This window comes from Lithobates pipiens, unplaced genomic scaffold, assembly GCF_037356315.1.
Source record: "Lithobates pipiens isolate NorthernLeopardFrog02 unplaced genomic scaffold, aLitPip1_a1.2 Scaffold_1, whole genome shotgun sequence".
In the NCBI taxonomy this organism is placed as follows: domain Eukaryota; kingdom Metazoa; phylum Chordata; class Amphibia; order Anura; family Ranidae; genus Lithobates; species Lithobates pipiens.
In genome coordinates, this window is record NW_027507685.1 from 152,919,059 (window position 1) to 152,991,147 (window position 72,089).

A 72,089-nucleotide genomic window follows, 5' to 3' on the forward strand; every position below is an offset into this window, starting at 1 on the left:
TTGACAAAGTCAAAGGACACTGGCGCGGGGAAGACAGGACTATTAAGATTTCACAGAATGAAACTAAGTGGATTTTTAACTTGGAAACGCTACACCCTAGAGGAATGAATGTAGACCTAGACCTCAATTGTTTTTTAACAAATTTTTAACCATTTTTAATCTATGTGTATTTACTAGGGCGAATGTAATACATTCCGCCAATCAGCAAATTTTATGCTACCATGCATAGATAATATCATACTTCCACTAACCTAGTTCCCCACTGACATGCAAAGGCAAATAGATTTTAAATGGATTTCAAATTGATTTTATTTGAGTTCCCGACTTTTACCGGGGCTTTAACATTCCATTTGTCCTACCGAGGTCCACATAGATAGCCACTATGACTATCACACTATCCACTAATTTTCATTCATTTTCACATATATATATGTATTACTTCTATTTTTATCTTTATTTTTATTTATTTTACTCCATTTTTATTCATTTTTTTCCCATTTTTCCCATTATTCTCTCCCATTTTTCATTACATTTTTTCATTACGTTTTTTTTAGATTTTTTTTTTTTTTTTTTAATCTTTGACATCTCCCCTAATACAACAATTAGGCAAGAAGCTTGCAAATAAGGCTGAAGGTTATCCAAACGAAAACAAATTCTCTGGAAGTTCCCCCTCAAACATAGCTCGCTAACACACAAAAGAAAGAATTTTTCGTATATATAATTAGAACACATACCCCCTCGTAAGATATTCTCTCACTTTTCCACATCCGCTCCCCCTTGTAAATCTGTCATTCCCCTTTTGAAAAAATTTAAAAAATTTAAAAAAAAATTTAAAAAAAATTTTTTTTTTTTTAATTTTATATTTTTTATTTCCCATATCATAATGTCTTTTTCTTATATTTTAATATATATTTCTTATATTTTAATACATATCTTATTAAACTTGAATTTTTTTCTCAGATTTTAACATATTTTTCCCATTAATAACTTTTTGTATCTATCATATAGGCGCATATTAATCTTTATATAGGCTCGCAACTCTTATTAGCATATACACATATTTGTATATACATACAATTTTTTCTATATTATTATAAGTCTTCTCACTTTATATATTTGAATTTCCATTTATAATTTCACTTTAAGTACAGTCCCCCCTTCCTATTCCACCACCAGCCAATTTCCCACTTCGTATCCACACTAATCCTCTTTATTTCATTAACCTTCACTCACTCTGAAAGAGTAATGCACCAAACCTTCTCCATGTCCCTACATCTGCCTCTATTCATTTTCAGACTATCCACATTTAACACTATCCACTTTCTTCATTCTATGTGCCGGTATAAATGTTCCCACACCTGTTACGAATCCTAGTGTATACACCAGTATGTATTTGAATTTCATTTTATTATGTCTAATTTTCGATATACGTCCGATATTGGTTCGCTGTAGTGTCTCCATTCTCCAAGCGTATAGTGCCTGTCGAGCAGTACCTCTGTATGAGGGCATTTCCCTTACTTAAAATGGCGCCGATTGATCGCACATGCGCGATAGGCACAATACACCCTATAAAGCAGGAAAGGTGTACGAAAATGGCCGCTCCAGATGACGTCCGTGTGACGAAACGCGTAGGGCGTGGCCAAGCAGCGTACACCTCGAGCTCAGACGGAGATTGCAGAGCGGGAATTTTAAAAGCTGTACATACAACCGCACTTTTAAACTACTTGTTTGTGAGTAATTTTTTATCTATTTACTGCAATAAAAATTCTTTAAAACGGTATCACACTATGGATGTGCCTCTTCTCTACTCTATATAAACGGGGCTTATTGCACTCACGGAGGAACGAGGGATCCCTAACCTTTAAAGCGGAAGGAAGCCAGAGAGCCACACAATAGCTAATATTGTGAAAGTTGATCCACCCCGGATGGGGTCCTCCTTCTGGTGAGAGCATAATAATTTAACACCCTTTTAAGCCACCGAATGTGAAGAACACAGTTGGAAAACAGCACTCCCCTCCTTTTTTGCACCTGCGGTTTTTTCCGCCACTTAATAGAGACTTGCTCCATCACGTCTAATTGCCTGCATTTTTTGCACATTTTCTTGCACAAATTTTGCATGTTTTTTGCATATTCTTATCTTTATTTATTTTTATCTTTTTGCATTATATCATTTTACCACGTTTTTGCTTCATGTATATGGTACTTAGGTTTTATATTAATTTTATATCAATTTTTGTATAGCATCACTAGCAGACCAGTTCATGCTACCACTGTGACATTTTATATATATTTATTTATTATATTTTGACACCTTAATATACGTAGTATACTTTAATATATTTTTCTCACGGTTAGTTTACCAGGTATCACTTTTAGTCTCCACTTAAAGTTTTACAGGAATTTATTTGCACGTGCACCTTAATAATTGCATATTGCCATAGAGATAAATATAGCATGAAAGTTATAGGTTTTGCCATATTGTGATCTGTTGCTATTGTTGTGCACTTTGAGTTTATTGTATTTTTATTTAATTTTTATTTAATTTTTAATTTTGGGTTTTTGAACCAGCACGCTGGAAAATATATATTATACATATTTTGGCCCAAAATCAATTAGCACTTTAAGAATTATATATTCTCACACATGTGAAAATTGACCAACACAACATAGCACACTTTTATTCACATTTTATATATTAACACACTACTAGTCCCCACATATAGGTATAAGCGCCACATCTATTATCTCCCTTTGTTTTTGCATCTTTCCACCCTTGGGTGGAAATCAATAGAGGCTGCTCTTACCTTTCAACTTTTCTTTTCTTTTCTATATTCACTCTTAAGGTTCCATAGCGCAACCCACCCCCCAGTTATCTATTTTTTATATATTCGGAGCCTCTACTGACTCCCTATATTGGGTTGCAGCAATGGACCTCTTCAAATATATTGATAGCAGAGCAATTAATATAATGGAAATTTTTAACCAAGAAAATGTAGCCATTAAGCAAGACCTAGATAGTCTGTTCAAACAACTCAAACATAGTCTAGAAAAACAATTAAGAGTATGGTGGGACATAGCCATCCTAGAAATGTACATCTCTGAAAAGATCACTCCAAGAAGGCTAAGATGGGACGTCTCCCCCAATGATGCTCTTAACGACAAACATCTGATGGAGGACTGGTATAAATTCTTCAATGAAAGCGAAACCTTACTCTTACAAAAAATCGTACTCAGGAGGCAGGTCAAACTCAAAAATATTGAGACGGAAATCTCAATAATTAAAGATCAATTATCACCACATAACAATACAAATGAATACAAAGAGAAAGAAAAAAACTTACAAGAAATGATTAAAAAGTATGATAGAGATATACAACAAAAGAAACAGAAGAAGTTTCGGAGGGATGTACTAGATTATAAAAACCAACAAGTCTACAAGTGGCAAATGGACGCCACATATACAGAAGAGGACAACAACATCTCTATGGGTGAGGATTCAGAAGAAGACCAACCAAATGGAACAGAAGAAACATGGCAACCACCCACTCCCACACCCAATAGGATAGAAAGAATTAGGGCACCATATACACCAAATCACAGAAGGCCAGAAACAAATAATAGCAGATACCAGAATAGAAGAGAATGGGACACTCCCAGAGGACCACCACAACGTGAACCAGACCTACACAGCATACCAAGACACCATAACAGGTACTCCCCTCTTAGAAGATACCCCCAAACCACCCCATCCCAAGGCAGGTACCAAAGGGATTTTTTATACAGGGGCCAAGGATACAGACCCCCGAGGAACCCCCCATTTGGGCCAAGAGGTGGATGGAGACCGTTTCGGTATCCAATAAGAAGTCAACATCAAGACCAATTCAGAAGAAACGGATGGAACCCCAGATGGTCTGGCCCAGGGAACACGAGGATGGAACATCTAGAACATCAAGATAACCAAGAGAACCAGAGAAGGGAGTACAGACCACCAAGATGGGCAGAAGAAAGCGCAAGAGGGGAAAGAGAGGAGGTGTCAAGAAAAAGAAGGCGAGAATATTAGGAGAAGGTATTTACAACCTGAGCAATGCAACCTTCAACGAAGATGAACTAAAAATATTGGACCTAGGGCTAAAATTTGCTCCAGACAAAGATCTGGACAAATTTGAAACTTTCATTGATGTACAAAAATTCGTCAGAAAATTAAACATTAAAAAATATTTTGCCAACACAAAAAATGCAGGGAGAGTGGAAGAAGAATCTAGTTACAGACATTCAACACTAAGAAATAATTCAACTTTTAATCCAAACCAACCACAGAATGAGGGTATAAAGGTTTTCAAAAAAATGGTGGAAAAAGATATCAGGGCATTAACAATCAAACCTTCCAAGAAGAAGGGGATTTGGAAACACATCAAACAATTGGAGAAGAATAGAGATATAGTCATCAGACCGGCCGATAAAGGAGGAGGACTAGTTATTCTCAATAAGACAGACTATGAACAGGAGATGTCCAACCTCCTTAACATTCCTAATACCTATAAACAACTAAAGAAGAACCCTAAGGAAGAATACAATAAGAAACTGCACAAATATACCCAAAAAGGTCTATCTAAAGGGATCCTGAATAAAAAGGAGGCAAGGTACCTAACACCCAATGCACCAAAAACCCCAGTTATTTATTATGTCCCAAAAATCCACAAGAGCCAAACTCAACCCCCTGGAAGACCAATAGTAAGCGGAATAGACTCCGTATTCTCAAGATTGGGAGCCTATATAGACGGATACTTACAACCATTAGTAGCAAAGGGGAAATCCTATCTGAAGGACAGCAGACAATTACTAAAGGAATTGGAGAATATCAGAATAGAAGACCAGGACTTACTAGTCACAATTGACGTCAACTCCCTATACACTAACATCAGACAAAAAGATGGCCTAAATGCAGTGGAGTGGGCTCTCCACAATAAATCAGAACTAAAACATGCACAAATAGATTACATATTGGAAGGATTGGAGCTGGCGATGAGCCACAATCACTTCTGGTACAAAGGGAAATACTATGTACAAACTAAGGGAGTAGCTATGGGTGCAAAATACGCACCCAGTGTGGCGAATCTTTTCCTGGACCATTGGGAGGAGGAACAAATTTACGGAACATCCAGAAAGCACCTCAAAATGTATAAAAGATACATAGATGACATTTTAATAGTATGGGGAGGATCTCAGACGGAATTAAAGTCCTTTCTAGAAGAAATAAACCACAATATCTATGGAATTACGTTTACGGGCAAATGGGATACCCACAGCATAGATTATTTAGATCTGCAAATCTTCAAAACGGAAGGACATCTAGGTACAAGAACCTTTTTTAAAGCCACAGATCGAAATGCCTACATACCCACTTCTAGTTGTCACCATCCCAAATGGATTGGCAACATACCCAAGGGACAACTCCTAAGAATATATAGAAATTGTACCAGAAAAGAAGATTTTGATAAACAAGCTGAAATCATCATCAAAAGATTTATACACAAGGGGTACAAAGAGCCCTATTTGAGGGCCCTTAAGGATACCGTAACTAAAATGGAGAGGAAAAAACTAATAGAAAATAAAGTAATTGGTAAGAAAAATAAGAATATAGAGACAGCCTTCCTCACGGGGTTCAGCAGACAGCACAAGGAAGTGGAAAAGATTATAAAGAAACACTGGTCCATTTTGAAAACCGATGATGTGCTAAAACAAATTTTACCTAATAACCCAGCATTCATCTACAGAAGAGCCCCCAACCTGAGAAGTAAAATTGTCAAAAATACAATTGATCCTCCACGCAACATCAAGATCAGCAAACATCTGAAAGGGTTCTTCAAATGTGGGCAATGCCTCCCTTGTCGCAGAAGCAAACAAACACATAGGAAAACTACTAAATTCACCTCCACCACGAATGGGAGAGAATTCTCGATAAAAGAATTAATTTCCTGCAAAAGCACTCATGTGACATATGTTTTAGAGTGCCCCTGTCGCAAACAGTACGTAGGAAGGACGACACGCGAATTACATGAAAGGATAAGAGAACACATCAAAAATATTAAAATAGGGTATGATAAACACAGCGTCTCGAGACATTTTAAAGACTTTCATAACCAAGACCCTAAACAAATGACCTTCTATGCCATTGACAAAGTCAAAGGACACTGGCGCGGGGAAGACAGGACTATTAAGATTTCACAGAATGAAACTAAGTGGATTTTTAACTTGGAAACGCTACACCCTAGAGGAATGAATGTAGACCTAGACCTCAATTGTTTTTTAACAAATTTTTAACCATTTTTAATCTATGTGTATTTACTAGGGCGAATGTAATACATTTCGCCAATCAGCAAATTTTATGCTACCATGCATAGATAATATCATACTTCCACTAACCTAGTTCCCCACTGACATGCAAAGGCAAATAGATTTTAAATGGATTTCAAATTGATTTTATTTGAGTTCCCGACTTTTACCGGGGCTTTAACATTCCATTTGTCCTACCGAGGTCCACATAGATAGCCACTATGACTATCACACTATCCACTAATTTTCATTCATTTTCACATATATATATTTATTACTTCTATTTTTATCTTTATTTTTATTTATTTTACTCCATTTTTATTCATTTTTTTCCCATTTTTCCCATTATTCTCTCCCATTTTTCATTACATTTTTTCATTACGTTTTTTTGAGATTTTTTTTTTTTTTTTTTAATCTTTGACATCTCCCCTAATACAACAATTAGGCAAGAAGCTTGCAAATAAGGCTGAAGGTTATCCAAACGAAAACAAATTCTCTGGAAGTTCCCCCTCAAACATAGCTCGCTAACACACAAAAGAAAGAATTTTTCATATATATAATTAGAACACATACCCCCTCGTAAGATATTCTCTCACTTTTCCACATCCGCTCCCCCTTGTAAATCTGTCATTCCCCTTTTGAAAAAATTTAAAAAATTTAAAAAAAAATTTAAAAATTTTTTTTTTTTTTTAAATTTTATATTTTTTATTTCCCATATCATAATGTCTTTTTCTTATATTTTAATATATATTTCTTATATTTTAATACATATCTTATTAAACTTGAATTTTTTTCTCAGATTTTAACATATTTTTCCCATTAATAACTTTTTGTATCTATCATATAGGCGCATATTAATCTTTATATAGGCTCGCAACTCTTATTAGCATATACACATATTTGTATATATATACAATTTTTTCTATATTATTATAAGTCTTCTCACTTTATATATTTGAATTTCCATTTATAATTTCACTTTAAGTACAGTCCCCCCTTCCTATTCCACCACCAGCCAATTTCCCACTTCGTATCCACACTAATCCTCTTTATTTCATTAACCTTCACTCACTCTGAAAGAGTAATGCACCAAACCTTCTCCATGTCCCTACATCTGCCTCTATTCATTTTCAGACTATCCACATTTAACACTATCCACTTTCTTCATTCTATGTGCCGGTATAAATGTTCCCACACCTGTTACGAATCCTAGTGTATACACCAGTATGTATTTGAATTTCATTTTATTATGTCTAATTTTCGATATACGTCCGATATTGGTTCGCTGTAGTGTCTCCATTCTCCAAGCGTATAGTGCCTGTCGAGCAGTACCTCTGTATGAGGGCATTTCCCTTACTTAAAATGGCGCCGATTGATCGCGCATGCGCGATAGGCACAATACACCCTATAAAGCAGGAAAGGTGTACGAAAATGGCCGCTCCAGATGACGTCCGTGTGACGAAACGCGTAGGGCGTGGCCAAGCAGCGTACACCTCGAGCTCAGACGGAGATTGCAGAGCGGGAATTTTAAAAGCTGTACATACAACCGCACTTTTAAACTACTTGTTTGTGAGTAATTTTTTATCTATTTACTGCAATAAAAATTCTTTAAAACGGTATCACACTATGGATGTGCCTCTTCTCTACTCTATATAAACGGGGCTTATTGCACTCACGGAGGAACGAGGGATCCCTAACCTTTAAAGCGGAAGGAAGCCAGAGAGCCACACAATAGCTAATATTGTGAAAGTTGATCCACCCCGGATGGGGTCCTCCTTCTGGTGAGAGCATAATAATTTAACACCCTTTTAAGCCACCGAATGTGAAGAACACAGTTGGAAAACAGCACTCCCCTCCTTTTTTGCACCTGCGGTTTTTTCCGCCACTTAATAGAGACTTGCTCCATCACGTCTAATTGCCTGCATTTTTTGCACATTTTCTTGCACAAATTTTGCATGTTTTTTGCATATTCTTATCTTTATTTATTTTTATCTTTTTGCATTATATCATTTTACCACGTTTTTGCTTCATGTATATGGTACTTAGGTTTTATATTAATTTTATATCAATTTTTGTATAGCATCACTAGCAGACCAGTTCATGCTACCACTGTGACATTTTATATATATTTATTTATTATATTTTGACACCTTAATATACGTAGTATACTTTAATATATTTTTCTCACGGTTAGTTTACCAGGTATCACTTTTAGTCTCCACTTAAAGTTTTACAGGAATTTATTTGCACGTGCACCTTAATAATTGCATATTGCCATAGAGATAAATATAGCATGAAAGTTATAGGTTTTGCCATATTGTGATCTGTTGCTATTGTTGTGCACTTTGAGTTTATTGTATTTTTATTTAATTTTTATTTAATTTTTAATTTTGGGTTTTTGAACCAGCACGCTGGAAAATATATATTATACATATTTTGGCCCAAAATCAATTAGCACTTTAAGAATTATATATTCTCACACATGTGAAAATTGACCAACACAACATAGCACACTTTTATTCACATTTTATATATTAACAAATTGTAAAAAGACCTCTGGTCCTTAGGCTGACAATTGGTCCGTGGCTGAAGTGGATATACAATGTTCTACAGCTATCTGTAATGTACCCAGATCCTTTTAGCAGGGTTTCCTGATCACTACATGAAATGGAAAAATATTGGGACTTTGAATGAGGCTGACAATGATGTTGCATCGGCCCCTGAAGAGTCGGCACTGTCCCACGAAGCATGTCGGGCTTACACAGATGCACCATGTCCTACAGACGGTTTACCACATTTTTATTATGATACATTTTAGGCCCAATATGATATATACTTTTACAGGGAATTCTGTCATGGAGGATATTCTTCCACACCATGCCACGTTATGTGCTATGCCATTTATGTCACAATCATGTTTTGCTACAAAAATCTGTATTTATGCATGTACTTACTGTCATATACTTGGATATTTAAAACCGCAGAAGGAATAAATAAATATATGTTTAATAATTTTCATTGCCCAATATTATGCCTCATTCAAATCCCAATCTTTTTCCATTTCATACCATTAGGGATGGAGGCCCATGTGTATGATTGTACATATGAATCTCATATAAAGTCCCAAACCCTTTCCATTTCACCTGATCACTACATTAGCTGTGGTGAAGGAGTCAGTGTCTTATCATATTATCTCATGTCACTGACTCCTCTTACCTTCTCGCTGCCCGCCGCCTCCATCACCAGCTGCACTAGCAAGGCACGACAGCCAGAGACCCCGACTCACTCCGCAACTACTTCACATGTGACCTTCATCCAGCAGTATTCCATGTGTCGCCACCTTTTCGTCCGCTCCCCTCACCATCTCTGGCAGTCCCCCACCTATCTTGCCTCCTTGTCAGCTCTTATCTCAGGTTCCCCTCACCTTCCTGCCAGGCTCTGATCTGAGTCACACGCAGAGGCATTATTTAGACGTACATAAATATACTGCCCTTGTATGACAAGTGGAGCCTCTCAGGAGGCCCCCTACTGATCCTGGCTGTCGGGCAGCGCCCGAGTGCCCGAATGGTCAGTCCGCCTCTGATTTATACTGAGATTAAGTTACATACAGGGGGACTCTATTTACCAATTAGGTGACAACTGAAGGCAATTGCTTCCACTAGATTTTAGTTAGGGGTATCAGAGTAAAGGGGGCTGAATACAAATGCACGCCACACTTTTCACATATTTGTAAAACATTTTGAAAACCATTTATCATTTTCCTTCCACTTCACAATTATGTGCCACTTTGTGTTGGTCTATCACATACAATCCCAATAAAAAATAAATGTATCTATTTGGTTGTAACATGACAAAATGTGGACAATTTCAAGTGGTATGAATACTTTTTTCAAGGCACTGTATATACATGATTTTGCACAGAACGACCACCCTGTAGTAGTATATCAAAAAAAGTATCACGGACAGTGCACTAATATGGCTACAATAACCTCAAGAAAATTCTTCAAAAAAGATCATACTTTTACAGCGGAGTCAATCAAGGCAATTTAGATCCCGTCTCCTTACTCAAAACCACCATTTTATGTCTTCAATTGATTTGTAAATTTGGAATTAAACGTTCAGTCACTATCAAATAAACAAGGGTATGGTAGCTTAAAATATATCTAAACCCAAGAACAGAAATCTAATATTCTGCAGAATACAAGTTGTTAGATGTGGATGCCGCATTCCTTTTCAATCTGCTTTTGGTGCTCAAATCCAAATAGCTGAGCACAGAGGTCTCTTCATTTCTATTGCATAGTGCAAGTATTTAAAGTGTAAGTTCACCTTTACAGAAAATCTGTAAGGTGAAATTACACTGGACCATCCCAATCACACTTGGTCCCGCTAACCTGGAGAGCAACAATCGTCCGTTCTGACACATTGCATTGCCACTTTACCAGTCAGGGGATTTGAAATCCCCGCGGCTTTCTCTCCTCTTCACCCGCAGTGACAGGACGGGCTATCTGGGTTCTGATTGGTCGCCCATGTGACAGCGCCAACCAATTAGATGATGAGGCAGGTTTTGGAGATTAAGCCGAGAGGATTTCTAAGCCCCCGACTCGTGAGGCGGCTATACCATGTGTCAGAATGGGTGATCGCCATACTCCAGGTCAGGGGGACCGGGGGGAGGGGGTCCTGTGTAAGTTCACCTCATAGATTTTTCTGTAACTTACCCTTTAAATATGCTATAAAGGTATTTGCCTTTTTTTTTTTTTTACTTTGGGATTACTTTGACACAACTGGGCAACTTGAACATGTATTGCAATATATGCAAACCAGGAACTCTATTTCTATTACTTCTATTTATTTGGGGCAAAAAATGTCCCTGCATGCCAGGGTGTTATCCTAGACTTTGAACTCTCCTTTCAGCCCCACATCCAATCACTGTCCAAATCTTGCCGCCTCAACCTCCGCAACATCTCCAAAATACACTCCTTCCTAACCAATGAAAGGACAAAGCTCCTAATCCCCTCCCTGGTTATCTCTCGCCTTGACTACTGCCACTAATTTCTAAGGCACCCTGGGTGAGTTTGAGGCAGTTCTCCCACACACATTGGGAGTAGTGGCTGTGTCTTTGCAGCCATTGCATCCCTACTGACAGCAATAGAACTGCCTGCACAGGGATGCATAGAACACTTGTGCATTCCTGTGCAGATAAACACTGCTCTCACACAGGGAACAGATTCACACGCCCCGGGTGATAAGGCATAACCCAAATTCCTGCTTTTTTGTAATTCGTTGCGTATTGAGATGGGTCATTCCCCACCCCACAGCTCATATGATCTCATTGGAGTACAAAAAAGCAGGTGTTTTGGTTAGAGATGGGTTCCAAGGATGCCCAAGCTCATCTGTAGTGATGACATAGAGGCCCAGGGAAGGAGCTGCAGCAGGCAGCCTGGAAGTCATATGATCAGACACTCTGGCAAGTATTAATTCTCTGCCAGATTACCGTTGTGGCTAGCTCACTACGTTGAATACATCTTGAAAAAAATGAGAGTTACATGAGAGTTATTATCCATATTTTATTGACTGGATCCATTGAACTAGAGCTTGTCATACATGGTGACTAGGTACCTAACCCTAATGGTGGGCTGCCTTTATCCATTTGCACATAGCTCCCAACTGTCCCTGATTTGAAAAAAAGTCCCTCTGTCCCTCTTTCGTCCCTCATTTTGGACTGATCTATAGAGCTTTATAAAAATAAGCGACTTATCTATCAAAGTGCTAAACCTTTCATCCAATTTCTAAATTGCTGAATCTGTAAATTCCAAAAGGCAAGATTAAATGAATAGTAGTGGTAGAAAAACATACCTCCCAACTTTTTGAGATGGGAATGAGGGACACCTATCAGCAAAAGTATTCAGGCATAGGACACACCCATTGTCACGCCCCCTTAAAGGAGAATTGTACAAAAGAATAAGATTGGTTAAACCCGCAAGTGCTTTTCTTTACCACTATTATCCATTTATATTGGCTTTTGGAATTTACAAATGCAGCAATTTAGAAATCAGATGAAAGGTTTAGCACTGGAAAACACTTTTTTATAGATAAAAATTGCATTTTTTTTTTCAATATTATCCCTTTAGATTGGCTTTTGGAATTTACAAATGCAGCAATTTAGAAATCAGATGAAAAGGTTTAGCACTGGAAAACACTTTTTTATAGATAAAAATTGCATTTTTTTTCAATACAACTATATAGATCAGACCAAAATGAGGGACAAATGAGGAGGAATGAGGGACAGAGGGACCTTGGTCCAAATCAGGGACAGTCCCTTGAAATCAGGGACAGTTGGGAGCTATGGAAAAAGCACTTGTGGGTTTACCTAATCCTTTTTTTTTTATAAAGATAAGATGGCAGAGCAGAGGGTGTGACCTATACCTACATACTTTTGCTAATAGGTGTCCCTCATTCCCATCTCAAAAAGTTGGGAGGTATGCGTTTGCATCATGTTTAGCTACCTTCAGATCGCAAGAAACAATCAACATATTTGGCTAGCTTTCATATTACCACTGCTTGCATCAATAACAAAAACTAGATTGTGTTCATCAATATCTTACTATTGGTGACTATTTTCTACTCCAAAAGCTGAAAGAAACATAACTAGAGCTGGATCCACAAACAAAAGAAATCCCACACTCAGCTACTCATGGACTCTTCAAGGTCACATTATAAAAGCCATCACTCTCTTTGTGGCGCCATATTTGTTGCTGGTAATCCTCATTCAGCGTCGGTAGTTGCAGTTGTGTTTTTTGTATGCTTCTCGTAAGCCAACTACAAATACACTCCGAGCTTATACCATATCGCTGTTCAGCGGTCCAAAATATTCAACTACTTCGAAAAACTGTGGCTGCTTCCCTTTTCAAAGATGGCGCCGGGACCGTCAACAGAGGTGACATTCTACGCCTCTGCCCTACCGGCTCTGCGGAGGATCAAACTAGCTTTACATTTGTGTCACACTATTCCTTTCGGGGTTAGGGATGCGTTTTTGCCGACTGGAAAGAGAAACAAAATGAGAATCAGCAGCAGAAAAAAACGCGTGACTGGTGAGTCACATCGTTGACGTCATGCTTAGCGCCGACTGAGAGAGCGTCTGGTTGCCGTGGGAACCGTGGATGCGGGCCTGCGCGGGGTTCAGCCGGGTTTCTGTGTTGCTGGACCATGCAGTTTGTAGATGAGACGGTGGATGGGACGGCTGTGGAGTCTGTGTGGAGGAAATCCCAGGAGAGCCACTTCGAGTCTGTGAGTGCCCATCGCTCCTCACACACAGGCAGGGCTGGAAATCATGGCCTGAAGGCTGCAGCACCCAGACCTGTCATGATAGCAATACAAAATACTGCCATGGCTGACTCCTTTACCATTCAAACCACACTCCAGTCATAAGAGAAGACCAGTGTATTTCATCTGTAGGTGCATTTCACTGCACTGGATGGCCATCGGCCTTCTATAGGTCTCAGCTCCTCTCCTGACCCCCTGGGGGTTGTGCTCTCCTCCTGCCAAGGCTGATTGTTCCAGAATATATCAAATAAATGATCAATTCAATATCATGCACCCAATTCATCCCTCCCTCACACTCTGTCTGCATTCCAGGCAGTGCGTACTTCCCTGTACGGCATTTGATGTGTGTAATATATGTGCACAGCCATAGCGTCTGTTAACCTGTCATTGGACTTTTGCTGGCTGTGATCTCAGGTAAGGATGAGCTCAGGCCTGTTGGCAACTCCATGTGCCAGCGCCCGCCAGGAAGCTGACACTCCACAGTGATACATTTCCCAATCTGCACAGATTGGGAAATGTCTCACTGCCTGTGATTAGCGGTACGGAGTTTCAGCTTCCTGGCGGGCGCAGGCACGTGGAATTGCCAACACGCCCGAGCTCATCCTTAATCCCAGGTAAAGATGAGCTTGCGCGTCCTCCAAACTCATCTCTAGCCAAATTTATTGCTGTGGGATGGGTCATTCCTCTTTTTAAAGAAATAGGCGGGCTGTGGGGCGTAGATGACCCAGCCCTCCGCTCATTGGAGGGAAAAAAGCGAGCAAGTTCAGGGTTCGTGATGAGCTCAGTTGTGATTGCAGTAGAGTTCATCATTAGGGCTTATGCACACTGCAGCTCAAAAAAAAAAAGCTGCTTTTACAGGCGTTTGAGCTTTTATTTCTGCCTATAAGGCTGGATTCACACCTATGCATTTTTGTACATTTTGCAGATTTACACTACAGATCACATTCCATAGGAAACCATGTTAAATGGACTGTAGTCCAAATCTGCAAAATGCAAAAAGCCCTAAAAATGCATAGGTGTGAATCCAGCCTAAAAACTTTTTTTGATCATAAAGCGGAGGTCCACCCTAAAGTGGACCTTCCACTCATCGGAACCCTCCCCCCCTCCGGCACCACAATTGGCACCTTTCAGGGGGGAGGGGGGTGCAGGTACCTGTACAGTACAGGTATCTGCACCCACTTCCGGGATAGCTCTCTGCGGAAAGGGGCGTAGATTACGCCCCTTTCCGAAAGTCCCCCCGCTGCCTGCTGGGAAACACACAGATCCCAGAGGCAGCGGGGTCCATCCTTATTGCGCAGCACGACTCGCGCATGCGCAGTAGGGAACCGGGAAATGAAGCCGAAAGGCTCCACTTCCTTATTCCCATACCCAAGATGGCGGCGGCAGCACCCGAGAGACGATCGAGAGATCGGCTTCAGGTGCCGACATCGCGGGCGCGCTGGACAGGTAAGTGTCACTATTTTAAAAGTCAGCAGCTGCAGTATTTGTAGCTGCTGGCTTTAAAAAAAAAAAAAAAAACGCGGAGTCCCGGCGGACTCCCGCTTAAGCATTTTTTTTTTCACAAACCCTACTAGATAGTACTACTAGATAGTATAAGCAAAACAAAAAGCTCTAACAAATGTTTTTGCCCATTTTTGAGCTCTCTCAAAAAATGTGAGTTTGATTGGGGGGGGGTTCTGCCTGTAGGAGCATATGCCTGAAAAAGCTCTAGTGTGCATGGACTCATTGGCTAAGACGGAGGGGAGTTTCCAGGCAGAAAAAAAATAAGAGCTCAAATTAGAGCTGCACGGTTCTGGCTAAAATGAGAATCACAATTTTTTTTTTTGCTTATAAGATAGATCACAATTCTTGTGGCGTAACATCATCTTTCACATTAAAACAAAACAAAAAAAAATGGGCTAACTTTTTACTGTTTTTTTTTTTTTTAATTCATTGAAGTGTATTTTTTCCCCAAAAAAATTGCGTTTGAAAGACCGCTGGGCAAATGCAGTGTGACATAAAATATTGGAGCAATTGCCATTTTATTTCCTAGGGTCTCTGCTAATATATATATATATAATGTTTGGGGTTCCAAGTAATTTTCTAGCAGAAAATATTGATTTTACCTTAAGAAACAAGTGTCAGAAAAAGATTTAGACTTAAAAGTGGTGTTGCCACCAAAAAATTAAAAGCTGTTTAAAATTCGTAAAAAAAAATAAAACAAAAATAATTGGCAAAAAAAAAAATTTTTACTCACTTCTAAATACCGGTTGCTAGGGGGTCCCTCGTAATCTGCCTTCTTCATTGCCCGGGCTGGTGACATCACTTCCCCTCGCGCCGCACATTCACCTGGGACCTGTCATGTGTCCCAGGTGACTGTACGGCGTATCACGGCACCCTGCGCCGCTCGCGCATGCGCAGTGGGTGCCCGGCTGTGGCTTCACAGTATGCATGACGGCGCCGCGAGCGGAGCGGGGAGCGAGGGGGGGGGGGCTTCGTTCCCCCGCATCGCTGGACCCTGGGGCAGGTAAGTGTCCGATTATTAAAAGCCAGCAGCTGCAGTATTTGTAGCTGCTGACTTTTAATTTTTTTTTTTTAGGGGGTACCCCACTTTAAGTGGTTAAAACTTCCTGCATTTACACCTTGTTTAAAAACTTGGCAGACTGCATGGATTTTTTTCTTTACACACAGACGTTTCCTTTTGATCGACGAAGTAAGAGTTAGTTACAATGTATCATTTTAAAAACTTGGCAGACTGTCCGGATGTTTTCTTTTGACAGCTGAGAATCGGCAAACTCAGCAATAGAGATCGTCAGAGGGGTTGAATCAAGATCACAATTTGGAAATGGAAAAATATTGGGACTTTGAATGAGGCTGACAATGATGTTGCATCGGCCCCTGAAGAGTCGGCACTGTCCCACGAAGCATGTCGGGCTTACACAGATGCACCATGTCCTACAGACGGTTTACCACATTTTTATTATGATACATTTTAGGCCCAATATGATATATACTTTTACAGGGAATTCTGTCATGGAGGATATTCTTCCACACCATGCCACGTTATGTGCTATGCCATTTATGTCACAATCATGTTTTGCTACAAAAATCTGTATTTATGCATGTACTTACTGTCATATACTTGGATATTTAAAACCGCAGAAGGAATAAATAAATATATGTTTAATAATTTTCATTGCCCAATATTATGCCTCATTCAAATCCCAATCTTTTTCCATTTCATACCATTAGGGATGGAGGCCCATGTGTATGATTGTACATATGAATCTCATATAAAGTCCCAAACCCTTTCCATTTCACCTGATCACTACATTAGCTGTGGTGAAGGAGTCAGTGTCTTATCATATTATCTCATGTCACTGACTCCTCTTACCTTCTCGCTGCCCGCCGCCTCCATCACCAGCTGCACTAGCAAGGCACGACAGCCAGAGACCCCGACTCACTCCGCAACTACTTCACATGTGACCTTCATCCAGCAGTATTCCATGTGTCGCCACCTTTTCGTCCGCTCCCCTCACCATCTCTGGCAGTCCCCCACCTATCTTGCCTCCTTGTCAGCTCTTATCTCAGGTTCCCCTCACCTTCCTGCCAGGCTCTGATCTGAGTCACACGCAGAGGCATTATTTAGACGTACATAAATATACTGCCCTTGTATGACAAGTGGAGCCTCTCAGGAGGCCCCCTACTGATCCTGGCTGTCGGGCAGCGCCCGAGTGCCCGAATGGTCAGTCCGCCTCTGATTTATACTGAGATTAAGTTACATACAGGGGGACTCTATTTACCAATTAGGTGACAACTGAAGGCAATTGCTTCCACTAGATTTTAGTTAGGGGTATCAGAGTAAAGGGGGCTGAATACAAATGCACGCCACACTTTTCACATATTTGTAAAACATTTTGAAAACCATTTATCATTTTCCTTCCACTTCACAATTATGTGCCACTTTGTGTTGGTCTATCACATACAATCCCAATAAAAAATAAATGTATCTATTTGGTTGTAACATGACAAAATGTGGACAATTTCAAGTGGTATGAATACTTTTTTCAAGGCACTGTATATACATGATTTTGCACAGAACGACCACCCTGTAGTAGTATATCAAAAAAAGTATCACGGACAGTGCACTAATATGGCTACAATAACCTCAAGAAAATTCTTCAAAAAAGATCATACTTTTACAGCGGAGTCAATCAAGGCAATTTAGATCCCGTCTCCTTACTCAAAACCACCATTTTATGTCTTCAATTGATTTGTAAATTTGGAATTAAACGTTCAGTCACTATCAAATAAACAAGGGTATGGTAGCTTAAAATATATCTAAACCCAAGAACAGAAATCTAATATTCTGCAGAATACAAGTTGTTAGATGTGGATGCCGCATTCCTTTTCAATCTGCTTTTGGTGCTCAAATCCAAATAGCTGAGCACAGAGGTCTCTTCATTTCTATTGCATAGTGCAAGTATTTAAAGTGTAAGTTCACCTTTACAGAAAATCTGTAAGGTGAAATTACACTGGACCATCCCAATCACACTTGGTCCCGCTAACCTGGAGAGCAACAATCGTCCGTTCTGACACATTGCATTGCCACTTTACCAGTCAGGGGATTTGAAATCCCCGCGGCTTTCTCTCCTCTTCACCCGCAGTGACAGGACGGGCTATCTGGGTTCTGATTGGTCGCCCATGTGACAGCGCCAACCAATTAGATGATGAGGCAGGTTTTGGAGATTAAGCCGAGAGGATTTCTAAGCCCCCGACTCGTGAGGCGGCTATACCATGTGTCAGAATGGGTGATCGCCATACTCCAGGTCAGGGGGACCGGGGGGAGGGGGTCCTGTGTAAGTTCACCTCATAGATTTTTCTGTAACTTACCCTTTAAATATGCTATAAAGGTATTTGCCTTTTTTTTTTTTTTACTTTGGGATTACTTTGACACAACTGGGCAACTTGAACATGTATTGCAATATATGCAAACCAGGAACTCTATTTCTATTACTTCTATTTATTTGGGGCAAAAAATGTCCCTGCATGCCAGGGTGTTATCCTAGACTTTGAACTCTCCTTTCAGCCCCACATCCAATCACTGTCCAAATCTTGCCGCCTCAACCTCCGCAACATCTCCAAAATACACTCCTTCCTAACCAATGAAAGGACAAAGCTCCTAATCCCCTCCCTGGTTATCTCTCGCCTTGACTACTGCCACTAATTTCTAAGGCACCCTGGGTGAGTTTGAGGCAGTTCTCCCACACACATTGGGAGTAGTGGCTGTGTCTTTGCAGCCATTGCATCCCTACTGACAGCAATAGAACTGCCTGCACAGGGATGCATAGAACACTTGTGCATTCCTGTGCAGATAAACACTGCTCTCACACAGGGAACAGATTCACACGCCCCGGGTGATAAGGCATAACCCAAATTCCTGCTTTTTTGTAATTCGTTGCGTATTGAGATGGGTCATTCCCCACCCCACAGCTCATATGATCTCATTGGAGTACAAAAAAGCAGGTGTTTTGGTTAGAGATGGGTTCCAAGGATGCCCAAGCTCATCTGTAGTGATGACATAGAGGCCCAGGGAAGGAGCTGCAGCAGGCAGCCTGGAAGTCATATGATCAGACACTCTGGCAAGTATTAATTCTCTGCCAGATTACCGTTGTGGCTAGCTCACTACGTTGAATACATCTTGAAAAAAATGAGAGTTACATGAGAGTTATTATCCATATTTTATTGACTGGATCCATTGAACTAGAGCTTGTCATACATGGTGACTAGGTACCTAACCCTAATGGTGGGCTGCCTTTATCCATTTGCACATAGCTCCCAACTGTCCCTGATTTGAAAAAAAGTCCCTCTGTCCCTCTTTCGTCCCTCATTTTGGACTGATCTATAGAGCTTTATAAAAATAAGCGACTTATCTATCAAAGTGCTAAACCTTTCATCCAATTTCTAAATTGCTGAATCTGTAAATTCCAAAAGGCAAGATTAAATGAATAGTAGTGGTAGAAAAACATACCTCCCAACTTTTTGAGATGGGAATGAGGGACACCTATCAGCAAAAGTATTCAGGCATAGGACACACCCATTGTCACGCCCCCTTAAAGGAGAATTGTACAAAAGAATAAGATTGGTTAAACCCGCAAGTGCTTTTCTTTACCACTATTATCCATTTATATTGGCTTTTGGAATTTACAAATGCAGCAATTTAGAAATCAGATGAAAGGTTTAGCACTGGAAAACACTTTTTTATAGATAAAAATTGCATTTTTTTTTTCAATATTATCCCTTTAGATTGGCTTTTGGAATTTACAAATGCAGCAATTTAGAAATCAGATGAAAAGGTTTAGCACTGGAAAACACTTTTTTATAGATAAAAATTGCATTTTTTTTCAATACAACTATATAGATCAGACCAAAATGAGGGACAAATGAGGAGGAATGAGGGACAGAGGGACCTTGGTCCAAATCAGGGACAGTCCCTTGAAATCAGGGACAGTTGGGAGCTATGGAAAAAGCACTTGTGGGTTTACCTAATCCTTTTTTTTTTATAAAGATAAGATGGCAGAGCAGAGGGTGTGACCTATACCTACATACTTTTGCTAATAGGTGTCCCTCATTCCCATCTCAAAAAGTTGGGAGGTATGCGTTTGCATCATGTTTAGCTACCTTCAGATCGCAAGAAACAATCAACATATTTGGCTAGCTTTCATATTACCACTGCTTGCATCAATAACAAAAACTAGATTGTGTTCATCAATATCTTACTATTGGTGACTATTTTCTACTCCAAAAGCTGAAAGAAACATAACTAGAGCTGGATCCACAAACAAAAGAAATCCCACACTCAGCTACTCATGGACTCTTCAAGGTCACATTATAAAAGCCATCACTCTCTTTGTGGCGCCATATTTGTTGCTGGTAATCCTCATTCAGCGTCGGTAGTTGCAGTTGTGTTTTTTGTATGCTTCTCGTAAGCCAACTACAAATACACTCCGAGCTTATACCATATCGCTGTTCAGCGGTCCAAAATATTCAACTACTTCGAAAAACTGTGGCTGCTTCCCTTTTCAAAGATGGCGCCGGGACCGTCAACAGAGGTGACATTCTACGCCTCTGCCCTACCGGCTCTGCGGAGGATCAAACTAGCTTTACATTTGTGTCACACTATTCCTTTCGGGGTTAGGGATGCGTTTTTGCCGACTGGAAAGAGAAACAAAATGAGAATCAGCAGCAGAAAAAAACGCGTGACTGGTGAGTCACATCGTTGACGTCATGCTTAGCGCCGACTGAGAGAGCGTCTGGTTGCCGTGGGAACCGTGGATGCGGGCCTGCGCGGGGTTCAGCCGGGTTTCTGTGTTGCTGGACCATGCAGTTTGTAGATGAGACGGTGGATGGGACGGCTGTGGAGTCTGTGTGGAGGAAATCCCAGGAGAGCCACTTCGAGTCTGTGAGTGCCCATCGCTCCTCACACACAGGCAGGGCTGGAAATCATGGCCTGAAGGCTGCAGCACCCAGACCTGTCATGATAGCAATACAAAATACTGCCATGGCTGACTCCTTTACCATTCAAACCACACTCCAGTCATAAGAGAAGACCAGTGTATTTCATCTGTAGGTGCATTTCACTGCACTGGATGGCCATCGGCCTTCTATAGGTCTCAGCTCCTCTCCTGACCCCCTGGGGGTTGTGCTCTCCTCCTGCCAAGGCTGATTGTTCCAGAATATATCAAATAAATGATCAATTCAATATCATGCACCCAATTCATCCCTCCCTCACACTCTGTCTGCATTCCAGGCAGTGCGTACTTCCCTGTACGGCATTTGATGTGTGTAATATATGTGCACAGCCATAGCGTCTGTTAACCTGTCATTGGACTTTTGCTGGCTGTGATCTCAGGTAAGGATGAGCTCAGGCCTGTTGGCAACTCCATGTGCCAGCGCCCGCCAGGAAGCTGACACTCCACAGTGATACATTTCCCAATCTGCACAGATTGGGAAATGTCTCACTGCCTGTGATTAGCGGTACGGAGTTTCAGCTTCCTGGCGGGCGCAGGCACGTGGAATTGCCAACACGCCCGAGCTCATCCTTAATCCCAGGTAAAGATGAGCTTGCGCGTCCTCCAAACTCATCTCTAGCCAAATTTATTGCTGTGGGATGGGTCATTCCTCTTTTTAAAGAAATAGGCGGGCTGTGGGGCGTAGATGACCCAGCCCTCCGCTCATTGGAGGGAAAAAAGCGAGCAAGTTCAGGGTTCGTGATGAGCTCAGTTGTGATTGCAGTAGAGTTCATCATTAGGGCTTATGCACACTGCAGCTCAAAAAAAAAAAGCTGCTTTTACAGGCGTTTGAGCTTTTATTTCTGCCTATAAGGCTGGATTCACACCTATGCATTTTTGTACATTTTGCAGATTTACACTACAGATCACATTCCATAGGAAACCATGTTAAATGGACTGTAGTCCAAATCTGCAAAATGCAAAAAGCCCTAAAAATGCATAGGTGTGAATCCAGCCTAAAAACTTTTTTTGATCATAAAGCGGAGGTCCACCCTAAAGTGGACCTTCCACTCATCGGAACCCTCCCCCCCTCCGGCACCACAATTGGCACCTTTCAGGGGGGAGGGGGGTGCAGGTACCTGTACAGTACAGGTATCTGCACCCACTTCCGGGATAGCTCTCTGCGGAAAGGGGCGTAGATTACGCCCCTTTCCGAAAGTCCCCCCGCTGCCTGCTGGGAAACACACAGATCCCAGAGGCAGCGGGGTCCATCCTTATTGCGCAGCACGACTCGCGCATGCGCAGTAGGGAACCGGGAAATGAAGCCGAAAGGCTCCACTTCCTTATTCCCATACCCAAGATGGCGGCGGCAGCACCCGAGAGACGATCGAGAGATCGGCTTCAGGTGCCGACATCGCGGGCGCGCTGGACAGGTAAGTGTCACTATTTTAAAAGTCAGCAGCTGCAGTATTTGTAGCTGCTGGCTTTAAAAAAAAAAAAAAAAACGCGGAGTCCCGGCGGACTCCCGCTTAAGCATTTTTTTTTTCACAAACCCTACTAGATAGTACTACTAGATAGTATAAGCAAAACAAAAAGCTCTAACAAATGTTTTTGCCCATTTTTGAGCTCTCTCAAAAAATGTGAGTTTGATTGGGGGGGGGTTCTGCCTGTAGGAGCATATGCCTGAAAAAGCTCTAGTGTGCATGGACTCATTGGCTAAGACGGAGGGGAGTTTCCAGGCAGAAAAAAAATAAGAGCTCAAATTAGAGCTGCACGGTTCTGGCTAAAATGAGAATCACAATTTTTTTTTTTGCTTATAAGATAGATCACAATTCTTGTGGCGTAACATCATCTTTCACATTAAAACAAAACAAAAAAAAATGGGCTAACTTTTTACTGTTTTTTTTTTTTTTTAATTCATTGAAGTGTATTTTTTCCCCAAAAAAATTGCGTTTGAAAGACCGCTGGGCAAATGCAGTGTGACATAAAATATTGGAGCAATTGCCATTTTATTTCCTAGGGTCTCTGCTAATATATATATATATAATGTTTGGGGTTCCAAGTAATTTTCTAGCAGAAAATATTGATTTTACCTTAAGAAACAAGTGTCAGAAAAAGATTTAGACTTAAAAGTGGTGTTGCCACCAAAAAATTAAAAGCTGTTTAAAATTCGTAAAAAAAAATAAAACAAAAATAATTGGCAAAAAAAAAAATTTTTACTCACTTCTAAATACCGGTTGCTAGGGGGTCCCTCGTAATCTGCCTTCTTCATTGCCCGGGCTGGTGACATCACTTCCCCTCGCGCCGCACATTCACCTGGGACCTGTCATGTGTCCCAGGTGACTGTACGGCGTATCACGGCACCCTGCGCCGCTCGCGCATGCGCAGTGGGTGCCCGGCTGTGGCTTCACAGTATGCATGACGGCGCCGCGAGCGGAGCGGGGAGCGAGGGGGGGGGGGCTTCGTTCCCCCGCATCGCTGGACCCTGGGGCAGGTAAGTGTCCGATTATTAAAAGCCAGCAGCTGCAGTATTTGTAGCTGCTGACTTTTAATTTTTTTTTTTTAGGGGGTACCCCACTTTAAGTGGTTAAAACTTCCTGCATTTACACCTTGTTTAAAAACTTGGCAGACTGCATGGATTTTTTTCTTTACACACAGACGTTTCCTTTTGATCGACGAAGTAAGAGTTAGTTACAATGTATCATTTTAAAAACTTGGCAGACTGTCCGGATGTTTTCTTTTGACAGCTGAGAATCGGCAAACTCAGCAATAGAGATCGTCAGAGGGGTTGAATCAAGATCACAATTTTTTTTTAACAATTAATTGTTCAGCTCTAGCTCAAATCAGCTCAAAAGCCTGTAGGAACCAATTCTTTGAGCTTCAGTGTGCATAACCCCTAAAGTGTTACTAAACCTACAACAGTAAAATCAGTCTGTATATGTAGTAAAGCATGCTTGTTATACTCACTGTGGAGCCTAAGGGGTTAATCCTCTGCATTGGGTAAAAAGACTGTTTGATTTTGTTTTCTCCAATCCTCCTTTTCCATAGTCCCCAATCCATCTCCTGATAAAACAGAGCCTTGGGGTCAAGATGCACATGCTCAGTTTGATGTGTATTGCTAGAGTTTTTTTTCTTGGGTGAGTGTATGTGTTCAGCAAAGATTCAATCAGCACAGTCCAGACAGAGAGTCAGGGTTCATGCAAAAGAGTCAGATGAGAATGAAAACTCCTCCTACAAGCTTTACCAGACACTAATAGAAATCACAAGACTGCTATATACTGCTGATGAGAAAAGATATTTAGCATTTAATATTTACTAAAACTACTGCATTTCCATGTTCTGTATACTGTGAGAGACCAGATATAGTGAATGCAGGGTCCTGGGCTTAGTAAGAGCTCTTTCACACGGGCTTGTCTGTGTACGGACTCCGCTTTGCTCATCAGTGATCAATCCGCTGATCCCTGCTAAACAGGTACATGACAGGTCCGTCTCCGCTCTCTGCGCAGAGATGGACCCGTCAAAGCCCCGCTCTCTTCTTTTGGAGATCGGATGAAAAGGGACCACCTGTCTGTTTTCATCCGATCCTCTAGAAGGATGGAAAATAGGGTTACCACCCGTCTGGATTTCACGGACAGGATCAGATATCGGCGGATGTCAGTGGACATGTCAAGGCTGGCATCTGCCGCTCAATGGGGCTGAATGGAGCGTCCCATCAGGTTTGCCTGAAAAACTGACAGGTGGATCTGATCTGAAGCCCGTGTGAAAGGGGCCTAACACTTTAAAGCGGAAATTTACCTATAACAACTTGATACAAAATAATGTTTTTTAGCAAGGAACATACATTCCATATTAATTATACTACCAAAATTAGCGTGTGCTGTAAATTGCCTCCAGCATTGCTCCTGTTTCTAATTGTTAGAGATTTATGCCGTGTACACACAGCCGGACTTTTCGACACAGCAAAGGTCCAACGGAACAAATCCGTTGGACAATTCAGCCATGTGTGGGCTTCATCGGACCTTTGCTGTCGAAAAAAATTAGACTTTAGATTTAGAACATGTTTCAAATCTTTACGATGGACTAGAGTCCGGTCGAAAATACAGTTTGTCTGTATGCTAGTTCGACGGATGAAAACCGACGCTAGGGAAGCTAATGGCTATGAACTTCCTTATTCTAGTCCGGTCGTACGTCATCACTGTCAAATCCGTCTGACTTTGGTGTAACTGTGTGTAGACAAGTCCGATCCAACGGAAGTCCGTCAAAGTCCGACGGAATTCAGTCCGTCAAAAAGTTCAGTCATGTGTACACGGCATTACTGTTGGTAAAAGCAACAGGAATGACACAGACTATACTGGAGGAACACAGATTAGGGAGTAGGAGAGGTGACAAAGTAAACACTGCTGCCAGGGAAACACAAAAGAATTAAACTTACAATGATAATGTCTTATCGCCCTAATATTTCTTCTTCTTTCTTTCTCATCCACAGCCTGTAAGCTTAAGCACTGTAAAGATTCTGTCAGCTTTCCTCTCTAGCTGAGCCAAGACATACAATCAATGTACATATTTTAATTGAAGAAAGTGACATATAGATTTTGAGACCAAGGAGAGGAGAGTGTTTCCAATAAGGAAGTGACTTCTCTGTGTTCCAAATTAATGGTGGTCCTCCAGCAAGACGAAACAGGAGCAGTGCTAGAGGCACACACTAATTTTGGTAGCATAATTCTTTTTGTGGAATGTTATGTTCTTTTGGTAAAGAACAATAATTAATATCAAACTGTTATGGGTAAAGTTCTGCTTTAACTTGCGCATGGCTAGATAATGGAAGTCAATAGAATTCCACCTAAATCACAACACTCTAGGCAAAATTCTCTTGCAAAGTAAACTACCTCTAGTAAATCAACCCCTGTTGCCCTTATGTGGAGGCAGCCATCTTGGTAGAGCCAGGGCTTTGCCCTTTTACATCATCATTTTGTGACTTGAATAAAGCATGCCTCCTTCTATTTTATAGAAAAGCTGTCAGACACGGCCCATTGCCACTGAAGAGTTATCCGTACAAGTGGGCACAGTCTCTGAGGCTGGAACTCAGACTGAATGGAAACATGAACAGAGAGCATTGGATATTGACCTTGGGCCACTTCTAGATTACCCAGACGTGGGAGCATTTCTCAAACGCGTGGAAGAAGATATGATCAGAGAACTAAAGAAAAACTGGAGAAGCCACGCATTTGATGGCTATGAAGTGACCTGGGAAGAGCCAAATTCACAGGTAAGATAAATCGTAATTCTGCAACAGATCTATCTCTGCAGTGCATTTGAATTCTGCAGCCAATACTGCAAACTGCCCACTCCAAGCTCTTGACAGTTTTCTTTGTGTGGGCAATATTAGCTCCTAAAGCTGAACTCCAAACAAACCGATAAATAAATAGTTGAAATGCACCACTGACAGATAGCAAACATTGGTGACTTCATTTTTTTCTTTTGCTTTGAGAGGTTGGTATCATTGAGATATACCTCAATGATACCAACCTGCCCCCTACCTGTAATTGAACAAAGAGGTGAAGAAAACAAATAAAACCTCCTTAACGCATTTGATCAGGTCATTTTTGGTGAAACGCATTAAGGAGACAGTGGTCTTTGGGTGGAAACATTATGGTTGCAGCTACTTTGTGGATGTTCAAATGAAACAACCCTGAAGAGCAGAGATTGGAGTGAAGCCCTCCTTCATATATTTTCTCTAATGATGTGGAATGACAGGCTTTCTTGAGAAGGCAGCCTGTCAGTCTGCAGACAATGCAAAGGAGGGGGTCTGTGGCAGTGCTATGGGTTTAGGGTGTTTTAACTTCAAAGAGATCCTTTCACTTTGCCAATTCCATTTCAGAGCTTATGGGAAGTTGATAACATTGGTCTCGTCAAGTGACAGTGTTCAAGCCTAGAAATAGGCCTGAGCACTGCATCCTGCGAGGAATTCACATGCTTCCCCTTACTTGGCTGCTTTTGGTATTAGGGTGCCTTCACACCTGCGAATGCCCCCTATCCCAATTAGATGTGAGAACCTCAGCAGACTGCATGCATCCAAGACCAATCTCTTGCATGTGATCATTGCATGAACGATTACATGTGAGTGGCCATAATTAGCTGCGGGAGTCGTCAGCCCCCCGTTGCTTTCAGTGGGGCTGCCTCCTGCAGCTAAGCGTATGACCACCTGCTGGGGTTCTTGCATCTAATTTGGAGAGTGAATGCACCCTCAAGCCCCTTACACATTGGCTGAATGCCAGCCGACATTGGCTGGTTCAATAAAAACGGCTGTCATTCGGCCCATGTGTATGGCACCCTATCTGACCCGTTTGGCTGGCTTCTGTTGGACGAGCATGCTGGAAAACCAACAGCTGAGTGGCTCCTGATCAGCGCTCTCAGCCAGTGGCAGAAAGTACTGACCAGAGTGTTCTAGTGGGGGGGGGTCCCCCTGTCAGAACACAGCAGCTCAGCAGGGGAGATCACTGTACTAACGTTGGATCATTAGTACAACGGCTCTGACCGGAGCTGACAGTTTTTTTTTTCGTTCAACCTGCTGGGTTGAATGGAAAAAAAAGAATAGGCTGTACCAGGCTTTGGTGGAGGCAGACAGAACAATTGGGCAGAAACACAGGGAAGGTGACTATCCTTGAGTTGGTGGCTCTGTAATTATCAGTGTGCCCCTAACGGCAAAGTGACAGATACTTTTTAAGGCTGCTTAGATTTAGCATATTAGTATCCTTTTAAAGGTGACAGCGGAAGGGCATGTATTCTTATTCAACAAAAGCAAAGAAAAATTCCCAGCTCAACTTGCCAGCCTGCAACAAACTATATTGTCCTGTCTAAAAGTTCATGTTAAAACAGTGGTTTAGTTTCCACACATTTGCAAATACATGTGTAAGCTGCAGAGGCTGTGACAAGGCACCTCAGTATTATCTTCCGTCCTAACTCTATAAATTCTGAGAGCCTCCATAGTAGGAGCGCTTATATAATAATGGATAGATTGAGGGCAGGTATGCCTGGAGGAAGCCCACTCCTCCTTAAATGCTTAAATGCACAGGGCTGCACTGGACACCCAGCAAATAGCAGAATGACAGGGAAGGAATCTGGTGCACCCCCTCACCAAATAACCAATGGTACAAACAAACGACAACTGCCCCAGAGGTTAATTGGCTTCGGTCAAAAAAAAAATAATTGGCCATAGTATATGAATGGGGACCTTGGATTGTGGGCTCCTTAAGGGTAGGGACCGATGTGAGTGTGCAGTGTACAGGGATAGGGACAATTGTAGACACTCAGTTAGGTTGAATAAAGACACCAGTCCATCAAGTTCAACCAAACTATGAAACTATGAACCTATAACTGGCCTTAACAGTAAGGAGCACATGGAAGGGTGATGCATGTCAACAAAAAACAAAGAATAATTCCCAACTCAACTTACCAGCCCCCAGCAACAAACCACATTTTGTCATTCTTTTCTTTGTTGTTTGACATGAATCGCCCTTCTATATGCTCCTTACTGTTAATGGCAGTTATAGATTGGGGAAGTTGCGTTTGTTTGTACTGTGTATTCTTATCCACCTGGCTGCATAGAGAGCTTACCATGTAAGCTGTATACTTGTCCTGTATGTCTCCCAGAGAGCATTTTGAACAATAATTAAATAAATAGAACTAAAGGCAAAACTTATTTTTTTTCGTTTTGAATAGAGTGGAGAGGTATTACAACACCTGTCAGATTTGTACTACTGCCTGTGGCCCTGTTGGGGATATTCACTCTTTCTCTTTGTCCTGTTTACCATTATCACTGAAAGTAAACGGAAACCCCAAATTTTGGGTAAGCCTCAGAACAGTAATAGAGGAGAAATCTTCCAATGGGGACACTAGTCCCTAATAGTTCTGGTGACAACCAGGGATTCCTTCACTTTGGAGGAATTTCTCCTCACTTCCTGTTTTGACTATGGGACAGGAAGTGAAGGGAACAAAATGGGACACAGATGGCAAAAAAAAGAAGAAAATGAATAATCACAGGGGTTATTATGACCCTCCCTTACTCTAGCCAAAATTAATAAAAAAAAAAAGTTTTGCCTTTTAGTTATACTTTTTGTTTTATTTTGTTTTTGTGTCTGCCTGAGTGTTCTAGCTATGGTCTCTGGAGTTTCATTCTGCTGTCATTAATTTAATATTTAGGTGTCGTGCTTGCACAGCTTGCAGTATTTGGAGGCTGCAGCTAAAAATCTTGAAGTTACTAGCGTCTCATGGAACTCAACTGGATCAGTTATTGGCTGTTCTTATGGAAGGTAGGTGGATGGTTGGTGGAACACAATCCTGTATGTATACAGCCACAGGGAGTCCCTCATGTGGCATGACTGATAACTCTGCATATTACGGGAATCATGAGTTTATATGTTAAATATGGCTTTCTTTTAAATACTTTTTACCTGGAAAAAAATATCCAAGTGACAGGAAAACCTAATGGAATACACTTGCCTTGTTTTATTTTTGGAACACCTTAAAGAGGAAGTAAACCCTGATGAGTTTACTTCCTCTTTCATTCCCTGCAAAGGCAAAGCATAATGGACTACTATGCATCGCATAGTAGTCCATTATGTGTCACTTACCTGACACAGGAGCCAGCGAAGTCACCGCTGTCCCCTGTAGTCCGGCGCATCCATCTTCTCGGTGGGGTCTCGCTGCTCCGCCGCTGTCATTCGGCGAAGCCGCGATGACGTCACTCCCCCGCATGCGCATGGGAGCCGACACGCGCGGCATCTTCGTGGTTGACGGTGCCGCATGCGCCGTAGACAGTGGTGCCTGTCTTTCGGCAAATATCTCATAAACCGTGTAGGTTTAGGAGATATTTCTTGGACCTACAGGTAAGCCTTAATCTAGGCTTACCTGTAGGTTAAAGTGGTTTGTAAGGGTTTACAACTACTTTAAAGCCAGGCATGTCCAAAGTCCAGCCCGCATTCCGGTTATGAACGGCCTGCTTGGTTATTTGGACATAATATCTTTTGTGGCCCCCAACGATTTACCATTTCTGGGGCCACAAAAGAGACATATGCTGGCTGCTTTGGAGGGGACAGGGAGGAGGCAGGACGAGTGTCGTACACACAGGAGTATTTCGTGTTTACACGGCGGCCTCTGTAATAGGAAGTCCCATCTCCTGCTCTGCCATTGGACGATTGTTCTGTCCATCAAAGGAGGTGGGACTTTCTATTAAAGAGGCTGCCGAGAAAACAGGAGTTTTTCCTGTTTGTAATCTTTTGACTCTTGTCCCGCCCCCTCCCTGTCCCCTCCAAGGCTGCAGATGGATGGGAATCAATAAGGCTGCACTGATGACAGTGGTCGGTGCTGCATTCCTGGCAATGGTGGGTGCTGAATTCCTGGCAATGGTGGGTGCTGCACTCATGGCAATGAGGGTGCTGCACTCATGGCAATGGGGGTGTTGCATTCATGGCACTTGTGAGGCTGCAAATGGGCACTGACCCTTATTTTGCGTCACAGTTCTTTATTTAAAATTTAAGTTTTTTTTGTGAAACTTCCCTCTTAACGTGAAGGTGCATGTTATATGCCAATAAATGCGGTATATCCAAATATCACGCCCAAGCTCATCTCTTCACTCACACACAGCCACAAAGGCAAGATAATTCTTGTTGGGCAGTGTATTAGTGCTCGGACGAAATCATTTAGACTTTAATGGTTCAAAGAATGTCAGGCAAAATGGTCGGCCCTCACGCATGTTCACTTCATCAAATCTGGCCCTCTTTGAAAAAATTTGGACACCCCTGCCCTAAGCCATTTGTTATGAGTTTCAGGAAAATATCCCAGTATTTATATCCACAGAGGTAGCAACGTCGCTTTGATTCAACCACCATAGATGTGATAGAAGGTGTGAAAAATGTAGAACCAATCCACGGTTTATTAAGTGACTTCATATATATTGTATTGTACACATTTGAACTTCCAAATAAAAGTTTGGAAACAAAAAATGTAGAACCACCCTGTTCCAGTTACATCAGGGGTCCCCAACCTTTTGAGGAGCGAGGCCCACTTTATCGACTTGGTAACCGGTCGCGGGCCACAATGAGTGTAAAGGTGGGGTGGTAGGTCTGTGTTCTCTCTGCATATGTAGAGCAGACACCGATGCAACACGCTCTACCCTAAGGGCCCTTCAGTCTGCCCAGACAGAAGGGGACAGATGCCTTCTCTTTTTTTTTTTTCTTTTTTTAAAAGAGATCGGATTGCAGATAGGCAGGTGTAAACAGACACGAGTCCGTTTCCATCTGCCGCTCTATAGAGGTGAATGGAGAGTCCATTTGAGTCCACTTGAAAAACAGATAAGCGGACCCGATCAGACCGATCATGTAAAAGTGGCCTAAGGCTGCTTTCACACCGCTGCACATCGGTTTACCTGCTCTTCAACTGACCTCAATCTTCACTTCTTTCTCAGGATTCTTGCATCTGGCTAGTACTGCTGGCCGGTACTGCCGGTGGGTACTGTTGGCTGGTACTGCTGGCTGGTACTGGTACTGATGACTGGTACTGCTGGCTGGTACTGGTACTGCTGGTTTATACTGCTGACTGGTACTGATGACTGGTACTGCTGGTTGGTACTGCTTGGTGTGGGTACTGGTACTGATAACTGGTACTTCTAGCTGCTACTGTTGGTTGGTACTGCTGGCTGGTACTGGTACCAATACTGGTGGCTGGTACTGATACTGCTGGCTGGTACTGGTGGCTGTTGTCCCAGATCGCAGGTTTCTGTGTCTCGACCCGCCACCCCCCAGCATAATTGTGACAGAAGCAAGCAGCTGCAGTGGAGAGCAGAGCTGTTGCTTCCTGTCACAGACTGAGTACATTTGGTATCACTCCACCTGTGAAGGAGCCGGCGCTATACAGGAAGCATTGGCTCTGCTTCCTCTAGCAGCGGCTCCATTCTTCGCACTTATGCTCGGAGATGGCGGGTTGGCAATCTGCGATCTGGGCTTGCCGACCCGCCATCTCAGAGCAAGACATGGCGGGCCACATTGGAGGGCGCCACTGGCCACATGTGGCCCACGGGCCAGCGGTGGGGCACCCCTGAGTTACATAATCCCATCATTAGTGTCTGGCCTCATAATTGTTACTCCTTCAATTTACTTAACCACTTCGTGCCGGAGGGACGTCTTGGGACGTCCTTGACTTTCCAGGGTTATAGCTGAATGATGCCTGCAGCTACAGACATCATTCAGATATCGGCTTTTTCAGCTGGCGTTGCCCTACACCATAAAAATGATCATAGCGCCTGTTCCGCCGATTGATCATGCCATATTCCTATTACAAGGGATGTTTACATTCCTTGTAATAGGAATAAAAGTGATCAAATTATTATTTTTTTTTAAGTGTCAAACTAAAAAAAATAAAAGTTAAAGCGCCCCTGTCCCCTTGAACTTGTACTCAGAAGTGAACGCATACGTAAGTCCCACCCACATATGAAAACGGTGTTCAAACCACACGTGTGAGATATCGCCACAAACGTTAGAGCGAGAGCAATAATTCTAGCCCTAGACCACCTCTGTAACTCAAAACATGTAACCAGTAAAAAATTTGAAAGCGTCGTCTATGGGGATTTTTAAGTATGAAAGTTTGGCGCCATTCCACAAGCGTGTGCAAAAAAATCGGGCTAACTTTACTGTTTTATTTTTTTAAATGCACGAAACTGATTTTTTTTCTGGAAAAAAAACGTGTTTAAAAAATTTCTGCGCAATTAGCGTGCGAGATTAAAAGTTGCAACGACTGCAATTGTATTCTCTAGGGTCTTTGCTAAAAAAAAAAACCATATATAATGTTTGGGGGTTCTATGTAATTTTCTAGAAAATAATGATGAATTTTACATAAGGGAGAGATATGTCAGAATTGGACCGGGTGTGAAGTGGTTAACTAGGTATGAATTGTTGTCAAAATGCAGGTGTAGAGATAATAAAACTCTAATAAAAGTGAAGACCCATAACCCTGTTCTCAGGTATGGTTGTCGGGGCTGCAGGGGGGGTGGCGGCTGTGGCGCCCCCCGTGCCACGTACAGCGGGGGAAGGGGTGGTTGCGGCGTCGGTGGTGGACAAGGGGACCAAGGAGGCGGCTGCGAGGTCGAACATTGTTAGAGTATAAAAATAAATAAAATCAATTAAAATAAATAAGAAAAAAAAATAAAAACACCCCGTCACGACGAGCTTGCGCACAGAAGCGAGCGCATACGTGAGTAGCGCCCGCATATGAAAACGGTGGTCAACGCAAAAAATGCAACCTGTAGCCTTGTTGGAAGGACTGAGGGATTTAGTGGGGAAGTTCGAGCAGGGGCTGGGACAGCCGAGTTAGGTGGCCCCGTGGGCAGCACCCGCAGTTTATGTTCGAACAATAATTAAATAAATAATAAATAGTTTGATGTAGATGGATTATTTCATGCCTGGGCACCTCCTTTCAACTTGAACCAACCAGAGAGTTAGGCCTGTACGTTGTTTAGTAGAGATCTGATCTAGTCGTGAATACATCTGATTACCACTTTTCTCAGTGAGGTCAACACTAATGAGGCACTAAAGAGGGACCTCACGAGATGTTACAAGAAAAAGGTGATGGACTATTTATAACAACTTTAAAAGGTGAAAGCCACTGGTCGAACCTATACCAAAATCTCTATGACAAGGAAGCTCCTTCGTGACTGCACAGACTCTCTAAGGCAGCCCATAGATGATTCGATTTTCTTTCCATGGGTGGAAGGAAAGAAAATCGCTTGATTCCCCAATCAACACAGACCAGCATCGCTACTGTGTTCTGCCAGCAGGGGGTGCGCAGGGTGCCCCCCCAGCCGGCAGAGTACAATGATTACTGCTGGTGGCTATAGCCAAACAAATCCACCAGGCTGATTGTACCCTAAAGCCTCGTACACGCGATCGGACACGCGATCGGATTTTCAGACGGGAATTGTGTGATGACAGGTTGTTGGTGGAAAATGCCACCGTTTGTACACTCTGAACAATTGTTGTCGGATTTTCCGTGCACAAATGTTGGATGGCAGGCTTTAAAATTTTCCATGGACAAATATCTGTTGTCGGATTTTCTGAGTGTGTGTACACAAGTCCGTACGACAAAAGTGAAAAGTACAAACATGCATACTTGGAAGCAGAAGCGGTCGGTCTTGTAAACCAGCGTTCGTAATGGAGAATTAACATTTGTGACGCGGCAAATTCTGAAATCTCGAAATGCAGCGCGCAATTCTCTTCTTTAATGGGATAATAATATAGCTGCTTTGCTGGTGATACTGATCGTGTTCTGCCAAACGTATTTTAAAAGGTTTTTATTTTCTAGTGATATAAAGATACAACTATGTTGGTGTCCCTTGTCAATTTTACATTGTATTTTTTTTTAAATGTAACTGCCTACTCCAAAACTGTCATTTGAAGTAAAACACATAGCCACAATTTTTTGTATTGTGCAGTAAAAAAAAGAAAACAAATAAAATTAGGCAAGCTACCTGCCAATAGAACTTAAAGAGGGATTCCACTGGAAAAAAAATATATTAAAAGCCAGCAGCTATAAATACTACAGCTGCTGACTTTTAATAAATGGACACTCACCTGTCCCAGGGTCCAGCAATGCCGCCGCCATTCTCGGTGAGGGAATCAGGAAGTGAAGCGTTGCGGCTTCACTTCCCTGTTCCCTACTGCGCATGCACGAGTCGCGCAGCGCAATGGGAATAGTCCGCGCTGTATCTCTGGGACCCGTGTGTGTCCCAGCAGACAGCGCGCCAGGACAGGAAGAGGCATAGACTCCCATGGGAGTCTATGCCCGGAAGTGGGTGCAAATACCTGTCTTAGATAGGTATCTGCACCCCCTCCCCCCTGAAAGGTGCCAACTGTGACACCGGAGGGGGGGGAGTGTTCCAATGAGTGGAAGTTCCACTTTAGGGTGGAACCCCGCTTTAACCAAAAAGTGCATTCTATGCATCCAAAAATATAGAAAATATACCAAATCAAATCATTATTATTCAACCACACTGTCGGCGGCACAGTGGTATAGTGGTTAGCACTCCCACCTAGCAGTAAGAAGGGTCACGTTCGCATCCCAACCACGACACTACCTGCCTGGAGTTTGTATGTTCTCCCTGTGCCTGTGTGGGTTTCCTATGGATACTTCGGTTTCCTCCCGCACTCCAAAGACATGCAAGTAGGTTAATTGGCTTCTGTCCAAAATTTGCCCTAGTATATGAATGGGGACCTTGGATTGTGGACTCCTAAGGGTAGGGACCGATGTGAGTGTGCAATGTACAGGGATAGGGACAATTGTAGACACTCACTCAGGTTGAACTGGATGGACTTGTGTCTTTATTCAACCTTACTAACCATGTAACTATGTAACCAAAAAATAAAAGCCTCATGCATGTGTCCTGCTTCTTGGCCACTTCCGGACCACCTCACACCAATATAAATCCTCGCTTTGAAGGGGGATATCGTTGTTATGGCAGCAGTTAGCTGCTATAACCCTGGTATCCTCTTTTTCGGCCGGTGGTCCTCTTCAAGATAAAAGTGGTCTCTGTGGTGGATTTGCCACAAGATCACTTTTATCAGCGGCGGGGGGGGGGGGGGGGCCTCCCACTGCGCTCCGGTGCCTTCTGCCGCTTACCAGAGCCATCGGCAGTGGTGGAGGGGATCGGATATATATTATATTTATTTATATATTTAGAAACCGTGTAAAAATAAAGTAAAATAAATAGTATGTAAAATAAATAAGAAAAACATTTTTTTTATACGCATCTCGCCAAGCTCGCGTGCAGAAACGCATACGTGAGTAGCGCCCGCATATGAAACCGGTGTTCAAACCACACACGTGAAATATCCCTGCTATTGGTGGACCTCCTCTGTAACTCAAAACATGCAAGCTGTAGATTTTTTTTAAATGTTGCCCATGGAGATTTTTAAGGGTAGAAGTTTGTTGCCATTCCACAAGCGGGCACGATTTTGAAGCATGACATGTTGGGTATCAATTTACTCAGCATAACATTATCTGTCACAATATAAAAAACTTTGGGCTAACTATATTTTAATTCAAAAAAGTGTATTTTTCCCAAAAAAGTGCGCTTGTAAGACCGCTGCGCAAATTCGGTGTGACAGAAAGTATTGCAACGACCACCATTTTATTCTCTACAGTGTTAGAAAATGTATAATGTTTGGGAGTTGTAAGTAATTTTGTAGCAAAAAAACCCTGTTTTTAACTTGTAAACAACACATCTAAAAAAGAGGCTTGGTCCTTAAGTGGTTAATATAGGGGGTCAACAATGCCAAGAGTTGGTGAAAGCAGGGGTCCGTCATCCGGAGATAATTACGAAAATCACCCGAATTATTCTCCTGGAGCTCCCGCAGCGAAGGCATAATTGGTCATGATTAATAAAGCAACCAATTTTTGGTCTAAGAAATCCTCCTCCTATTGTTTCTGGACTGGACTTGGGTCACCTACAACTCTGTCTCCTCCTCTCCATTGCCTCTTTCTGTGGGGGTCCCCCAAGGCTTTGTTCTTGGACCCCTTCTTTTCTCTATCTACACCTCCTCCCTTGGTCACTTGATAACTGCCCACGGCTTCCAAAACCACTTATACGCCGATGACACCCAAATCTATCTGTCTACTCCTCACCTCACTCCTTCAATCTCCTCTCGCATTACTAACTTGCTAACTGACATATCAGCATGGATGTCGCACCACTTCCTTAAAATAAATCTCTCTAAATCTGAGCTATTAATATTACCCCTGCACATGCCCCCCTCCACTACTTTTCCATCAAAATCCCAATGCAACCATCAGGCCCTCCCCTCACACCAGGGTACTAGGTGTAACCCTAGACTCTGACTTGTCATTTCAGCCCCAAGTCCAATCATTGTCAAAAGTTTGTAGAATTCACCTCTGTAACATCTCTAAAATTTGCCCCTTTTTAACAAATGAAACCGCCAAGCTCCTCATTCACTCCCTTGTTATCTCTCGCCTTGACTATTGCAGCTCCCTTCTCATTGGCCTGCCTTTCCTTAGGCTATCCCCTCTTCAGTCTATCATGAATTCTGCTGCCAGACTTATCCACCTAATCAACTGCTCAGTGTCTGACAACCCTCTCCTCCAATCCCTACACTGGCTCCCAATCACCCAGCGAATTAAATTCAAAATACTAACCACAACATACAAATTCACAACTCTGCCCTGAGCTACATCCCCAATCTTGTCTCCAAATATCACCCAAACTGTCCTCTCCAGTCCAGTCTCAAGCGCTCTTGTCTCCTCCACCCATGCTCATCTCCAGGATTTCTCCAGAGCCTCTCCCAACCTCTGGAACTTGCTACCTCCACTGGTCTGGCTATCCCCTACTCTTGCTACCTTCAGGCGGTCCCTGAAAATGCATCTCTTCAGGGATGCCTATCATGTCTCCTAATCTCCTACCCCACAGTTATAACCTTTTGTACCACTGCCCCACGCTATTAGATTGTAAGGTCTTCTTGTATTGTAACTGTATGGTCTCCTTTTTATATTGTAAAGTGCTGTGTAAATTGTTATATAATCCTGAATAATAATAATAAAGCAACCAATTTTTGGTCTAAGAAATCCTCCTCCTCCTGTTCCTGGACTGGACTTGGGTCAAAGTAATAACTCCAAGGCCAATAATAAATAACAAGTTATCGCCTCCGATTCCGCAACATGTCTGGTTGACGAGCGGGCTTTCAGAAACAAACTGAAAAGTGCGAAATTAAAAGTACGAATCAACACTCGCCAAACTTCTACTAACATGAAATTAGCAGAAGGAGCCCAAAGGGTGGCGCCTGACAATTGAACTTTCTCTTTATTGACTCGTATTACGTCACTATGTTCATGTTTGTTGGCCAACAATTGTGTACTGTTTGTATGCAAGACAAAATCCAGGCACACGCCCTTAGGACAAAAGTCAGACACTTTGCAGAAAATCTGATTGTGTGTACGAGGCTTAAGTCGATCAGTGGATCAACTTGGGTACAATCAGCCTGCTGTACATGAATCGAAATTCCTCCAATCCCTGCTGAACAAGCCAAATTTCGATCCACCTATGGTCGGCTTAAAGCAGTAGTAAACTGCCATATTTTTATTATTTTTTAAGTTATAATGTCCTAGTATGCATTGCATACTAGCACATTATGTGAAACTTACCTTAAAACAATGCCCACCAGCGGCACGCGGTCATCGATGACAGGGCTTCCATCTTCACCCAGTCTTCCGTTTGGGTTGGCGGGCCCTGGTCCTTTGCTTGGGCAAGCCACAATGACGTCACTCCTGCACATGCACGCGGAAGCTGCTTTTCATGGCACAGGGCTCTGAAGGAGCGGCCACCGTATTCTATCCCTTCAGAGTGCATGCTGATGATGTCACTGGTGGCTTCACAGGTAAATATCTCCTAAACGGCGCACGTTTAGGAGATATTTACTGTACCTATAGGTAAGCCTTACTACAGTTTTTTCTTTTTGTGTCTCTGCTAGGAAGATTCACTACTTTCTCTTTTAGTCTTGGTCCATTTTACTTGGTCCATCAGAAAGTGATGGGAATTCTATAATCTTATAGTTGTCACATGAGAAAGGGGAAATCTTGCAATATGGATACCCATTCCAGTGACTTATATTTTTAAAAGGGGTTTCTTCTCCCTTCCTGCAGCACAAAAAGTGAGGGGATTACCCCACCCATTGGAACACAGACTGAAAACATATACTAACAGGGGTTTTTAAAACAAAAAAAAGTCAGAGGTTTTGGCTATGCATACAGTTTAACAACATATAGCTGCTGTTGTGGATCTCACTTAGATCAGCTGGTATCGCTGCTCTTGCCATCTGATGTAAAAAAAAAAAGATGGGAAGGGTGTTACAAATAATTTGTCTATCTTTTTTTTTTTGTACTAACTCTGAGCTGCATGCAGGCAGCCTATGTAAGTGGATGGATACATACCATCTGTGACAACTTAGCTGCATGGGCCCTGGTGCAGAACCTGTGCATCCGGGGCAGTGCACCTGTTCCTATGTTCATATCAAACTGCACTGTGTGGGTGAGTCCTTACTGTTCCTACATATCTATTCACTTACCAGCTGCCTGCACGTAGCTCAGCGCTAGTACAAATAAACAGATCTTCATGCTGTATGGGACTGAGCACCTGTGTAAATGAACCCTAAAACTCAGTCTCTATATTGATAAGGAAAATTTCTATCTGAACAACTTTACTACTATGTGACCACAGTACTTCTACATGTTAATGGGAGGTCAATCAGGATTAAAAAGTATTGATAAGCACATTGATTTATATATGTTCCTTTCACCTACAGAGGGGAGTCCTAAGTATTTATTATGTACACTATGTTTTGTATATTGAATCTTTGCCTCGTTTTTCCCTTTTGACGGCTAGGTTAGCAGATGGAGATTGGAGCACAGAGAAGTCCTATGTGTGTACGTGGAATCTGGACCGCAGTGGGTTCAACCCTAACCACCCCGATGTGGTTCTAGAAGTGTCTAGTTCAGCTATGTGTTTAGCATTTCACCCCTCTCGTCCATCCATTATAGCGGGTGAGTCTGACCATTTGTGCCTGTTTAATTTTACTGGTTCCTAGTGATATTGGTAGAGAGATGTTTGTTCATTTGGAAGCACTGTCAAATTATTAAAATACATAAGTTAGGATAAAGTTACCAGACTACTAGTCTCTGAAAGAAGGCACTATGGTACTGGAAATTTAGCCAAGCTAGATTTAGAACCTTTGTATCTCCATTGGGTAGATTTCCTACTAAATACGTAAGTGACCCCAGCAGGGACGCAGACAGCAATAAAAGCCCGAGCAGGTCTCTACCTTTTCTTTTCTCTGAAATAAGGGATTTTCCCTTACATTCTGTTCTGCGGATTCTTTTCTATGTGCCTGGGGAACTCTCAAATACTGGCTGCACCCTACAGATTCCTAATTTTCCACCCCTCAGAACTTGTGAATGTCACCCGCTAACTAGCAATCTAGCAGAAGTACGTCAGCCGCCAAAAGCTTTGATTTCATTGAATTACTAAATAGCAGTGCTCCATTTCAGCGCAGTGGTGAAGCCCCTTGGTTAGCATGTACCAGGGATCTAGGGATGCCCCTGGGGCACAGAAAGTAACTTTCAGGAGCATGAAAGCCTGGCAATGAGCATTTTTAGGCCTCATGCACACAAGACGCAGGTGAAAACTCTGCTCAAAAAAAGCTGAAAGCCGCGTTTGCATGCCGCGTTTAGCTGTGTTTAGCCGCGTTTAGACACGTTTGTGTTTATAAAGATAACATCATGTAGACCCTCCCCAAGCTCTCAAAGCATGTTTTTTTTTTTAACTATTTCTGCTAATTTGATCAGAGTGAGCAGCTGCAGCATAGAGAGCAGTTTTACATTTGCATTTGCCTCTCTTTCTGTGGTATATATTTTGAAATGGATCCCATATTGAATATATGTCAGGAAATGCTCCTGATGTTGCTCTTGATGAGACAGTAACGTAATCGCAAATTTCGTGAGAGGTCCAGAGTCAGAGCTCGTCGATATTGGACCCATCCGTTGATGGGACAGCGAATGTCTGTTGGATATTTCACAAACATGTATGTGCAGCTGCGTACCTACCCCGACAAGTCGGGTTACAAAATGTCATTCTCTGATGCAGAAAAGTGCATGACATTTTGCGACCCAACTTTGGGGCCCCCTATCTGGGGGTCACTTGGTGAGAGGAACCTCAAATTTGGATATGTTCTAGTGTTAGTTCTACAGTGTCTGCATACCGAATTTGGGTTCCTGGCAATAAGTGGCCCCAAGATATGGGCCCTCAAAGTCGGGTCACTAAATGTCATTCTCAGATCATATTTCTGAGTTTTTTCAGGTCCAAAAAATTGGGTTCCTTTAAAAATGCTTATAAACGCAAACGCGGGTGCTGCGTTTTGCGTCTGAAATGTGGAAATTTTTGCGTCTGAACCCATTTTTTTGCTTCTGGAAAAACGAGGTTAAACGCAACTGCATAAAAACGGCAAAAAACTAGACCGTGTGCATGGACACATAGGATAACATTGAATGAGTTCAGGGGCAGTGGAAAAAAGGGTCCAACTGCATCTGAACACGCGTTTAACAGCGTCTCGTGTGCATGAAGCCTAAGAAGGAGAGGTCAACAGTGTCAGTATATTTATTTAATGTCCTACAGAGTGTCAATAAGAGTCACAATAAAGACAAATTCCAGCAAGAACTGCCATACACATAAGTATTGGCATGATGTTGCCAGTCGGAATTCAGGCTGTTAACAGTAGATATAGGCAAAGCAAATCTGGGAATGCCAGCATACAGTGAGGGGGAAAAAAAAATTTTTTGATCCCCTGCTAATTTTTTACATTTTCCCACTGACAAAGAAATGATCAGTCTTCAATTTTAATTTCCGTGATTGCCACTGAGGGTTTTGCCACCAAATACAAAGTCATGTTTTGCGAAGGAGTAAAATACTTATTTCACTCATTAAAGTGCAAATACATTTATAACTTTTTTTAAATTGATTTTTTTTGGGGGATTTTTCTGGATATATTAGTTATTTTGTCTCTGGCTGTTAAACTAAACCTACCATTTAAATTATAGACTGATCATTTCTTTGTTAGCGGGCAAACATACAAAATCAGCAGGGGATCAAATACTTTTTTGCTCTGACTGTAGCCAGTTCTGTGGCGGATTAAATGCAGATAAGGCAGTGATTAAATAAATTTTAAGTGGAATTCCATCTTAAAGTTTTTTTAGTCATGGTTGAAGTGGCTAAGATCTGTAACCTCCGCATTTGCCTTCGTGCCCTGACATTCTGTCCAGGCTATTCTATAGCTTTTGCAGTGTCTGTGGGGCGGACTCTTAAAATGTATTGGCAATTTTAGTTCTCTTAAACCTATTTCCCCATGCCCGATCGTAGAGTTTGATGGGGGAGTAGGGCTGAGAACAGAGGGATTTTCCTTAAGGTTTTTGTCTGGACTGAAAATAGATCTGATGAACAATAAGATCTATGCACTGAGAAGTTCACACACATACTCTAGAGAGATTCACATGTGATAAGAGGTATGTCTTCGTCAAAGCTGTTCTCCTGGCAAATATACAAACAGCAGTAAATGCAGTGGTGTAGGTATTACATGTATATGTGTATGTGTATATATATATATATATATATATATATATATATATATATATATATTGTTAAAAGTATTGGGACACATTTTAGGAGTGTGTCTATGGAAATGTTTGACCATTCTTCCAGAAGCACACTTGTGAGGTCAGGCACTGATGTTGAATGAGAAGGCCTGGCTTGCAGTCTCCACTCTAATTCATCCCAAAGGTGTTCTATCGGGTTGAGGTCAGGACAGGCAGGCCAGTCAAGTTCCTCCACCCCAAACTCGTTCATCCATATGTTTTGTGGACCTTGTTTTGTGCACTGGTCCAAATCATTTGGTGGAGGGGGGGGATTATGGTGTGAGGTTGTTCTTCAGGAGTTTGGCTTGGCCCCTTAGTTCCAGTGAAGGGAACTCGTAAGGCGTCAGCACGCCAAGACATTATGGACAATTTCACGCTCCCAACTTTGTGGGAACAGTTTGGGGATGGCCCCTTCCTGTTCCAACATGACTGCACACCAGTGCACAAAGCAGGGTCCATAAAGACAAAATAGCCAGCAGGTTATTTTTGCCTAGGTTGTACTGTGCAATTTGGGGTTCACAAATTACAAAAAAATAGCTAGTAGGAACAAGTTCTATTCTATAATTCAATTATAATGACTGAAGGCCTAGATCATTCTGCGCCTGTGCCGCTGCAGCTTAGTGGATGACTTTCAGGACCAGGTAGGAAATGTAAACATCAACAATGTATTGCCAATGTCACAGAAGCAGAATGACTTTGAGCTTCAGGAATTCTTAATATGTGAAAGACAAGGTCATTCTGCATTACCATCACTGCCTATGAATGACTCGCTCAGGGCCAGGGGGGAGATGTAAACATCAACAACATAGGCAGCTGCAACAGTGCAGGTACAGAATGACCTTGGCCATCAGTTATTCAGAATAACTAAAGACCAAGGTCATTCTGCTTCGCCACATCTACGTACACATTGTTTATGATTAATTATGTGTATTTAGCTATTTTCCTGGAGTTCAGTTTTAATTCCCCCATGTGAGCTTAACCCGTTCTTCTCACCAGGTGGCCTTTATAATGGAGAAGTTCTGGTGTGGGATACCAGTAGGGCAGATGACCCATTGATTGGAAGGACTGGGTTCTCCATAGACAGCCATACAGATGCCGTGTACCAGGTAATCCATGCTATGATTAGGTCCTGCTTCCTAGTAATTGCTAAAATCGAGATCATAACAACTACCAAATGCTTGCTTTCATTTTAAGCACAGCACTAGAAAAATGCCAGGTAGTCTCTGATTTTTACTAACAATAGCTGGCCGCAGCAATCCTCTACTCAGGCTCATCTAATCAACCTCTGATCTGTTCTTGTCATCTGGTAGGTGAGTTGGCTGCAGGATCAGCCACAAGGTCACCGGCTGCAATTGCTGAGCGTCTCTACAGATGGGAAGATCCTCATGTGGCAGATGGAAAAGGATGGGCAGCTTGTCCTCACTGATGGATTTGCTCTTGTTACACAGCAAATACCCAACAACACAAAGATTAACAAGGTCTCTATGCATATGAAGTACCACTGATTTATATCCCCATAACTTGGAAACTGGATATATTTAAATGAGAATTCCAGAAGGTTTGAATCAGGGCCATCTTTTAGCAGACCAAAAGGGGCAGCTGCCCAGGTCCCAATCATTGTTGTGGGGCCCAAAGCAGCTGCCCCTTGAGCCAGTGCTGCCTGCAAATGGCATACATGCCCATTTTTGCTCTCACTGTCCTGTGTTGCTGCACATTTTGATCTGACGGGCAGCTGCTGTTCCCAGACCCTCGCTCTTCACCTGCGGCTGGCAGCTCTGTGGCTTCTTTGGTGGCAGGAGTACATTCTGCTTTAGGGTCGATAGTTTTAATGATTTTGAAGGGCAAAGCTGCTGAAGAGAGAGAGGTTTGGGACAGTGTAGCTGTATTAATATCATCAACACTAGTGACCCAGCTACACAAGGTTCTGTATGTACTCCCGCCACCACCAGAGAAGCCATAGTAGCCTGAGAAATGGAATGGAACAGTATGTGGCCATGGGGTATTAAATAGATTGCAAACATGTGGTGGGCTACATAAGATGGAAAAGGTACAGTGGTGTGGTAAGGAGGGTACGGAGGTGTGTTAGGGGTGCAGAGATGTACTGGGGGAATGCAGAGGCATACTGGGGGTATGGAGACTGGCAGAGGGCATGGAGGGGTACAGGGGGAGATGCAGAGAAAGGGTGTGTTGGGAGTACAAAGGTGTGCAGGGGCATACAGAGGATATTGGGCAGAGATGTGCAAGAGTGTACAAAGATATGTTGGTGGATATTGAAGAGTGCTAGGGGTACGGAAGTCTTCTAGAGGTACGAAGTTGTGCTGGGTGTACAGAGATGTGTTTGGGGGGGGGGTTATGAAGGTGTGCTGGGGGTCGAGAGGGGGAAAGAAATTGTTTGTACAACAGTATTGAATATGGCCCTGGTTTGAATAGCAGTGGCGGGGAAGGGGTATAAAGGTGCTGATGTATAAATACGACTTACCTGATTGACCCTGTTCATCAGTTTGGCAGCCCTGTGCTATGCATTTTCGGGGTCCCATCTGTCCCTATTTTCTTGGGTGTGAAATAAAATCCTACAAATGTTTATGGCATAGCACTGGCTGATGCAGTTGGAGGGTGATGGAACCCAGAATTTCACAGCATGGTGTAGGTGTCAAACTGTTCATAAGGAGGCTGATTGCAATTATAAGAGAGAGGTGGGGCATATAGTTGAGATGTTTGCCTTCAGTTTGGTTAAAGTAAGGAGATAATATGGAGGGTGCCATTGTTGATCCTCCATTTTGAACCTGCTAATGAGGAGTTTTGACTTCACACCTACCATTACCAGTAGAAGGTTAGCAATAAGTGATACACATTTTTCTCAGTGTATATACATCTATACCAATATATATATATATATATTGGGGGGGGGGGGGTTAATCCAACAGAGTATTCTTGCTGATCTCTAGCTTCCGTTTTTTTACCACCTAGGAACGTTTGCGTTCCTGCTCAGCTTTGTATCTCCTAGCTACTCACCCCACACATACAACCTTCCCATCCCAAACATGCACACAAATCTTTTTTATTTATTACTAATTACTTATATATTTTACATTCATATCAGCCCCTGCCCTCAAGGAGCTTACAATCTAAGGTTCCTAACTCATTCATACATACACATACTAGTAGGGCTAGTTTAGACGGAAGCCAATTGACTTACCAGCATGTCTTTGGAGTGTGGGAGGAAACCAGAGTACCCGGAGGAAACCCAGACAGGCATGGGTTTAACATGCAAACCTCCAGCAGATTGTATCGTTGGGACTTAAAATTGCAACCCTAGTGTTATAGTGCAAAGGGAGAACCCAAGTCACATGCAAAGTTATTAAAAATGTTTTTTCTTGATCATATATCACGGGACACAGGAGCTTCATTACATAGTGGGTTATATAGGCATTTCTGGTTATTGGACACTGGTTGACCCCAATTAAGGAGAATTCCTCCCCTGTATAACCCCTCCCATATGGGAGGCACCTCAGTTTTTTCACCAGTGTCTATGGTGGTTGGTCACGTAAAACTTTAGCTCTGTGCAGGTCCCTGCGGGGACCTAAGGGCTACAACAAACTGGATCCATACCTCGGGCCGATATTTGACTCCCAAGATGGTATGGTACCCGGTCCTCGTCAGCCGAAGAAACGAGGTTTGGCCTGTAAGTCCTCTCCTATTGGAAGACTGGGCTCTGGGAAAACCAGACTTGGTGTACTGTTTATACAGAGCGCATGAAAGTTTCTGGCAGAGTCTTTTACATGGTCCAGGTAGGAGGCTCTTCCGAGAAAGAGCCCCAGATAAACCTGAAGGTTGGCTAACACTGCCCGCCGTGATGGGTGAAGGCTGGAATTTGTCTGTTTCAGCAATTCCTGCGGCGAGGACAGGTAAGGGAAGTTAATCCTATATATATAATTATATGATGGATTTCTTCATTGTGAGTAGTTGTATGTCTTACCTGGTTTCCACCACTAGAGAGAGTAAGAGCAGCCTGATGCATACTTACATGCCTTTCAGTACACACTCTCAGTGAAGCCTGGTTCTCCAGCTGTCTCACGTCTCCACTGCAGTCCCTGCCACAACAAGATAATACAGGGGTCCCATGTAGCCTGGGGGTCCCACGCAGCTCTGGTGGAGTTCTCCTTTCCCCCCCTGGAACCTGCGGTCCGCGTTCCGGGCCTAATGGAGGAGGGGGGAGTGTGGTTGCGAGCTGTGCACGTCAGTGTGCACGGCGCTGTACTGCGCAGGCGCCAGGCGGCAGATTTAAAAAGCCCAGAGCGTCAGGGGGCTGTAAGTGGAGACACAGGAGCTGTGGGCAGTAAGCATCCGTGGGGATTGGATCCAGGCAAACCTTAGACACCTACTCAGCATCAGGTTGTGCAGTTTAAGCATATATATTTATTGTGAGACTTTAAGCACAACAGTGATTGCACTTGTACTAGTACCTCTGCTTTGTAGCTTAGGACTATGTCTCCTCGTAAGAGGGTCTCAGGAGGAGGTAGCAAAGGCACTGATAAACCACTGCCTAGGTCCAGGGGTTCTAAAGGTGCCTGTAAGTTACCATCCCCCCCTGCAAGACTGGAGCCAGCCTCTCAAGACGAGTCAGTGCCCCTGTCAGGTTTTGCAGCCTCTCCTAATGTCCCAGCCCCGGTTTATGTCACTGAGGACTCCCTTAGGGCTACATTGGAGGGTTTTAAAGGGAGAATAATGAATTTTATTTCTGCTTCCCTGAAAGATAGCAGGAAAAGGGGTAGATCCCCTCCCTCTGCTGAAATTCCTCTCTCAGATGATTCTTCTGAAAATGAGGAGAGATCCCTGTCTTGGGACAGGGATCAGGAGCAGTCGGATGAATCAGAGGAAGAGGAGAGAGTCCCCTCCTCCCAGGCGCTCAGAAAACAGGTGCAGTATTATACTGAATTGGTGCGTACCACATTCAGAATGCCTGCTGCTGAAGTCGCTACGTCCTCTGTTTCTTCCCTGGGAGTCAGGAAAGCCCCACAGACTGCCTATTCCTTTCCAATTCATCCCTTAATGGATGAATTGTTGTATGAGGATTGGGGACATCCCGATAAACTGTTTGCTCCTCCTAAAAGGTTTTCTATGCATTATCCTCTGGAGGAAAGTTTCACCAAGAAGTGGAGGGTCCCATCTGTTGATGCGGCTGTCTCTTGCGTGAATAAAAACCTGACTTGTCCCTTGGATAATGCACAGGTATTTAAAGATCCAACTGATAAGAAGCTGGAAACTTTATTAAAAGCCTCCTTTTCCATGACTAGCGCTGTAGTGCAACCTACAGTCGCAGCCGTGGGGTTATGTCAGTTCCTCAAGGAACAGGTTAAGCAGATGCTTGGGCTCCTTCCCAGTGAGGAAGTAGAGAAGTATGCAGAAATGCCTCATATTCTGTGTTTCATGATTGATGCGATTTTGGATTCTGTCCAACAAGCATCACGTTTGTCCCTCATGTTGGTACAAATGTGAAGGGCCCTATGGCTAAAGAATTGGGCAGCTGAGCTGTCATGCAAAAAGCATTTGATTGGGTTCCCGTTTAAAGGGGAACGTTTGTTTGGAGAAGAATTGGACAAATTCGTCCAAAAAATTTCAGGGGGTAAATCTACTCTCCTTCCAGTCAAAAGGAGCAAGCGTCCTTCATTCAGGCATGCTCTCTCTCCCGGAGCATCAAGCTTTAAGCAGTGGCAACGGCCTTCTCAACCCTCCTCTACAGGAAAGGCTCAAGGCCGAGCCCAGGGACAGAAAAAGACTTGGGGGCGAAAGCCTGCCAAGCAGAGCCCAAAAGCTTGGGGGGGAAGGCTCCTGCAATTTGCAGGAGCCTGGCGGGAAGAGATCCGGGACAAGTGGGTGATCTCTTCGGTATCTCTGGACTACAGGCTAGAGTTTCAGGAGATTCCACCTTCTCGCTTTCTAAGGTCAGGGATCCAGTATAGCAAAAACTGCTATTTCTGGCCTTAGATCACTTACTATCCCAGGGGTTGATAGTAGAAGTGGACCCAAAAGAACAGGGTTCAGGGTTTTACTCAAATCTCTTCACCGTTCCAAAGCCAAATGGAAGTGTCAGACCTATCCTAGATCTGAAGGATCTGAACCGTTTTTTACGCATCCGGTCCTTCCGAATGCAGTAAATCCGCACTGTGGTCTCCTCCCTGCAAGGGGGAGAATTTATGGCATCAATAGATATCAAAGATGCATATCTCCATGTGCCAATTTTTCCCGCACACCAAAAATTTCTAAGGTTCGCGGTAGAGCGGCGCCATTTTCAATTTGTGGCCTTGCCGTTCGGGCTTGCTACGGCCCCTCGAGTCTTCACAAAGATTCTGGACCCTCTCTTAGCAAACCTAAGAGCTCAGGGTATAGCCGTCATGGCTTGTCTAGACGATTTGCTTCTCATGGAGAAAACGGCAGCGTTCCTGAACCACAGCGTCACCAGAACGCTAGAACACCTGGAACGCCTAGGTTGGATCATAAACCTAGAAAAGTCGTCCCTACAGCCTGCCACCAGGTTGGAATACCTGGGCATGATCATCGACACCGCTCAGGGCAAGGTGTTTCTTCCAAGGCCAAAGGCCTTGGCCATTGGGGATCTGGTGCGCCTAATTCTGGGCAGGAGATCTTCCCCCATTCGGTTGTGCATGAGACTGTTAGGGAAAATGGTCGCCTCCTTCGAGGCCGTCCCATTCGCCCAGTTCCACTCAAGGCCTCTGCAAAGATGCATCCTTGTGGCTTGGAACAGGAAGCCCTAAGCCTTGGATCTTCCTATGCGTCTATCCCCAGGGACACGCAAGAGTCTCGACTGGTGGTTACAAACCAAGAATTTGCTGAAGGGCAAAACTTTTCTTCCTCTTCCATGTAAGATTATCACGACAGATGCCAGCCTGACAGGCTGGGGAGCAGTGTTGGAGGAGACGTGCTCGCAGGGGAAATGGTCTGCGATCGAGAAGCTATTGCCCATAAATATCTTGGAGATCCGGGCAGTTTATATGGCTCTCATAAAGTGGTCAATTTTGTGTCAAGGATAAGAGATACACTTGCTCAGGGGTCAGATGCTCTGACAGTTCCTTGGGATCAGTACAATCTGATCTATGCCTTCCCCCCGAGCCCGCTTCTGTCGCGGTTCCTGGGAAGAGTCAAGAGGGAGACAAAGTCGGTCCTTTTGGTGGCCCCCGGCTTGGCCCAGGCGACCATGGGAGATCATGAAGTTGGCAGTAGGCAGGCCATGGATCCTCCCTCTTTGGCCAGATCTGCTCTCACAGGGTCCAATCTACCTTCCTGCTTTACGCAGTCTGAATTTGACGGTTTGGCTGCTGAGACCCACATTCTGTGAGACCGTGGCCTTTCGGGGCCAGTCCTTTCTACTCTGGCCAATGCCAGAAAGCCGGCCTCCAGGCTTATTTATTACAAAATCTGGAGGGCATATGTTCCTGGTGTGAACTCAGGAAATGGCATCCTAGAAAGTATGTCATTAGCAGGATCTTGGCCTTTCTCCAGTCAGGCCTAGAAATTAATTTGGCCATAAGCACTATCAAGGTGCAGATTTCGGCCCTGTCAGTGTTTTTTCAGAAGCCACTTGCATCACATTCCCTGGTGCGGGCTTTCATCCAGGGGGCTATGCGGATAAGGCCGCCAGTCAAACCTCCGGTATGCCCATGGGATCTGAATTTGGTTCTCTCGGCTTTGCAGGGGCAACCATTTGAACCTTTGCATCTGGCTTCATTAGTTCTCCTGACTAAAAAATTGGTCTTCTTGGTAGCCATATCTATGGCTAGAAGAGTATCAGAGCTAGCAGCTCTTTCCAACAAGGAGCCGTATCTAATTATTCATAAGGACCGGGTGGTCATGCGTCCCAACAGGTCCTTTCTACCTAAGGTGGTTTCGGGATTCCATTTGAATCAAGATGTAATCCTACCATCCTTTTTCCCGGACCCACAGTCTGCAGAAGAAGAATCTTTGCACACTTTGGATGTGGTTAGAGCAATCAGTATATATCTTCAAGCAACTGCTCGGCTAAGGAAAACTGATTGCTTGTTTATTTTGCCGGAAGGCCCTAGGAAGGGCCAGGCGGCGTCAAAATCCACTCTCTCAAGGTGGATTAGAAAGGTTATTTCTCAGGCCTATAATGTAAAGGGGAAGATTACTCCTTTTCAAGTGAAAGCGCACTCAACGAGGGCTGTAAGTGCTTCTTGGGCAGTGCATCACCAGGCCTCCCTGGCTCGGATCTGTAAGGCTGCAACTTGGTTATCAGTCCACACATTCACCAGATTCTATCAGGTGGATGTCAGAGGGCAAGAGGATTTTGCCTTTGGGCGCAGTGTACTGCAGGCTGCAGTATGGGTCCTCCGGTCCCTGGCGGTCTATAATTATGATCTGTGTCTCCCTCCCCTCAATCTGAGCATTGCTTTGGGACATCCCACTATGTAATGAAGCTCCTGTGTCCCGTGATGTATGATCAAGAAAATGGGATTTTTATATACAGCTTACCTGTAAAATCCTTTTCTTGAGAGTACATCACGGGACACAGGGCTCCCGCCCCTCTTGGGTTTTACGTGGTTTCTTATTGCTTTGCTACAAAACTGAGGTGCCACCCATATGGGAGGGGTTATATAGGGGAGGAATTCTCCTTAATTGGGGTCAACCAGTGTCCAATCACCAGAGGTGCCTATATAACCCACTATGTAATGAAGCTCCTGTGTCCCGTGATGTACTCTCAAGAAAAGGATTTTACAGGTAAGCTGTATATAAAAATCCAATTTTTCTGCTGTTAATGGCAAAGAACATCTGAACAGTGACATCACACTACAATGATGTTTGGAGTTAAAAAACTAATACATGGCTTCCATTCAGCTGGTAAAGGTCTGATAAGGTAGCCTCTCTGTCTCCACCTACTCCAAGAAAACAGGTTGTGAAGCATGTAATTGGACTGCAATATTTTTTTGTGATACTGTTGTTTCTTGACAGCATGGCCGAGGTGACACTGCGGTGGGTGTGACGTGTCTGTCCTCCTCACACTTTGACCCCAGCCTGTTCATTGTGGGCTCTGAAGGAGGCTACCTTTTGAAGTGTTCTTCTACAGCACAGACAGTCGCCCTTACAAACTTGGCTTCCTCCGTTCCTCTTAAAGCTCCAGCTCAGTTTACCTTCTCTCCGCATGGAGGTCCTGTGTACAGCGTGGACTACTCACCCTTCCACAGGTGTGTACCAGGCTCAAAAATGTTAAATTGTCGTTTTTATGAAGTCTATAAGTGGTACTGTCTCATTATAAAACCCATAGGTCTCTGAGAATCCTTTGTCAGGTATGAAATGTGTAGAGAAAAAATGTGAATATATGGGAATCCCGCCTCATTTAATGTGTAGCACTCACCGATTAATTATCGTGGGCTGTAATCAATAACAGTAGTACATCCAAAACAAAAAAATACATGATAATAAACACACCCTGAAGAGTAAAACTACATAATTTTATTAGCTATATATAGCAAGTTACAAAATAGTCATCTAAAATCCCCTAGTCCCTTACAAAATAAAACAAGGGTAGTCTCAAAGATAACAAATGACTTCCTCTGGTTTTATATCCTCCCCCAAAAAACATTTAAACCAGACAATCCATATAATCCATCCTATCCACAATGGAGATGGAAATATGCATTCATTGAATTCCTCCCTCCCCTTGATAAAGAGCACTCCCCAAAACACCTGTTATTAACCCCAGCTACCTTAAGGAAGGACTAGACTGTGAATTTTCCTGTAAAGAGAAGTGTAATACTGTTATACAGAGTTATTTATACTGCTCAATACGGAATGATACAATTAAAGCAGCCCAAGACCTGTGCACAGATATATAACCAGAATGTCAGAAGTCAGTCACAAAGTATCAAACAAAGCCGTCATAAAAAAAGATGAAAAAAAGAAACATCAGAAGTATGTTGTAAACGTTCAGTGCATTTCTTATGAAAAGAAGGAGATACTTTTCTCTCAATATATACTTATGTCTTTTTTAATGAAGTGCTTCTTGCTGTTTTTTCCTCTGCATGAATGGTAGGCGACAGGCACTCAATTGATTTGATATACACTGCAGTCCGGATTAATCAGATGAACAAAGCAAAATATAGTCAGTGTAACCCTCAGTCGAGGTGCCCACAACGTGTAGGTATATCCTCTGGACTATTTAAGCCATGGTTAATCATACACAAAGCTCATTTGGTTAGTTACTGATCGCTGGTTATTCGATAGACTCTTCAGAGTGTGGTGAGAATCGTTTTGCCAGTCATATACATACCGATTTATCCAGCTAGATGCTTGTCCTATCAAACTTTAGTCCATGCTCCATGCAGTGTGTCAGCAGATCCAAAAGATGGCAATCCAAAGACTAATATTCAAATCATTATAGTGTCCGCACTGAAAGATGGTTTACCATATGCCGGTTGCATAAATTGGTCATTCCATAGTTTTCCAACAGGTATTGAGTCACAAAGTCCTCAAAGCCATAAACAGGAGTGTTGGCAGGGGTCCATGAGTAGTGGGGGTGCTCACCCAGCATGAAAAGCTTACATGTTTCATTCCTTACAAAGCAGAACTTCGTCAGAGCTTTTAATCTTATCAATTAAGGGTGGGTTGTGGCCCCTTTTTTAAATAGATGATGACTGACTGACCCCTAAGCTCTGACGAAGTTCTGCTTTGTAAGGAATGAAACATGTAAGCTTTTCATGCTGGGTGAGCACCCCCACTACTCATGGACCCCGTGAGCTCTACTAACCAAGCATTGTATGGGTACTAGCACAGGACTTTCCGTTTTTATTACACGTTGGTACATAATTAAGAAATCAGAAATGCCGTATTTAAAGTGAATTTTTAAAATTTTCTATTTATTTTGGATATGTAGGTCCCATTTAGGAGATCTCTCTTCACTTTCTGTCCTGTGGACACAGCAGAAAGTGAGGGAAAATCTCTCCAAAATTGGGTAAAGCCCCTCCTCGACAACTGTTACCGGGAAAAAATGTCCCCATTGGATGAATTTTTCTTGATTTCTGTTTTGGTGACAGCTGGAAGAATAGAGAGTGAATCTTTCCAGCAGGGACACAGGCAGGAGTTTCAACCTGGAAGGGATTCTAACCCTGTTTATTTTTCTATTCTACTCAAAACTAAAGGAAAACGGTTTAGCGTTGGATACACTTTAAGGAGATGAACCATAGCAGCCTATGTATTTCTCACTGCACTTTTGATAAAACTCACATTATAAAAAGACTGTACATTCTAGTTCATATATTTTTACATTTTTAATAACTTGATTGGCTTATCTTCAGCTAAGCTGTGATCACCATTGTGACCCATCTTATGTAAACAGTAAATGCCATTTGTCATTGTAGAAACCTTTTCCTGAGTGCGGCCACAGACGGACATGCTCACCTGTACTCCATGCTGCAGTCAAAGCCTCTCAGCTCTCTGCAGTTGTCCCAGAAATACCTCTTTAGCATCCGCTGGTCCCCGGTGCGGCCCCTAGTGTTTGCCGCAGCCTCAGGTGAAGGTAAGGATTGGTGTGTAGAGAGGCAATAATGAAGGACTTTTATGAATCCTGGTACATAGGTAAGGGCAGAATGAAGTGCACAAGTTAACTAACCTAGGATGGAACAAGCCAACAGTAAACTGGTCATAATACTGAGCAATTGAAGCTAAGCATAAGAAACACTTTCAGTACCAGTTTAATTCGACCCGCTTCTTCCCAAGCCTTTTTGTTGGTCTTTTAATGTGATAGGCAGCCTTGGTAACCAATAAGGGAGGTCAGAAGGAATGGGTAGAGCCAAGCTTGGCTCATAACCAGCGTGTTTGACAGATTAAACCATTTGCAAAGTATTACACTTTTTATTTCTTCTGCAACTCCCTCTGCATTCTGATTCCATCACTTCCAGAAAAAGGTAATGGGAAGGTTTAGAAGTTGTGAAGTGTAGTGATGTGGGAGCAAACAATGCATCGTTGGTGTCATTGGGAGGAATAGAGCCCCAAAGTTGGCATCAGTTGGAGGAGTAGTGTCCCATTGTTGGTGTCAGTGAGAGGAATAGTTTTTTATATCAGTGGAAGGAAATGTGCCCCAAGGACAAGCAAAGGGCCACAGTTTGGAGACAATCAAATCTACTCTACTGGATTATGGTCCTCCTAGGGATGCTCACTTGAAGCCATAGGAGAAATTATTGTAATCTAAGGGTAAGTACACCTCAGACAAAGTATACTTACTAGGATTGTCCCGATACCGAGCATTTGCAGGAGTACTTGTACTCCTGCAAATGCTCCCTATACCTAGTCCGATACCTGGACACTCAGGGAGGATTGGTTTAGCAGCGGGGAAAGGTATACTCACCAATCTCCCTGTATGGCTTTCAATAAAGTAAGCTGACAGCTACTTCTCCTCTCCCCTCCATGGCTTTCAGCTGCTTTATTGAAAGCCACACAGGGAGATTGGCGAGTATACCTTTCCCCGCTGCTGCACCAATCATCGGTAAGTAGGAGATCGGTAAGTAGAACGTTCCACACCAATCATCTCTGAGTCTGCCTGTATCCTTCTCCGGCTCCCTTCTGTGGCCTCCTCTGTTCCCCCTTTGTGTGCTCCTCTGGCTCTCCCCCCTCCTCATCCGTTTCCCCCTCTGTGTGCTCCTCCGGTCGTAGTCCCCTCCTCTGCCCCCCCATCCCAGATCTTTCAGGATGGAGAGAAGAGGAAGGAGCGGTAAATCTGTAATTTACCGGCTCCTTCTTTTTCTGAATGATCACTGACTTTGTCCATTCATAACTGAGCATCATAATAGCCTCTGTCTCCTGTCCATTCATCTCCAGTGTAGCTGAGGCTGCTGAGAAAGGGACTGGGGAATCCCTATATATAAAATTATAAAATAAATAAATAGTATTGGTATCGGCAAGTACTTGAAAAAAAGTAGTGGTACTTGTACTCGGTCTTAAAAAAGTGATATCGGCACAACCCTAATACTTACTCTTTTGAGCTTTGAAGTGAGTCAGCATTGCGCTACTTAACTACCAGTTGCAGTTTACTGATTAACAGAGGCAAACCTCCATGTTTTGCTGAGGGCAGCTCTTCTAGTGGTTGAAAACCCAGGGCTTTGTCTTGGCCTAGGCCGACAAGGCCCAGGCCTAGAGTGGCACTTTGCACGGGCGGCAGAAAAGCCACCCCACCGCATGAAATCCTCTCCCCTCACCCACCCTCCCAAATCTCGGCTCCTGTGGCCTCTTCCAGCACAGATAAAGCCTCCAGCGCAGTGGTGTATCCCCATGTTCAAGTACAATTTATGAGTGCACACACATGACGTCGACGGCCGCATCCGCCGATGCCCAGCCTAAAGATACGGCCACCGCTGCCCACAGCCACTGAGGTGCCTGACAAGCGGCGGAGTGATCTGCAGCCTTGAGTGCTGTGCCGGGGTCTAGGAGCCAGTATTTGTCTTCAGAAAAGGGGAAATCACGCCCACTGCCCCACCATGCAGCGCGAGATACTGCCCAGACTCAGGTAGGACACCATTGTAAGGAGAGAGTGGGGAGGAGTGTATGGCAGCCAAGGAGTGAATGTCAGGAGGGGGTGGAAGTCTGAGGTTTCCAAATGCTGTGCTTGGAGGAATGGTGGAAGCCCGCTTTGCTAGGACTTGTAGTGCCCTAGAATGTGGGGGGACTGAGGAATCCTCAGAGGGCACTACAAGTCCCAGCAGAGTGGGCTGCCATATCTCAGCCACCCCACAGAGGGTACTACAAGTCACAGCCGTGCGGGCTTACAGAACAGGAGAAGCAGCTTGGGGGGGGGGAGTAGTGGGCGGGGGAAGAAGGAGGCACAGGTTTGAGATGGGGGGATTTTTCTGAGAATGATGATTTATGCTGGGAGGGGGAGATGGGGGAGCATTTTTGCTGAGAGGGGATATTATTTATGCTGGGAGAGGGAGATGGGGGAGAATTTTTGCTGAGAGGGCGTTTATGCTATTAGGGGGAGGATGATTCCCTAAGAGGGGTTATTTATGCTGGCAGGTGAAGATGGGGAATGAGTTGTGCTGAGGGGAGTTTTATGCTTCAAGGGGGAGGATTTTTGCTAAGAGGGGGTGTTTATGCTGGGAGGGGGAGATAGGGAAGGAGTTGTGCTGAGGGGGGAATTTATGCTGCGAGGGGGAGGATTTTTGCTAAGAGGGGGTATTTATGCTGGGAGGGGGATATGGGGAAGGAGTTGTGCTGAGGAGGGAATTTATGCTGGGAGGGGGATGATTTTTGCTAAGAGGGGGGATTTATGCTGGGAAGGGGAAATGGGAGAGGATTTATTCTGAGAGGGGGAGATGGGGGAGGATTTTTGCTAAGAGGGGGAATTTATGCCGGGAGGGAGAGGATTTGTGCTGGGAAAGGGGAGATTGAGGCAAGGGTTTGTGTTGAGAAGGGGGATTTGTACTGGAAGGGTTTATATGAGGGTGAGGATTTGTGCTGAAAGGGGGGGATTTTTGCTGCTAGGGAGGAGATGGAGGGGGTGGTGGTCTAGAAGGGGTGTGGTTTACAGATGATAGGGCAGGTCTTAAATTTGAAGGGGTGTGGCCTTGACAGGAAGGGTGGTTCGTATTTAAATTAGGGGGTGCATGAATTTGGGCAGAACAATACCTAAATACACCACTGTGTAAACCTCATGTCTCGGTTAAAAGCACTAAGTGCCTGTCTGCTGCTTCATTCCTCGGCTATCAGCACGAGTCTCTTTTTACAAATTTTCCTAACACCAAGAGTAAAATGGTGACCATCTGATTGACAGTTTCAACTCTTTTCCTGTGTGCTGTGTGAAAGGAGGGGGGCGGGGTGTCCCTTTTCTCCAATCAGCTCTCAGAGCAGTCCACACTGAGCTCTGCAAAGTGTAACTTCAGCCCTGACCGCTCAGACAAGCTTTATAAATTCTAGACTTTGGCTGTAGAGAAGGCTGCAGATAAACATGTACAACTTTATGTAGGGGGATTTGTGTTATCTATGTGTATCAAATTACTATTATCACTACTATTTCTTTATATTGGCTTTTGGAATTTACAAATGCAGCAATTTAGAAATCAGATGAAAGGTTTAGGCCCGGAAAACACTTTTTGACAAAAAGTGCATTTTATTATCAACGCTAAAGATCAGGCCAAAATATGCTCCAAATCAGGGACAGTCCCTCGAAATCGGGGAGCTATGGGTAACACACAAGGTATTGAAGCCAGAGAAAGCCAAGCAACTCGCATTATAAGGAGATCGGACAGTGCAACTTTTTTTTTTCTATAATGCAACTTTTTTTATTTCATTTCTGTTATATAATTTTCAGTATCCCTGCACCAATTCATGCAATGTCTCTCCTCAGGGCATCTGCTGCTCTTTGACCTTGGAAAAAGCTCCCAGAAGCCATCATTAGTTATAGAGCAGACAGACAACGGCAAGGCTGTTTATTGTCTGGAGTTTAATCGTGCACAGACCCGGGTCTTGGCTGCCGGGGATGGAACTGGCACAGTGAAGATATGGCAGCTAAGTTCTGATTTTACAGAGCAAGGAGTCCGAGAGATGACCCTACTGGATGATATGGCCAGCAAGCTCACTGACTGAACCAGAGGGGGACTTCCAGTTCTCATATTTGTACTATATGTAAATAGACCGGATATCAATAAAAGCTCATCAAATAACGTTTTATGTTCATTAAAGCCTCATTTTTCTGTGATCCCAATTAAAAGGTTTTCCTTTCCTTCTTGTTCGAACCTCAGCTGGTTCAGCAGGTTCAAACCGTCTATGGCAGGCTTAAAGTGGTTGTAAAGACTTGTTTTTCTTTTTGTTATGTTTTTTTTTAACTAACTTGTTATACTTACCTGCTCTGTGCTGTTGGTTTTTCACAGAGTAGCCCAGCTCCTCCTCTTCTCAGGTCCCTCTTTGCTGCTCCTAGCCCCTCCCTCCTTTTGAGTGGGTCACCCAAGCTGAATCAGAGCTCCGTGTATCCATTTAGACATGAAGCCCCGACCTGACCCCCCCCCCCCCCATCTCCCTTGATGGGCTGACTGAATTTGACAGCCAATGGCGCCGCTGCTCTGTCTCAGCCAATCAAGAGGAGTGTCCTGGATGGCCGAGGGGATCGTGGACATCACTTGAGAGAGAAGGGGCTCAGGTAGGTAGAATGCATTAAGATGAAAAACCTGCCTTTACAACTCCTTTAAGGGTGTTGAATGGCTGGTCTTGGCCATAAATTTACATTGTATGTTGATGATCTATTACTCTCTCACATTACCCTACATCTGTTTTTCTAACCATATTAGATAAGTTTACTATTGTCTCAGGTCTTTACATAAACCAAAGTAAATTGGAGGTTGTGTTGATTTTCTTTCTACCCCAGACAATTGTGTGCTTAAATTTTTATATTCATTCAATGGATGGATATTTTACCTTAAAGGCGTAACTCCACATAACAATCTTTGTTGCTGATTCCTACCTTTTTTCATTCTGAAGAAATCACAGTTTGTTCCTCTGTGCTAAGTGGGGCTAATGGGAGTGGTGTCAGAATTCTCAATCAGCTGTGCTGTTGCAAAGCACTAATGAGGAAAGCTGCTGGGTCTACATCCCTTTTTATGTGTTCCTATTGGGAGAATCTCACCAAAAATAACATTTTTGTTGCAGAGGTGCTTGAAATCTGACTTGTATCTTAGTGTAGACTTCTGGGAAAATTGGTGAGCCAATCACACAAGCCGGAAATTATGTTTCTGGGGGGGTGTTCTGTACACATTCTGTGTACAGAACACCTCCAGGTAGCCATATTGCATTGCATTTTCTGAAAATTACAGAGCTGCAGATTGAAAAGGAAAGGTAATTTTTAATAACCTTCAATTACAATATGACTTGTCGTAATTGTATATACTATACTATTTTTTTTTCTTTATTTGCCACTTTTGTTTCCCACTAAAGTGGAGTTACCCTTTAAGCCTTATTTTAACCACAACAATTTACAAATCATTTATTAGGGTAACCCTGCACCTTCCTTTGTAGATTTCTTAACCCCCTTCTCAACTCCTGGCATCACCTACGTATCTACTAATTCAGTAGAACCTGTGCAGGTTCTCTCTAAGCTGCCTTATGCCTTTACAGTCCTCCCTGTCATCAGCCCCAGCCACATTCTCCAAATCTAAACACAAATTAATTTGGGGTAAGTCTAGACGTAAAATTAACCAGCGTATTTTGTTTGCCCCAAAGATTTAGTTGTACCAAATGCATCCCAATATTATTTTATTGCATACATTGCCCCCCTAGTTTGTCTTTGCACTGCCCATGATCTTCCCCCCATTAGGCTTTCTTGGACTTTTTTGGAATGTCTTCTGATACCAATAGCAGCCCTCTTTTAGATCCCATCCTTACCCTTCATTTATTTCAACGGTATCTCCACTTTTGTGGGAAAAAATATATAGCAATTTTCAATTTTTATTTTCAATGCGTTCAAAGCATAGAAACAGTTCCAAGTTGTGCATAAAGATTAGATATAACATCCAACCATTGACCATTGGTCTCCAATATATACAAAACAGGTACAATGCCATCAAAAGAGAACTATATCATTCAATAGCATATATAGCAAAATATGTGGCAAACACACTTCCTGTATTGGGGCCCTTTCCCACAAGCTGTCAGATCAGGTCTGCTGGTCAGTTTTTCAGGCGGACCTGATCAGATCTTGCAGTCTCCTCTATGGAGTAGCGGATGTCAGCAGACACATATCCACTGAAATCCGCCACTATCCAATCTGCAAAATCCAGATGGCTGGTGGTTTCCCATCAGTCTGGTGGATAGGATTTGATGGAAACGGTCAAGCATTCCATTTCCATCCGATGTCCCCATAGAGGAGAGCAGCACTGGGTCTGTGTCCACTCTGCACAGTGAACGGAGATGGACCTGTCAGCCACCTACTCAGCGGGGATCAGCGGGGCACCCCCATTAAGCAAGCCGAATCAGTTTCACGGAGGCGCCCATGTGAAAGGAGCTTTAAAGTGCATATGCTCTGGATGGAGGAGCAACAGAGGCACAGCAGAGTAGTGTTCGATGATTTAGATGGGCTTGACTAACAAAACGCAATTACGTGAACAGACTTATTCATTTTGAGTTAAAGGTTCTACATAAATGAATAAAGGCTGACCATTGTAATCCGCTCCCACTTCCGGCTCAGATCGAGGCATCAATCTGAGCCAGAAATGCGGACAACCTCCTTCCCCTGCATTCGTCTGGGACACATCACAGTTTCCAGAAGACTACAGGGCCATTCACAAGGCACGACTCGTGCATGCTCATTAGGAAACTGGCTGTGAAGCCACAAGGCTTCACTTCCCGTTTTCCCTTACTTTCAATGCTGGCACCTCCACCTGAAGCTGATTGAAGATTTGGCTTGGGGAGGACATCACTGAATCCCTCTACAAGTGAGTGTTGTTATACTAAAAGTCAGCAGCTACAGTATTGGTGGGGGGAGCCCGGAGCTCCTCTTTAAATTGTAAGACGTGGCAAAGATCCACACTAAGGGTAATATGTATAAAACCTAGGTAGGCCTAGGAATAATTGTGAGCTTGGAATTGCCTTTAGCCACCTTCATAAAAGTTATGTTTCCGGCTGTTGGCCATAGAAAACAAGTGAAGGCAACAAAACTATGTTGTATTTAATTAGCTTTTAGGTCTAAAGGCCATGCCCACTAACCTCAATAACTTTAAATTGGACCTTCACTCAAAAGTGAAGTTGCTGCTTATTCAACTCCACAGCACTATCTATAAATAACACTTTTGACTTTTCTTTTTAATCTGGATTGGGTATGCTTTTTGACAGGTACCTGTTCTCCACCTCCTCAGTTCTTGCCTATGCGAGAATGGTGTGCATTTAGGCATTCCTAAACCCCCCCCCCTTTTCCTTATCCCACAGCCTCCTGGGAGATGTCATCATGCGCCGCAGAAGGCTGCAGGACCAGCCCTGTAGCCACGTGCAATTTCACACGCACGCAGTCAGAAGCTGGCTGTGATTTTTCAGAAGTCATCATTGGTTCCCATATCCAAAATTGTGGCACAGGGGACCCACAGTGGTTAGAAGAATGGGATGTGGGAGGACAGCGCTGGAACTTGCCACTGCTAGGTACCTGATTTTTAAAAGTCAGCAGCTACAGTCATTGTAACTGCTGACTGTTAAAAAAAGAAGTTCACCTTTTTGGAGCATGTTACACGTTACACCCGTATTTAGAGTGTAACCTTTAACATGCTCCTTTGTTAAAGCAATTCTTTTTAAAAGATTTTCTCAGGTGAAACTGCACATAAATTTGTCAGGACTGTGAATATCAAAACCAGAGGATTTGCCTTAGGCCCCTTTCACACCGTCGGACCATTCAGGCCCACCTGTCATTTTTGATGGGGGAAGTGAACAGGCGCTCCATGCTAGCCTATGGAGTGACGGATGTCAGCGGTGACATGTCCGCTGACATCCAATCCAGTCCGATACGCCTAAAGCAGATGGATGGCCCTACGTTTGTATCCGTCGCTGGAGGATCGGGTGAGATCTGATGAAAACAGACATGCTGTACATTTTCATCCGACCTCTCCGTAGAAACTAACGGAGCTCGACAAGCCCCTCCCTGCTCAGTGAGCAGAGAGGGACCTGTCATCTGCCAGCTCAGCGGAGATCAACAGAGAGATCTCCCGCTGAGCTGGCGGACAGAGGCGGACTCCATGGAAGCAGATCCGCCTCGTGTGAATGAAGCCTTAAACCCAACGTATCAGTGAACTGAAATCCCATCCCTGTTTTTTTGGAACAAATCCAATCTTCCACTTGTCTAGCAGCAATTCCTTTGAAGGAGCTGATGGCAAAAAGTGTAGGGAGAGGAATGAATTCTGCAGAGTGTTTACGATGGAGAGAACAGTAATGGGCCGTACACACGATCGGATTTTCCAACAACAAATGTTGGATATGAGCTTATTGTCGGAAAGTCCGACCGTGTGTATGCTCCACAGAACATTTGTTGTCGGAATTTCCGCCAACAAATGTTTAAGAGCAGGTTCTCAAAAATTCCAAGCATGTGTACACAATCCCAATGCACAAAAGTCCTCGCATTGCTCGGAATCAAGGAGAAGAGCCGCACTGGCTATTGAACTTCATTTTTCTCGGCTCATCGTATCCACAGTTTTGTTGTGTGTACATAGCATAAGATGCCTTCAAGGGTCCTTTCACATAAGCGGTCCGCTCAGCAGACTTTGCTTAGTCTGATCCTCGCTGAGCAGGCAGATAACAGGTCTATCTCCGCTCACTGTGCAGAGCAGAGATGGACAGAGTCCTGCTCTCCCCTATGGGGATATTGGGTAAAAACAGACCGCCTGTATGGATCTGGATTTGGCGGACAGAATCGGATCAGATAGTGGCGGGTGTCAGCAGACATGTCACCACTGACATAAGCTACTCCCATAGGGGTAAATGGTGGGTCCGATCAGGTCCGCTTGAAAAACTGACAGACGGACCTGATTGGACTGCCCTTGCGAAAAGGACCCCATGGAGGAATGGGCTACCATTAGTAATATCTGCCCTCAATTTATTTATTGATATACTGTATATGCTCAAAGATGGAAGCTCCCATAAATTAGAGTTCGGGACCACACTGCACAAAGGGGACTTGAAGAGGCATTGTGGCTTCCAAATATATTTGCAGTTGTGCGCAAGTAAAACTTCTGTTTTTAAAGCAATTTTTCCTTGTCAAGTATAATTTTTTTAAATGTCCTGGCTAGCTGTTCTGGGAAGGTTGTTTTGTTTGCTTTGCGAAACACCTTTTCCATGTACACCATACTTTAAAAAATAGAAAATTCAATGAAAAATATTAACCGTAATTTTGCTTTCTCCATGAGCTCCATGGCAGCACCGATGGGTTTTGGCTTGCCTACTTGGTGTTAAGTGGGGATGTGAGTGTGTCTACCTCTGGAAGGAAGTATCAAGCTCTGTTAGTTCTTGAAAGACTCGCTGTAGTCTGGACCGTTCATTGTTTTTCAGACGTGTCCTGGACAAGATTTATCTGACCAGGCATGTAGGCTGCAGATAGTTACTTGTGCATATTATAGACTCCTTTAGGAGGGAGAGACTGAGCCTTGCTTCCAGATGTAGGCCACAGTCATTACGCTGTCAAACTTCCCCAGGACAGGTTCGCCCCAGATGAGGTGACTGAAGGCTAGGAGCCTGAAATGCTGCTCTGAACTCCAGGATGTTGGACACCATCTTGGACCCTTGAAAAAGACCATTGGCCCTGAACCCATTGCACTTGAAGTAGGGCTCCCCTACTACTTTGCTGGTGTCTGACTGCACTACCAGGTCATCAGAAGGGAATGACATTGCAGACTAATTTGTTTCTCTGAAGATGAGTTTAGGCCTCTGGTCCAGAAACCCTACTTGAACAGGGGCGAGAGTTCAACTGAGGCTAGCCGAGCTGCTGGAGCAAGCGATTTCTACACTCAAGCTGAGACATGAGGGATGAAAGATCTATAAATATGGCCTGAAATGCTTGCCTTAAGGAACCACCTGTCCTTCACCTAAGCTGTGCCTATGTCCACAGAGGAGCCACAAATTGCCCATAAAGCATGTATGGGTGGCACAGTCCCAAAATACCAAAAAGAATCCTGACATGGAACTCTTTGCTGACTTCTTGGATTATGGGCCTACCAGTTTTTCCTGGACTCCCAGCCAGAAATGCAGAAGCTAACCTCTTTGGAATGAGCGTGGAAACGGACTATTGTGCTTCGGTCTCCTTTAACTCATCTTGAGACAGGAAGCCAAACTGACCACTATTAAAATGTATGCTTGACCTTCTAAGATCAAGAACAATACAGTGATTGAGTAGCCATTGAAGGCCACGACCTCTTCTGATGGTATAGTTGTGTATCTGGCCAATCCCGCAAGGGACACACACTGACCAAAGGGGTGATCCCAAACCCTGGACGCCTTCCTGTTCAAAAGTGCATACATGTAACATCCTGCTGTGACAACATGCTCCAATCTTCTAGAATGGGCACTTGATTCAGTCACCATAAGGGAACTGTCAAGCTGTCCTCTTCCACAATACTTCCACAGCTTCGCGTCTATTTAAAGGCATTTCACCAACCTTACCAAAGGAGGAACACAAAATCTGAACAAAGGTTGCGTCCTCAACTTCCTGTTTGGAAGAGACTGAAGAGGATTGATTGGCTTGAGAAGGTTTTGAGACCAGTTTTTAATGGCCCCGAAAGGAAGACTGGATATTGCCATAATAGATGGCCCTTGCAGAGGATGAATTCAGAAACTCCCTTAGCCCCTGTACACACGGTCGGAGATTTCGACAACCAAATCCGTCGGATTTTGCCCGTCGGATTTTGCCCGTCGGATTTTGTCCGAAACTGTTGCATACTCAGGGTCGGACAAAGTTGTCGAAAAATCCGATCTTTCAGAACGTGATGACGTCATTTCGTTACGATGGGACTACATTCAGGCTAGTAACCAATAGCTTTGATGTAGTAATTTGATCTGAGCATGCGTGGCACTTGGTCCGATCAAAATTCTCTACACATGATCGGAGTATGTCCGATCCGCCCAGTTGGTCGGGAAATATTTCCAACAAGTTGGAAAATTGGGTCCGACGGATATTCCGACGGAATCAGTCCGATGCATACCACACACAGTCGGATTATCCGACAACACGGTCCGATAGGACACATTCCGACGGATTCTCCGACCGTGTGTACAAGGGCTTAGAGTTTCTTGACCACATGCTTAATTGTTACAACTTAGTCATCATCATCTTAATCACTGTCTGCCTTAACAAAGTAGGGATCATACAGTCATGTTCATTCACATCTTCTTGGGATGAATCTGACCAGGGCTAATTTGCCTGTGTAGGTTCTGAAACTGCTCATTGGCACAATATATGACCCCTTCACAGAGTGAGTGGAAGCAACTCCTTTAGAATGTATTGACAATGTGTTCAATGCTGTGACCATCTTTATCCCTGGCTGCTTGAACCATATACAGTCATGCTCATCCATCTTTTTTTTGGAAGAGTCTGAAGAAGATTGTTTGCCTAAACAAGATAACCCTTTCACAGTATGAGTGCAAACACTCCTTTAGGCCTGATTTCACATCTATGCAGGTTGCAGTTTGCGTATTCCAGGTGCATTTTGCATTTTTCAATACACATTTTTGATCCATTGAAGTCTATGGAACCAAAAGCCAGAAAAAATTCCTGGCCCTTTCCAGATGTGATCCACATCCATAGGAAAACATGTTAAATGGACTGTAGTGTGTTTCTGCAAAACTGAAAACGCACTAAAAAATGCATAGGTGTGAACCACCCCTTAGAATGTATTAGCCTCATATTACAATCTGTAAGGTGTCTTATCCAGGGTTGCTTGAACAAATCAGTATTTATAAAGTCATGTCCATCTAGAAACTCAGGAACGGGCTGTTTTGCCTCTTATAGCTGAGCGGCTTCTCATTGCCAGAGCAGATAGCCCTTTCAAAGGGTGAGCAGAAACCACGCCTTTATAGTGTATTGATAATGTGCTTATTGAATATGACATCTTATTAGGTGTCATCATCTCTATATCTGTCTGCTTGAACCAGTAGGATACATTCTGTCATGCACATCCGCGGCTTCCTCTTTATAGAGTCCGAAGAGGGATGTTTTGCTTGGCAATGCTGGGAAAGCTATGAGACTGCTCACTGGCAGAGCATAAAACCCCTTCACAGGGTAAGTGCAAATAAAACCTTTTGAGTGTATTGGTCACTTGTTTAATTAATGGGACAACCTGTTTAGTATCATCATCCTCATCTCTGGTTGCAGAGGATTTTACCCCCTTCCTTACCAGAGGACTTTTTGCGATTTGGCACTGCGTCGCTTAAACGGACAATTGCGCGGTCATGCGATGCTGCACCCAAACAAAATTTACGTCCTTTTTTCCCCAAAAATAGAGATTTATTTTGGTGGTATTTGATCACCTCTGCAGTTTTTATTTTTTGCGCTATAAACAAAAAAAAAGCGTAAATTTTGAAAAAAACCCACAATTTTTTACTTTTTGCTATAATAAATATCCCATTTTAAAAAAACAAAAACAAATTTTTTTCTTATGCAAAGAGGGGGGAATTTTTATCTCACGCCTGCCAGGATTCGTAGATACAAACCTTCCCTGGAACCGGGGTGTCCACATTGTGGGAGTCTCCCATGCTCCTTTTATCATCTGATATGGTCATGTCCAGACATCCAGGCCTTCTGGCTACAGGTGGTTCATTTCCTCCATGACAGCATGGGCTCCCCCCTCCAGGTGGACCCTAAGCTGTGTTTACTGGGCCTGGAGCTGGGCGCCCCGGCCGGAACCCGCACATGCTATTTTTATCCAGGAAACACTGTTTAGTGCTAGGAAGTTAATTGCCCGGTTGTGGATGCGGTCAGAAACCCCGACATTCCAAGCTTGGGTTGCTGAGGTTAATTCTAGCTTGCCTATGAAGAAAGTCATATATGCACACAGAGGGTGTCCAGGCAAGTTTACTAAGATCTGGGATCGGTGGCTTAATGCACCAGATACTTGTGGGAATTAGCTATACTGATAAGTCAAGACTCCTATGGGGGCTATGCGCAAGGGACGTGGTTCATGTGATAATGGTTTTTGTCTCTCCCACTTCTCTATTTACTATGCAACATAGTTGAAATGTCTTCAAATGTATGCTTGAAGTAGTTTTAATAGATCGGTCCTGTGTTTCATAAGGTGTTGGAGCCGCCCCAAATGGATATTACTTTTGACTGCCGAATGTACCAAAACTGTAACTTGTTCTCTGTATCGTGCTATCTACCAATAAACTTGTTTTTTTCAAAAAAAAAAATAAAAATAAAAATTGATAAATAGTACTAAAATATAAAAAAAAAAAAAAAAAGAGGGGGGAATTTTGGGACTTTAAATGAAGCACAATTAAGTACCTTCATCCCGGTAATTGATAAGTACAAAAAAAGGGAGGTTTGGGACTTTAAATGAAGCACTTGGATAGTGGAGGAGAATTTTAACCATGTTTGTTTATTTTATTCATTATTCGATAAAAAAACTATTTATTGTAAATAAATCAAATTCATAATATATATAGACATCAATACAGTGAAAACATGATATACAGTATCCACATATAGCTGCACATGATAATAATAATTAAATTAATAGGGTAATGTGGCATAATAATGCCTATGACAGCATGCCTGACATCGACAGATATATCCACATGGTAAAGATGCATCCAATAGATGTAAAACAAAGTTCAATATATAATAATTAGTCAAGAAGTGATAAGTATGGTTCCGTATACAGTGGGACTAGGACATCAAATTAAAAAGCTCGACGCGTTTCGTGGGTGTCTCCCCACTCATCAGGAGCTGATGCTACCACAAGAGTTCCTATAGAATAAAGTAAAAAATGTATAAATAATGTACTGACCAATAGATAGAAATAGACTAATGAGAATATGATACAAGTAGGTAGTTTGGCCAGGGTGGACTCACCAGTCCGGACGACAAGTGCATCACGCGGCGGTGGACGCTGGGCGGGCCAGGAGCACACTCCCTATACGGGAACTGAGGCGGCAAAGAGATGGATGCGATATCCGGCACGGAAAAAATGCACCAGTATGGGAAGGTGTACCCAAGGGTGGAAAGTGTAGTAATTGTTGAAACCAAATGTCTGGGGACAAATTAGTGATTATAGGTATGCACAAAAATAATGTTGTTACAAAGAATTTAAAAACAAAAATAGTAAAAATAAGCATAAGCCCCACAGTAGCCTAAAAGGGTGATAAGCAAAAAACAGTGTGATGCTATGTTGTGGATTTGTAAAAATAAATATCATCTTGATAAGGTGTAGGTAAAGGGGAATAAATTGAATATGTGCATGGAAGTATGAGTACGCGACTACAGGTAGGTGAGGGAATAATGGATTAGTTGTGTGTTAATGGTGATAGACAAAAAGGAATGGCGAAATTATCCATGAGGAAAGATATGTAAGTTAGAATGAGAAAAAATAAAAAAAGAGAAGAAATTTTTTTTCTTAGTTTAGGCCGATGCGTATTCTTCTACATATTTTTGGTAAAAAAAAAAAAAATCGCAATAAGCAAAATAGGGGATAGATTTATGGCATTTTTTTTTTATTATTATTTTTTTTTTTTACTAGTAATGGCAGCGATCTGCGATTTTTTTCGTGACTGCGACATTAAGGCGGACACATCGGGCACTTTTCACACATTCTTGGGACCATTCACATTTACACAGCGATCGGTGCTATAAAATTGCACTGATTACTGTGTAAATGTGACTGGCAGGGAAGGGGTTAAGGCTTCATGCACACGAGACGCAGATGCAAACGCTGCTGGACACATGTTGAAACCGGCGTTTAGAAACGCGCGTTTTGCCGCGATTTTTACCGCGATTTAGCGGCGTTTTACCGCGTTTGCGTCTAGAAGCGTTTAGTTAAGCTAACATTATAGACCCTCCCCAGCTCAAAAATTAACTATTTCAGCAATTTTGTGAGACCAGAGTGAGTAGCAGCAGCTGTGAGAGCTGCAGTGTACTTGTATTTAGCGTGTCACTTGCCACGGCACCTGCCACAAGTTGTGGATTGTCCACTTGCCACGTGACTTGCCACATCACCTGCCACGTCACTTGCCATGTCATCTGCCACAAGTTGTGGATTGTCCAACTGCCACGTCACCTGCCACAAGTTGTGGATTGTCCACTTGCCACATCACCTGCCACGTCACTTGCCACGTCACCTGCCACAAGTTTTGGATTGTCCACTTGCCACGTCACTTGCCACGTCACTTGCCACAAGTTGGGGATTGTCCACTTGCCACATAACCTGCCACGTCACCTGTCACAAGTTGTGGATTGTCCACTTGCCACATCACTTGCCACAAGCTGTGGATTGTCCACTTGCCACGTCACTTGCCACGTCACCTGCCACAAGTTTTGGATTGTCCACTTGCCACATCACTTGCCACGTCAGCTGCCACGTCACTTGCCACAAGATGTGGATTGTCCACTTGTCACATCACCTGCCACATCACTTGCCACATCACCTGCCACGTCACCTGCCACAAGTTGTGGATTGTCCACTTGCCACGTCACTTGCCACATCACCTGCCACGTCACTTGCCACAAGATGTGGATTGTCCACTTGCCACGTCACTTGCCACGTCACCTGCCACGTCACTTGCCACGTCACCTGCCACAAGTTTTGGATTGTCCACTTGCCACGTCACTTGCCACGTCAGCTGCCACGTCACTTGCCACAAGATGTGGATTGTCCACTTGCCACGTCACTTGCCACATCACCTGCCACGTCACTTGCCATGTCATCTGCCACAAGTTGTGGATTGTCCAACTGCCACGTTACCTGCCACAAGTTGTGGATTGTCCACTTGCCACGTGACTTGCCACATCACCTGCCACGTCACCTGCCACAAGTTTTGGATTGTCCACTTGCCACGTCACTTGCCACGTCACTTGCCACAAGTTGGGGATTGTCCACTTGCCACATCACCTGCCACGTCACCTGTCACAAGTTGTGGATTGTCCACTTGCCACCTGCCATGTCACTTGCCACAAGCTGTGGATTGTCCACTTGCCACGTCACTTGCCACGTCACCTGCCACAAGTTTTGGATTGTCCACTTGCCACATCACTTGCCACGTCAGCTGCCACGTCACTTGCCACAAGATGTGGATTGTCCACTTGTCACATCACCTGCCACATCACTTGCCACATCACCTGCCACATCACCTGCCACAAGTTGTGGATTGTCCACTTGCCACGTCACTTGCCACATCACCTGCCACGTCACTTGCCACGAGATGTGGATTGTCCACTTGCCACGTCACTTGCCACGTCACCTGCCACGTCACCTGCCACAAGTTTTGGATTGTCCACTTGCCACGTCACTTGCCACGTCACTTGCCACAAGATGTGGATTGTCCACTTGTCACATCACCTGCCACATCACTTGCCACATCACCTGCCACGTCACCTGCCACAAGTTGTGGATTATCCACTTGCCACGTCACTTGTCACATCACCTGCCACGTCACTTGCCACGAGATGTGGATTGTCCACTTGCCACGTCACTTGCCACGTCACCTGCCACATCACTTGCCACGTCACCTGCCACAAGTTTTGGATTGTCCACTTGCCACGTCAGCTGCCACGTCACTTGCCACAAGATGTAGATTGTCCACTTGTCACATCACCTGCCACATCACTTGCCACATCACCTGCCACAAGTTGTGGATTGTCCACTTGCCACGTCACTTGCCACATCACCTGCCACGTCACTTGCCACAAGATGTGGATTGTCCACTTTCCACGTCACCTGCCATGCCACCTGCCACAAGTTGTGGATTGTCCACTTGCCACGTCACCAGCCACATCACCTGCCACAAGTTGTGGATTTTCCACTTGCCACACCACTTTCCACGTCACCTGCCACGTCACCTGCCACAAGATGTGGATTGTCCACTTGCCACGTCACCAGCCACATCACCTGCCACAAGTTGTGGATTTTCCACTTGCCACACCACTTTCCACGTCACCTGCCACAAGATGTGGATTGTCCACTTGCCACGTCACCAGCCACATCACCTGCCACAAGTTGTGGATTGTCCACTTGCCACATCACTTTCCACGTCACCTGCCACGTCACCTGCCACAAGTTGTGGATTGTCCACTTGCCACGTCCCTTGCCACGTCCCCTGCCACGTCACCTGCCACAAGTGGATTGTCCACTTGCCACATCACCTGCCACAAGTTGTGGATTGTCCACTTGCCACGTCACCTGACACAAGTTGTGGATTGTCCACTCGCCACGTCACTTGCCACATCCCCTGCCACAAGTGGATTGTCCACTTGCCACGTCACTTGCCACGTCCCCTGCCACAAGTGGATTGTCCACTTGCCACGTCACCTGCCACGTCACCTGCCACAAGTTATGGATTGTCCACTTGCCACGTCACATGCCAGTCACCTGCCACAAGTTGTTGATTTTCCACTTGCCACGTCACCTGCCAGGTCACTTGCCGCGTCACCTGCCAGTTCACTTGCCACAAGTTGTGGATTGTCCACTTTCCACGTCACTTGCCACTTCACCTGCCACGTCACTTGCCACAAGTTGTGGATTGTCCACTTGCCACATCACTTGCCACCTGCCATGTCACTTGCCACAAGTTGTGGATTGTCCACTTGCCACGTCACTTGCCACAAGTTGTGGATTGTCCACTTGCAATTGCAATTGTTTAAAATATTTTTCTAATGGTTTTTCATCATTTGCAATCATTTTTGAGATTTTTAATGTAAAAAAAAAGGTCACCTTTAAAAACGCATATAAACGCAAACGCGGCTAAACGCGGTAGCGGCGTTTTGCCGCGTTTTGCCGCGTTTTGCGTCTGAAACGTGGACATTTTTGCTTCTGAACGCATTTTTTTGCTTCTGGAAAAACGAGATTAAACGCAACTGCATAAAAACGGAAAAAAACGAGACTGTGTGCATGGACACATAGGATAACATTGAATGAGTTCAGGGGCAGTTGAAAAAACTGTCCAACTGCATCTGAACGCGCGTTTAACTGCGTCTCGTGTGCATGAGGCCTAACACCAGGGAGCGCTGCACAGGTTAATATGCTCCCT

General features: G+C 43.5%; 1 protein-coding gene across 2 annotated transcripts; it reads left to right on the plus strand.

Moving 5' to 3' along the window:
• The first annotated feature begins 20,753 nt into the window (after positions 1-20,753).
• Positions 20,754-58,060, plus strand: DYNC2I2 (dynein 2 intermediate chain 2). 2 transcript variants are annotated; one of them, XM_077478691.1, is made up of 9 exons: positions 20,754-20,898; positions 26,152-26,409; positions 29,343-29,452; positions 39,580-39,737; positions 43,374-43,483; positions 43,688-43,855; positions 51,363-51,595; positions 53,768-53,925; positions 57,745-58,060. In XM_077478691.1, the coding sequence occupies exons 2-9, from the start codon at positions 26,329-26,331 to the stop codon at positions 57,981-57,983; spliced, it is 1,257 nt and encodes a 418-aa protein (XP_077334817.1). In that variant the 5' UTR covers positions 20,754-20,898; positions 26,152-26,328; the 3' UTR covers positions 57,984-58,060. The 2 variants fall into 2 exon arrangements, with proteins under 2 accessions (XP_077334817.1, XP_077334816.1); XM_077478690.1 differs by lacking the exon at positions 20,754-20,898 and adding an exon at positions 20,906-21,094.
• The last annotated feature ends 14,029 nt before the right edge of the window (positions 58,061-72,089 follow it).

Bases quoted from the DNA above. Each gene is read 5' to 3' on its own strand.
- DYNC2I2 (XM_077478690.1), top strand. From the start codon at position 21,014: ATGCAGTTTGTAGATGAGACGGTGGATGGGACGGCTGTGGAGTCTGTG. The intron at 21,095-26,151 runs GTGAGTGCCCAT...TCTATTTTATAG, and splicing joins AGGAGAGCCACTTCGAGTCT to AAAAGCTGTCAGACACGGCC. The intron at 26,410-29,342 runs GTAAGATAAATC...TTTAATATTTAG, and splicing joins GGGAAGAGCCAAATTCACAG to GTGTCGTGCTTGCACAGCTT.